The following is a 72,089-nucleotide window of genomic DNA, read 5'->3' as shown; positions in this document are numbered from 1 at the left end:
GGCAGGCTTACCCAACCCAGCTCCGCCCAGAACAAGAGCTGTTAACAGGACACAAAATCAACACCATAGTCTGTTCCTCCAAGCAAACGCCACGTATTGACAGGGACGGCATCTTGCACAGCCTTTCCACGGCACCCACTGACTCAATATACAGGGAGTGGTCCAATTTCACCCACAGACACCACCTAACGCCTCAGAAACTAAACAAGGTGTGTGAATACTCAAACAATAACCTAAGGAAATAAACAACAACTGATCGACATGGGAAGAAATCAGCGAAAGAACTCAGGAAATATGAAGAACCAAATGGAAAACACACCCCCAAAGAGGAGCACCAGCCCCCTAGAAACGGACACCAACAAAAATCAGGCAACCAATATGACAGAAGAGGAATTTCGTATGTGGATCATAGGAACACTCACCCAGCTGCAACAACAACTCAATAACCAACACAAAAAAACCACAAAAAGCCTCCACGATATGGGAAAAGAAATAGACACAATGAAGAAAAGTGTAACCGAACTCCTGGAAATGAAGAATCAATTCAAGGAACTACAAAATACAGTGGAAAGTCTCAAGAACAGGGTAGAAGAAACAGAAGAAAGAACCTCAGAGCTTGAAGATAACACCCTCCAATTAAATAAATCAGTCACAGAAATAGAGTAGAGAAACAAGAGAAAAGAGCAAAGCCTACAAGAGCTGTGGGATTATGTGAAGAAACCTAATGTGAGGGTCATAGGGTTACAAGAAGGGGAAAAAGACAACACTCAAGGGTTGGACAAGCTGTTTGAAGATATAATAGAGGAAAATTTCCCAGGCCTTGCTCAAAATCTTGATATACAAGTTCAAGAAGCTCAGAGGACCCCTGGGAGATTCAACGCAAACAGGAAGACGTCACGACATGCAGTCATCAGACTGAACAAAGTAGCAACTAAAGAGGCCCTTCTAAGAGCTGTAAGACAAAAGAAGCAAGTAACATACAAGGGAAAGCCAATTCAAATAACATCAGACTTCTCTAATGAGACTTTACAAGCAAGGAGAGACTGGGGCCCCATTCTCACTCTTTTGAAACAAAACAATGCCCAGCCTAGAATATTATTCCCTGCAAAACTAAGCTTCGTATATGAAGGAGAAATAAAGGCATTCTCAGACAAGCAAAGGCTCAGAGAATTCACCAAGACAAGACCAGCCCTACAAGAAGTACTTAAAACAGCGTTATGCACGGAACATCATAATAATAACCCACGAATATAAAAACAACCAAAACCCAAAGATATTAAAGGCCAGATATTACAATGGCTCAAGACAGAAATCATAGCAACAACATCCAACCCAACAGAATGATCAGTAATCTACCTTACCTATCAGTTCTCTCAATAAATGTGAATGGCTTAAAGTCTCCACTCAAGAGACATAGGCTGGCTGAATGGATAAGAAAATACAGGCCAAGTATATGCTATCTTCAGGAAACACATCTAACCTGCAAGGATGCATATAGACTAAAAATAAAAGGGTAGAGATCAATATTCCAAGCAAACAGAAGCCAAAAGAAGGCCGGTGTGGCAGTTCTAATTTCAGACGATTTAGTTTTTAAACCAACAAAAGTAGTAAAAGACAAAGAGGGTCATTATATAATGGTGAAGGGCACAGTCCAACAAGAAGAGATAACAATTTTAAATACATATGCACCCAACTTAGGTGCACCCAGATTCATAAAGCAAACCTTACTGGAGCTAAGCAAATGGATTAATAGCAACTCCATAATCGCCGGAGATTTCAACACCCCACTGATGGCACGAGACAGATCCTCGGAACAGAAAATTAATAAAGAAATAATGGAATTAAACAAAACTCTAGAACAATTGGGTCTGACAGACATCTACAGAACATTCTACCCAAAATCCACTGAATATACGTTCTTCTCATCAGCTCACGGGACATTCTCTAAGATTGACCATATCCTAGGACACAAAGAAAATCTCAAGAAATTTAAAAAAATAGAAATCATACCATGTATCTTCTCAGATCACAGTGGAATAAAAGTAGAAATCAACCCTAACAGAAACTCACATTTCTACACAAAAACGTGGAAATTAAACAACCTCCTACTAAATGATTACTTCGTAAATGAAGAAATCAAGACGGAAATAAAAAAGTTCTATGAAGAAAACGACAATGGAGAGACAAGTTATCAACTCCTCTGGGACACAGCTAAAGCAGTTCTCAGAGGAAAGTTTATCTCCATAAATGCCTATAACCAAAAGACAAGAAGATCACAAATAGACAATCTAATGAAACAACTCAAAGAGCTGGAAAAAGAAGAACAGACCAACCCAAAACCCAGCAGAAGAAGTGAAATCAACAAGATCAAATCAAAACTAAACGAAATTGAAAACAAGGAAGCTATTCAGGAGATTAATAAAACAAAAAGTTGGTTCTTTGAAAAAATAAACAAAATTGACACACCATTGGCTAAGCTAACGAAAAGCAGAAAAGAGAAATCTCTAATAAGCTCCATCAGGAATAAAAAAGGAGATATCACAACTGATCCCAAAGAGATATAAGATACAATTTATGAACACTACAAAAATCTTTATGCACAGAAACTGGAAAATGTGGAGGAAATGGACAAATTTCTAGAAACACACAGCCTCCCTAGGCTCAACCAGGAAGAAATATATTCCCTGAACAGACCAATCTCAACAGCTGAAATAGAAACAGCAATTAAAAATCTCCCTAAAAAGAAAAGTCCTGGTCCAGATGGCTTCACACCTGAATTTTACCATACTTACAAAGAAGAACTAGTACCTATCTTGCAGAAACTATTCCACAACATCAAGAAGAACGGAAACCTCCCCGACACCTTTTATGAAGCGAATATTACTCTGATACCAAAACCAGGAAAGGATGCAACAAAAAAAGAAAACTACAGACCAATATCCCTAATGAATATAGATGCAAAAATTTTCAACAAAATCTTAGCTAACCGAATCCAGACACTTATCAAAAAAATAATCCACCACGACCAAGTGGGCTTCATCCCAGGGATGCAGGGATGGTTCAACATACGTAAATCTATAAATGCAATTCACCACATCAACAGAAGCAAAAACAAAGACCACATGATTCTTTCAATAGATGCAGAAAAAGCTTTTGACAAAATTCAACACCCTTTCATGATACGAACACTTAAGAAAATAGGCATAGAAGGGACATACCTAAAAATGATACAAGCCATATAGGACAGACCCATAGCCAACATCATACTGAATGGGGAAAAATTGAAATCATTCCCACTTAGAACTGGAACCAGACAAGGCTGCCCACTATCTCCACTTCTGTTCAACATAGTGCTGGAAGTCTTGGCTACAGCAATCAGACAGGAAAATGGAATCAAAGGTATCCAAATAGGGGCAGAAGAGATCAAACTTTCACTGTTTGCTGATGATATGATATTGTATCTAGAAAACCCCAAGGATTCAACCAAGAAACTCCTGGAACTGATCAATGAATTTAGTAAAGTCTCAGGATACAAAATCAATACACAGAAATCAGAGGCATTCATATATGCCAACAACAATCTAATTGAGAACAAAATCAAAGACTCAATTCCCTTCACAATAGCAACAAAGAAATTAAAGTACCTAGGAATATACTTAACCAAGGACGTAAAAGACCTCTACAGGGAGAACTATGAAACACTGAGGAAGGAAATATCAGAGGATGTAAACAGATGGAAATCCATACCATGCTCGTGGATCGGCAGACTCAATATCATCAAAATGTCTATACTACCCAAACTGATCTACAGATTCAATGCAATACCTATTAAAATCCCATCAGCATTCTTCAGAGATATAGAAAAAAACAATTTTACACTTCGTATGGAACCAAAGAAGACCCCGAATATCAAGAGCAATTCTAGGCAACAAAAACAAAATGGGAGGCATTAATATGCCAGATATCAAACTATACTACAAAGCTGTAGTAATTAAGACAATATGGTATTGGCACAAAAATAGGAATATTGACCAGTGGAACAGATGTGAGAATCCTGATATAAAACCATCCTCATATAGCCATCTAATCTTTGAGAAAGCAGACAAAAACATACACTGGGGAAAAGAATCCCTCTTCAATAAATGGTGCTGGGAAAACTGGATAGCCACCTGTAGAAGGCTAAAACAGGACCCACACCTTTCACCTCTCACAAAAACCAACTCACGCTGGATAACAGACTTAAACCTAAGGTATGAAACTATTAGAACTCTAGAGGAAAAAGTTGGAAACACTGTCCTAGACATCACCCTGGGCAAAGAGTTTATGAAGAAGTCCCCAAAGGCAATCACAGCAGCAACAAAAATAAATAAATGGGACATGATCAAACTACAAAGCTTCTGCACAGCCAAAGAAATAGTCATGAAAGTAAACAGACAACCTACAGAATGGGAGAAAATTTTTGCATCCTATGCATCCGATAAGGGACTGATAACTAGAATATACTTAGAACTCACGAAAATTAGAAAGAAAAAAATCAAATAACCCCATTAAAAAGTGGGCAAAGGACTTGAACAGAAATTTTTCTAAAGAAGACAGAAGCATGGCCAACAAACATATGAAAAAGTGCTCAACATCTCTAATCATCAGGGAAATGCAAATCAAAACCACAATGAGATATCACTTAACCCCAGTGAGAATGGCCTTTATCAAAAAATCTCCAAACAATAAATGCTGGCCTGGTTGGGGAGAGAGAGGAACACTCCTACACTGCTGGTGGGACTGCAAACTAGTTCAACCTCTGTGGAAAGCAATATGGAGATACCTTAAAGCGATACAACTGAATCTACCATTTGATCCAGCAATCCCATTGCTGGGCATCTACCCAAATGATCCAGTGACACTCTACAAAAAAGACACCTGCTTTCGAATGTTTATAGCAGCACAATTCATAATTGCAAGGCTGTGGAAACAGCCCAAGTGCCCATCAATCCAAGAATGGATTAATAAAATGTGGTATATGTATACCATGGAGTACAATTCAGCTCTAAGAAACAATGGTGATATAGCACATCTTATATTTTCCTGGTTAGAGCTGGAACCCATACTACTAAGTGAAGTATCCCAAGAATGGAAAAACAAGCACCAGATATATTCTCCAGCAAACTGGTATTAACTGAGTAGCACCTAAGTGGACACATAGGTACTACAGTAATAGGGTATTGGGCAGGTGGGAGGGGGGAGGGGGCGGGTATATACATCCATAATGAGTGAGATGTGCACCATCTGGGGGATGGTCATGCTGGAGACTCAGACTTTTGGGGGGAGGGGGGAAATGGGCATTTATTGAAACCTTAAAATCTGTACCCCCATAATATGCCGAAATAAAAAAAAAAAAACAGGTGATGAGTCAGATTTGACTGACTGGTGGTGGTTTGCCAACCACTGTCCTAAACAGTGTCTTCTTAACTAGGCTTTTTTGCCTTAGACCACACATACATTGGTCTACTTTTATCCCACTTTAAAAGGGTCACCCTATGGTAATTAGCAGTTCCTGGTGGTATGTGTTTGATTGATATTTCATTTTAAGTTAAGTGTAGGAAAAGTTATGCTAATATTTATTGTTTCTGCCCTCCCTCTATCTCCTCCCTCCCAATTAAACCAAGCAAAATAATCTATTTAAAGTGTCATTAAAAATGTGGAAATTTTCCTGGGGGAATAAATTCTAGGTTTTAAAGTGCAGTGTGATATAATATAAAGAAAGAATATACCAGGAGTTCAATGGCCAAGAAACAAGAGTTCCTGTCTTAGCTCTGCCAGTAACCAGCTCTATGACTACAAAGGTGAATTCACTTTTTAGGTTTCCATTGCCCCATCTATGAGTGGTGAAGGGAAAGTCCAGATTGGATATATAACTGCCCTCCAGAGGACATGCCCCCAACCCTATGCCCCTGCACCTTACACCCCAACCAGTCCTGAGCAGGCACTTCCCACAGACCCTCACCTGTCCATGAGTAGGGTCATTTGATTATGGACATATCATCCTCTCAAGGTCAGGAGATTGCAGCATAAATTTTAGGGTTGGGGATGTGAGGAAGAGAAAAATTACACGAGTCGTGGGTGCTCATAGAATGCTCTAGCATCATTATCATCACAACCCCAAAAGTTCTTACCATGCTTTTATTCCCAAAGGAGAATGGTAACTGTCACAAATTTTGTAAATCAGTCACAGGGATGGCCCATTTGGTTATTTGGATCTGGCAGGGGCTTTGGCAAACCTCTTGCCTTCCCTCTCCTTTACGAGATGAGAGAGCTAGGTCCAGAAAAAAGAAGAGATTGACAGGGGTCACTCAGCTAATAAGTGATCAAGTCAGAAGTGGAACACAGATACTCCTCAAAGTCCAGTTCTTCTAATCATGCTGGCATTTGAACATTGATACACCATATTACAGATTCTATATATATGCTGTATGTTATACTTTGGAGAATATTTATTTTTATTTGAATTCCATGAACCCCTTTTAAACAAATTTGCTTACTAGTAAAAAGTAATTACTAGTACTGTGTAGACAAAAGTAGTAGAGGTGAGAGGGCAGAGTCTCAGAGCCAGGGACATCTCTGGATAAGTTCCAGTTCTGTCACTTACTGGTTTATCTACCTTAAAGGTTTGTCTATGTATTTATCTTCAGAGAGAAGCAACTACCACTTCAAGCATCTTTTGAAAAGGTAGTAACACTGGCCTATTGTGACCTTGAACAAGTTCACATGCTGTAGTGAATACTGTTGCATGCTATCCAGATCACACTGCAGGACCTAGGAATTTGACCTTCTGGCTGATGCAAGTGTAGGTGGCTAAAAGTGCACAGCTGAGTTCCTCCCTAGGCTGTGCCCTCTGTCAAAAGGAACTGCCTCACCCTGGGTCAATGCAGGAATACAAAGGCTTCAATGTGGGACATCCCGGAAAGGTCATCCCAACTTCAGAGCTCCCATGAGATTGGCTGTATCTTCTGTTGAAACTTCAGTTCAATTCCTCCCACTTCCCAATCCATCTTCCCTCTCTCCCAAACAAGTTTTTCCTGAGAAATATGGCACATGGCATTGCTCAAACACAGTTTTCTAGCCTATCAAATTAAGATGATAATTTCTACATCACCAATTTGTCACAAAAGTCAAAGATAATACATTAAATACCTACAAAGCTCCTTCATATAGCGAGTGCTCAGTGAAGGTAGCTTTCATCTTTATTGCTATTGGTAATTTTTTGTTACTGAGTCTATCACCTATGACACGATCCCAAAGCATGGTCTTTACAGCAGACACTATAATGAAGATCGAGTACAGGAATTCAAATGAGGTCATCATTTGACTATATTTTTTATTTAGTATTCCAAAGGAAGCTTTAAATGTAAGCATGAGCTATCAGTGTTAATAATGGCTATATTCATGATAATAATATCAATACAAACAAGAATGTCAAAAGTTGAGGTTAACTTTATTTTTTAGAATTCCAGAGGTCTAGTGGAGAGGGCTTGCCTTGACAGGAGACATTGCTCTGCAAGGAGAAAAGCACTGTGAGGGGAATGCACTCTACTTCCCTGAGTGGGGTGTGTCACGTGACCAAATCTGGAGCTTCTGGAAGGCAGCAGAGGAGGATGGTGGACTCAGGGAGGGGACAAGACGCTGTGAAAGTAGGATGCATTCTTTCATAACCTCAGTATCACCCATGCATGTATGCGTACCACACACTAACCAATATGCACAACAGGAGCACGACGTAGGATGCACTCTCTAGACGTAGGATGCACTCTCTAACAGCGATCTGCATATCTCCAGTAAAGTTGTTGAATCCACAAAGCCATACATGTGAATGGATTTCTTCAGGAAAATAGAGAAGAGACTGAGATCTGTGTACTAAACTGCATAGAGACAAATGGGGATGGCACATAACGATGGGGAAGAGGATAATAAATAAAGAAAAACACAAGAAGAGGTAACTTGGAATTTGAAAAAAATGGATAAAGTCCTTGAAATTGCCCAAACAGAGAAAATTGGGCATTTGAGCCAAAGTCACCAAAATCTCTAGGATGTAGAGTGGCTGCCATGATAGCTGAATTACATTTGGAGCTTTTCCAGTAATTTTTAACCAAGACATACTACCATGCTGCTAATCAGTAGTAAATCCTCAGTCTAGAATTGAGCCAAGACAGTACCCTTGTTACAACTTCCCAACAGGACAAAACAGGCTGATCATTTGAGGCAGTGTTAGCCCTTGAAATTCTTTTTCATGCTTAGGGGATATCACAGAAAGAGCTCTTAGATTGGCATCATGGTTTTTTGAGATGCACTGTTTGAAACTGAAAAAAATCAGAAGTAGAAAAACATATGCATCATTGGTAATGTAAAGAAGTCTAGAGAACTCTGGCAGAATGGCCAGCTCAGGAGGATCCTGGAAGTTAGTGACCAACCCTAACCTCTAAATTGAAGGTCCATGAACAATTAAGTCAACCTTTAGAAAGAATAATAAAGTGGAGGGACCTGACTGACTAGATACCAAGACAGATTGCAAAGCTAAAGCAATAAAAAATTAATAAAAATATCATGGAACTGGTACAAGAACCAAGCCAATCAATAAGAGAGAAAGACCCATGAATATAAAGGGACATAAATACATGATAAAGGTAGCTCCACAGATCAGCAGGGAAATGATAGACTGTTTGAAAGATGATTTGGAATTAAGTTGGTTCCCAATATGGAGAGAAATAAAATTGGATTCCTTCACCTCATAAAAATGTAGGCTCCAGATAAATTAAAGATCTGAATGTGAAGATAAAACTACATAGTTAATAGGGAAAATATGTGAGAGAATATCATTGTGAACTCAGAGCAGGGAAATGCATTTTTAAACAAAAGTTCAAATGCACAAAACTTAAGGCAAAATTCATAAGTTTTTAATCACATCAAAAGTAAGGAAGATAGCAAGGACAAAGTTAATTGGAAAACAAGAGATTATGTGAAGTTATCTTCAATGTCTAAAATCAATTTGCCATAATATCTAGAATACACCAGGAATGCCTAGAAATCAATAGGAAAAGGATAGTAATCCCAATAGAAAAATGAGCAAGGAATACAAACATGAAATTTGCAAAAGAAGAAACCCAATGAAAAAATATGTACTAAACCCTTGAAGAGACGCTCAAAAATCATTAGTAATTACAGAAATAAAGAAATGCAAATTAAAACAGTACTGAGATATCACACCTACTAGCATGTCAAAAATTCAAAAGCTGGATAATGTCATGTACGTGACATAGACTCTCTCATGCATGACAGGTGGGAGCTTGGACTGGTGCAGCCGCTCTGGAGAGCAATCTAGCATTCTTGGTCACCTTAAGTATGTGCATATCCATTGACCCAGTAATTCACCTAGGTATGTATTCTCAAGGAATTTCCTCATAGTTCCAGAAGGGATATGAACATTGATAATCATTCAGTGCTATTTGTGGAAGAAGAAAGTAGGAAGCAACTGGGATATCTAACACTGAGACAGAGAACTGAGATATATGGTGGATACAACAGTGTTACACAACAGTTAAAAGCAATGGATTAGACAGTAACATGAGTAAATCCTAAATATAAACTGGTTACCAAAAGAGGAAAAACAAGTGACAGAATGAGATACACAACACGAATCAATTTATGCTGATTAAACATTCATGTGAATCATGTCATTATGGGATTACAAACTAAAACAACAATGAGATAACATTACACACTTATTAGAATGGCTAAAATCTAAAAACTAACAATACTAATTGCTGGCATGGATACAAAACAACAAGAATTCTCACTCATTGTGGGTGGGAGTACAAAATAGTACAGCCACTTTAGAAGACAGATTAGCAGTTTCTTGCAAAGCTAAACATAGGCTTACCACAGCATTCATACTCCTGGGTATTTACTCAACTGATTTGAAAACTTATGACCACACAAAAGGCTTCACATGAATGTTTATAGCAGCTTTGTTCATAATCAGTGAAAACTGAAAGGAACTAAGGTGTCCTTCAATAGGTGAATGGATAAACAAACTATAGTATATTCACACAATAGAATATTATTCAATGATAATACAATAAGTATCAAGCTTTGAAAAGACATGGATGAATTTTAAATTTTGAATTCATATTGCTAAGTGAAAGCAGTCTGAAAAGGCTACATACTGTATAATTTCAATTATATGACATTCTGGAAAAGGCAAAACTATAGATATGGTAAAAACATCAGTGAATGCCAGGGGGTCTGGGGGTTGGTGGAGGTAAGAATAGGTGAGGCATGGCAGAATTTTTAGGACATTGAAATTAATACGATGAATATAAGACACTGCATATTCATCAAAATCCACAGAACTTCATGGCTCAAAGAGAGAACCTTAATGTATGAAAATCTGACTCATTTAGGAGATCAGGGAATCCCAGAATAGAATGCAAACTGTTACAAATTAAGGTAACCGTATTACAAGCATAAGAAGCAACCACACTATGGGGGTGGGAGAAAAGGTAATGACTTAAGCAACTATGGAAATGAAGTCTATAAAATTAAAAGCAAAAGACACTGTATATAAGCACTGTACTCTAGTTAATAGAGTTGTTTTCCATGGGGGTGGTTATTAATAATCCTGATACTGCAATATATGTATACTGGAATAGGACAATTAAATATAGTAAGTAGATGGCAGATGGTGGGAGTCAGGTTTCCCACTGTTGAATGGGAGGTTATAGACATGCAAGGGGAAGCAACTCAAATGATCCACATGATGGCATATTATAGTCGAAGACATCAATATGAACTCATATTTAGCTTAACAGAGATATTTATATGGAAATATTTTATATAGAAACATTTATATATGTATATGTTTCTATTTATATATTTACAAAAAAATATGTGTGTAAATACATGCACACATATACTTCCTTGCTCTGCCAACTGAAAGGACTTAGAAGGAACAATAGCCCAGTAACAACATGAATACCTAGTGACAAGATTTTGGTTTGTAATATTAATACTATTGTCAATAAAAAGAACTGGGAATCCTTGGAGAAATGGCTGATTCTAGGACTGGGGAAGGGAATCTACAACTTTAACCTGGAGTATCTTGTGGTTCCAGAAAGCAAGGAAATGGGAAGGAGTAGGGGAAGAGAAAGAGAGATAAGGAGGGAGAGGGAGAGGGAGAGGGAGAGGGAGGGAGGGAGGGAGGGAGAGAGGGGGAGAGAGGAAGGCAGAGGGAGAGAGGAAGAGACGGAGAGAGAGAGAGATCAAAATGACAAGAAATCAACTAAAAGCATGCCAGAGGCCAAAGATGAAGTAATTTAATTTGAACAATAAAACTAATTAAGTAGTATTGGATTATAACCTAAAGTATAAAATAAATAGCCATGTATCCATACTGATATAAATAAATGATTAAACAAATAAATAAAAGTGGGAAGAAGACACCAACCTCTCCTGAAAAGAATTCCAGATAGTTTCTTACATAGTACCCCCTGAGGAGGTAGAGCACAGTGTTCCACTCCTCCAGTGTGGGCCGTACACAGCACGTGCATTTCAAAGACTGTACAGTATGGAAAGGCAGAGGGTGGGGAAAGAGTGACTTGATAGTGAAGAAAGGTGACAACACCACTTCTGCCAGGTGACCAAGGTTAACATCAACAGTGACAAGTCATGTTGACAGTGTGTACCCTTGATGTGCTGTGATGAGAAGGACTTCACCTCTCTGAGCTAAAAACTATATCTCTCATCTATCTAATCACAAGAAAAACATCAGACAAATCCCAATTGAAGGACATTCTATGCAAAACCTGACTGGTACTTCTCAAAATTGCCAAGGTCATTAAAAACAAGGAAAGTCTGAGAAATTGTCATAGCCAAGAGGAGCCTAAGGAGACATGATGACTAAATGTGATGCAGTATCGTGGGTGGGATCCTGACACAGAAAGGGAACATTAGATAAAAACTAAGGCTATCCAAAAGCACCATGGACTGTATTTAATAACAACGTATTGATAATGGCTGATTCATTGTGTGAAGGGTACCATACTAAGGTAAGATGTTAATAAGGCAAATAGATGTGAGATACTTGGAAATTCTCTATAAAATCTTTGCAATCTTTCTGGCAATCTAAAACTATTCTAAATTTAAAAAAAAAATAATTTAAATACATAGAAACAAAAATACACATTATGCAAGAATGCATATGAAGAAAAACATCTAGCACATGCACATCAGAAGGTTTGCCTGTTTGGCTAGGGGAACAGAGTAGCAGCAGGGTATAGAAGGCAGATGAGGAGAGGCAGTGCTAACTTATCTGTTACATACAACAAATGCGGTGTCCTAGGCCCTAGATACTTTTAGGGACCCATGAAAATATTTATATTTTATTTTAAATCAGAATAAAACTAAAAACTTTTTGAAATGACTAAAAAGTTTTAATGTGTTTTTCTCTCACATCAGAAAAAAAAAAAACACAAAAGTTTAGGAAGCACAAAAATCTATTATGCTAGGAAGGACCCAAAAGACAAAAGTGACTAAGGCTCACAAAAGTCACAATATCTCCTTAAGAAAGAAAGGGTGGAGAAAGGGTGGAGAAGGAGTGGAAATTGCCATAAACCAGGATAATAATATTCCACAACCTGAGAAGAATGACTAGTTCAACCCTCTGCCCCTTAGGCAACAAATCAGTCAAACTGACTAACAACTAATATTCTCACAATTGAAAGGAAATATCTGAAAAAGTAAGAGTTGTCCTGAGAGAGGAGGAAAAAAGAAGTGGCAGTTATATCTGAGATGACTGGCCTCCTCGGGCACATAGCTCTTGTGGGGCCACCAAGCAAGCTTTGAGGACCCTGGCTGATACCTCACCACATGCAGCCAGTCCTGGAGGGAGTGGCAGACACAACATTGATTTAGTTGGTTACGGTAGTGCCTGGGTGTCACCATTTTTAAGAGGCCCCCCCAGGTGATTCTGCAATTCAGCCATGGTTGAAAGTGCACCACTGAACCATTTGAAGAGAGGCAATGCAGATTAGTCAAATTTTATAAGTTTGTGAGTTTCAGCATTTGGAGTATGGTGTGGTCTCATGATCACCAACGCAGCCTTCTTGGTAGACAAGTGTCCAACAATGCTAAAACAGATAAAGAAGACTACAGAGAGGTATACACCAGAGAGAGGGGGAGAAAATAAAAACATTAAAAGCCTTCAATTATGTATTAACACTTGTAGCAAATCACTCCACACAGCGCTTAGAGCTCAGCTGGATGTCATGCCATGTTCCGAGCAAATCACTGGGGTGACCACTTACAGAAAAGCTGAGGAACCTCAAATCCTCTCCACCCTCTGAGGTCATTTCCAGGGTTGAAGGAAGAAAGAACAGCAATTGACTGCTCTCAGGGGCCCAAACTGAACAGCTTAGGACCAATATTACAAGGCACGTTTGGGAAGACAGGGTTGTTTCTGGAGCAACTCAGTCCCCTGAGGGCAACTGCCCACCCACAGTCTTCTCAAAAAGAGCCCCTTGCTCTGGTTGGAGTTGAAAACTATAGATTTACTTTCAATAAGGCGGCCTTAATGAGAAGCAGGACCTAAGGACATACGCTCCAGTGTTAATAATGATGCTTCCAGCTCAAGGTGGTTTAGTACGAGGACATCATTTACAATGATGCACTCTCTCCAAGCTATTTTTATTTCAAGGAAGAGTCGTATAAGTAGATAAGGACATCCATTAATATAATATCTGACACATGTAGATTAAAGAAAAGAAAATATGCTCTAAGGACACATAATTCTTAGCATAAGTGGATTAAAGAAGAAAAATATTCAAAAATAAAGTCCTTTGATAAAATACAGGAATAGAGGAAAACTGTTTTACCATAATAAAGGCCATCTATTTTGATCTAAAACTATATTCATGTTAAAAAAGAAATAAAATAAATATATCCAATTTCACTATTATCTTAGAAATTCTATTCACTGAAAACAAAAGTGAGATAGCAGTATGAGTTACACATAATAAAAAATAAATGATAAAAAAATTTTCCGCAGTATGATTTCATAGTCAGATATAACCCAAGAGAATAAGCTAGGAAGCTATTTTAATTAATAAATGTTTGATACATAGCCTGATAAAAGATAAGTGTATACACATAGACACACAGAACTTCTCAAACAGTAGCTGAAGGTATAATGGAAAAATAAAACCTCATTCACAATGTCCATAAAACTACAACCATGAGAAATAATTTTAATCAAAAATATGAGTAAATCAGCAATATTTTACTGAAAAACATAAAAACTTGAAGAAGTGGAAAGGGGCACCATGATCTGAGATGTGAGGCAACGTGTTTTGAAAGTGTCAATTTTGCCAAATCAATTTATGTTTCCCATAAATCTTATCTAAATCCTAACTTTGTTTTACCTGACAAATTGCTCAAAATGTTGCCTGGAGGAAAAAATGATAAAGTAAACATAATTTTGAAAATGTATAATGAAGGGAAAACAAGCTTATCATCAGATAGCAACACATGTTATAGAAGCTTAGTACTAAAAAATTATGGTACTGGCACAAGCTAGGCAGAGAAACTGAATAAGACAGAGAAACTGAACACAAGAGTCACATAGTAACATAGAGAATGGTTAACAACTCACACACACACGCACACACACTCTCAGTCAATAAAATGTTTAGATTGATAATAAGTTGGAAGAACAGACTTTCACATTGTACCTTGAACCAAAATAAATACTAGCAATATACTAAGCATATAGTTGGCCCTAAATGAATATTTTTAGATGCAAAAGTTAAAAATAAAATTTAAGACCACATGAAAAATAAAAGAAGAAAATTCTATGTGATATTTATCAGATTTCTGGAGATGGAGAATTTCCTAGCCCAGAAGAAATCCACAGGAAAACAGATTTTGTATGAAAAAAATATAAATGCTTATATGACAAAATATATAAATAAAAGGATAGCTTGGAAAAGAATTCATAGCAAATATAACAATGTGTTTGTGCTTTAATTTATAGAAATGTTTATGTAACATAATGAGAAAAACAACCTATAATAGTCACTATGGAATGTTTTCACACACACACACACACAAAAAATACAACTAAACTTAGAAATTGTTCCTCATTTGTACAGTAGTCCCTGCTTACCTAAGGGAGTTGAGTTCTAAGACCCCAGTGGATGCCTGAAACTGTGGATAGTACCAAACCCTTTATATATTATGTTTTTTCCTCTACATACATACATATGATATAGTTTAATTTATAAAGTAGGCACAGTAACAGATTAACAATATATTATATAAAGTATTAATGATAAAATACAAAAATTAGAATAACATACTATAATAAAAGTTACGTGAATGTGGTCTCTTGCTCAAAATATCTTATTATACTATATTTACTCTTCTTGTGATGATGTGAGACGATAAAATGTCTACATGATGAGATAAAGTAAGGTAAATGCCATAGGCATCGTGACATAGGGCTACATTACTGTTGTTGACCTATTGCTGATCCCTCAGAAGGAAGATCATCTGCCTCAGGTGATCTTGGATCACTGAGCCATGATGATGTCAATGGTTGGATGTCACCAGTAGTCATTCTTGATGACTACTGGGGGAGAAGCACAGACAGTGCGGGTATGCCGAACACAGGAATGGAACTGTATTGTGTGAGATGTCATCACCCTATTCAGAATGGCACACAATGTAAAACTTGTTTATTTCTGGAATTTTCCATTTGGCATTTTCAAACCATAGTTGACTGCAATAACTTAAACTGCAGAAAGTGAAACTATGGATAAGGGAAGACTCCGTAGTTTTCTCTCTTCTATGGGTTATCTTTTCATTTTCCTGATAGTGTCCTTTGAAACACAAAAGTTTTAAATTTCGATAATGTCCACTTTACCTATATTTTTCTTTGTTGCTTATACTTTTGGTGTCATATCTAAGAAAACATTGTCTAACCCATACCACAATTTTTAAAAAAATGAATTGCATATAGTTGGCATAATTAAGTAATTTTTCAGAAAGATTGATTTCCTGGTCTCTCTTGCCATCATGCTGTCTGCCCTTTTGCAGGTAAATGTTTAGCTGTCCCATCAAGGGAGCCTTGGGCAGATGCAGCATAATATAGACACTTCAGGGGTCACAGAGCTATAGATGCAATCTGAACAAGTAAATATCATTATAGTACCTATTAGGAAGTTGGCACTCCTTGTTTCTTCAATATGCTTGTGATATAATTCCTAGTGAAAAATTATACCACAAACTAGACAAAATTGAAATTAAAAAAGCAATGCAAAGGATCAATGAAATAAAAAGTTGGTTTGTAAAAAATATAAACAAAATCAACAGACCACTAGCTAGATTAACCAAGAAAAGAAGAGAAAGGATTCAAATAAGCTTAATCAGAAATGAAAACTGATACCACAGAAATACAAAAAGATCATCCTTGACTACCATAAATACCTCTATGCACACAAACTAGAAAATCTAGAGGAAAGGGATAAGTTTTTGGAAACACAAAACTTCCAAAGTTTGAATTAGAAAGAAATAGAATCCCTGAAAAGACTAATATTGAATAACAAGATTGAATTAGTAACAAAAAACCTCCCAACAAAATGAAGTCCAGGACCAGGCAGATTTATAACCAAGTTCTATCAAACCTACAAAGATGAACTGGTACCTATCCTGCTGAAACTGTTCTATATCATTGAGAAGAAAGGCATCCTCCCTAACACATTATATGACACCAGTATTACCCTGCTACCAAAGCCAGGAAAGGACACAACAAAAAAAGAAAACTACAGACCAATATCCCTCATAAACATAAATGCAAAATTCTTCCACAAATACTACCAAGTCTAATCCAACTACACATCAAAAACAAAAATAATTCATCACAATCAAGTGGGTTTTATTCCAGGGATACAAGGATGGTTCAGTATATGCAAGTCAATATCATATGTGATTCACCACATAAGAGAATTAAAAATTAAAACAATATAATCATCTCAATAGATGCTACAAAAGCATTCCATAAAATCTATCACCTTTTTATGATAAAAACACTTAACAAACTAGGCATAGAAATAACATATCTCAAAATAATGGAAGCCATGTATGATAAACCCATAGCCAATATCATACTGAGTGGGATAAAGTTGAAAGCATTTCCCCTAAGACCTGGAACAAAACAGGGATGCCCACTTTCACCACTTCTATTCAACATAGTACAAGAAGTCCTAGCCAGAACAATTAGGCAAGAGAAATAAATAAAGGGAACCCAAACTGAAAAAGAAGAGGTCAAACTATCCATGTTTGCTGATAATATGATTTTATATCTAGAATACCCTTAATACCTAATAATAAATACCCTAATACCTTTCCTCCAAAAGACTCTGAGAATTATAAATGAATTCAGTAAAGTCTCAAGTTATAAAATTAATGTGCATCAGTCAGTAGCATTTCTATACACTAATAACAGCCAAACTGAGATACCATCTTACCCTGATCAGAAGGGCCATTATTCAAAAGTCAAAAAACAACAGATGTTGATGTGGTGAAAGGGTGTGCTTATACATTGTTGGTGAGACTATAAGTAAGTGCAACCCCTATGGAAAACAGCATGGAGATTCCTCAAAGATAAGTAGATCTACCATTCGATCTAGCAATCCCACTACTGGGGAACTATCCAAAGGAAAAGTTGTCATTTTATGAAAAATAGACCTGCTCCTGTATCTTTATAACAGCAAAATTCACAATTAGGAACCAACCTAAGTGTCCACCAACTGACAAGAGGATAAAGCAAATGTGAGATATATATGTATACACACACACACACACACAACACAGGCATGCATGCACACACACACACACACATACACATACACCATGGAACACTACTCAGTCATCAGTCATCAAAAACAATGAAATAATGTCTTTTAAAGCAATTTGGATGGAACTGGAGGCCATTATTCTAAGTGAAGTAACTGAGAATAAAAAAAATATACTACATATTCTCACTTATAAGTGAGAGCTAAGCAATGGGTATATATGGCTGTATACAGTCATATAGAATGATTTAACGGACACTAGGGATTCAGAAGGGGGAGTATGGGAAATGGGTATGGGATGAAAAGCTACCTATTTTATACAGTATACACTATTCAGGTGATGGGTAAATTAAAAGCCTAGACTTCTCCACAATGCAATTCATCTATATGCTAAAAAACCATTTGTGACCCCTAAATCTACTTTAATAAAAAATGAAAGCAACAACAACAATAATAATAATAATCTGAATTCACTGAGCACCTGTTTTCTCTATATGTTCTTACCACGGAAAATCAAAATGACTGACTCCTTCAAACAAATTTTATCTCCAACCTGTTAAATCTTCATCTTGGAAACACTCAACTGGCTTTAGACATTCAACACTAGATGGACTTTTCTATAAATATGCCAATTATGAAGATGATGTTGCAAGGTGCAATAATGCTTACTAAATAACATTAGGTAAGGAAAGGAGAGTAATCTATAAATGTGAGAAAGATACTGGAAGGAAATATCATCTCTTGAATCCTCCTGCTAAAAGTAATTATTCTCTCATGTAGGGTGATTTGTTTACAACTTTGCTCTTGTCATACTTCCCTTTTTTACCTTGCCATTATAGATAAAACTGTGTTTGACTTATTTTCCCTCCTAGGAATAGAAGCAACTTAGCAGCAGTGTTTAGGTCATACATATTTTTTTATTTTCTCTCAGTCCTTGGTAAACATTTGTGAAATTAGCATGGCCATGGAGTAGCATGATGGCATGTGAAAATTATCAAAGAGAACACAGAAAGTCAAGTGCACGTCATTGGGAAATTATGACCATCTGACCTTCTGCATTGGATCATTCCTTCTGCAAAGGAGCTGCCGGTTCCTATAAAACAGGGCAAGCGGAGGCTTTTGACTATGTGGCTGCAGGGTCCAGAAAGACCACTGTCCACCCTCAAACTACAAGTCATAAAGAAGCCCCAGCTGCAAGCAAATCACATCCCTCTGATAGCTGGCCAGAAGCCTTTTCTCAAGCTATCACCAGGTGTTCCTGCTAGTGGAAAGTTTTCTGTTGATAATGATAAAACTTGTGTTTCAGAACAAGATAACACTTTGTAGCTTAGAATGTGCTTTCATATATAATGGCTTATTTATGATACCTTACCAGGTACCATTACTACCATCCACAGCTGGTAAGACTGAGGGTAGCACAAGCTGTGCCTTCCCAAGAGTCCTGGGTCCAGCCCTTGTCATAGTCAGTACTCAAGCCTGAGTCATCTGACTCCACGCTCAGTGTTTTCTCTTATTCATTGCCTTCAAAAAAGTCTTGAGAAATGGAGAGAGGTCAGCACAAGCTAAAGTGTAATTCAGAGGACCAGACCACAGTGAAACCAAGAAAGAGCAAGGACAGAAATGGTAAGACACAGTTCCACCTTTCTACCTCTCCTTATTCAGGTGACTTGTAAGTACAAATTACAGGTTCTAGCAAAGAGCAGCCCCCTTGCTAATTTAGATGGGGTCTATCTCTTAGATTTTAATTAATAGTGTGTGGGATAATCTGAGAAATAAACATATTGAAATAGTGACATATTTTCAGCCACTGGATCTCAGAAAGGTGGTAAGTCCACAAAAGTACATGAATGAATTTTCTGAAATTATCTGTCCTATGGTCTTGTGGCAATTTGAGTTTTTATTCATTCATACACTCATTCCTTTAACAAATGTCTATTGGGAACATCTATTTAAAACAATGTGCCAGCATCTTAAATGTACATAAAACTCCAAAAAGTTCATGGGCCCCAGTGTAAGGCCCCTTATCTAGAAGGTGCAAATAACTTGTCCTCATTGAAGTAGAAAGAAGAGGGGATTCATATGCCCTGACGATAAATAACAGCTTCATAAATTAACAAATAGGCTTCTCAACTGGCATTCTAATATTCTGGAATCAGTTTATTTACATAAGTGATTCTGAACTGAATTAGCTAATAAGCCATCTTGCAGAGCTATGATTGAATTGGCTTCAGGACAGACACCTTTTGTTGCACAGAGGAATTAGTTCAAAGCATGAGGGCCTGGCCTTTCCCCCCTCCCCCAGAAGAATTTCTTTTCTGTTTGACTTTAAATTATTCCAAATGCCACCATCTAAAATCATGTCTACTGCAACTGATGTTTTAAAACTGATCCAGTTGTACATCTACACGGAACCAGAGCTATAACATCACTGTCGGCAAACATCTGGCCTCCAATAGATAATCACCAGGAAGCACAAATAGTCATTTTTACAAAATGGAATAGTGTATCCCTGTATTTCACCTCCAGGACTTGTCTTGTTATGTTGAATTAAAAGCAAACACTACATTGCAGATTTCCTCCAAAAGCTTCCCTCCCACCATACCCCCACCAAATGTTCCCCAAAGAGATGCACCTGTGGTACAAATTTGGTGGGAGTGAGCCAGAGGCTTGGCTGATGAGAAGTTAAACCACAGAGACAAAGAAGCATGAGGGATTCCTCAGTAGGTGGGAAAATCCCAGGAGTAACCTGGATAGAAGAGGGCAGGCCTGAATCTGGATGGATTAGTGATCATCTAGAGATCCAGTCAAGGAGAAGGGCTAACTCAACGACTCTTCAGAAAAAGGGGAACAGGAGTCTGGGCTCACATTTGCCAATGATCCATTTTGGGTGTGGTTCAGCCTGGACTAGGAGAAGCTGGGCCAAGTAATAGGGACACTGTGATAAAGGTCGGTCAATCCCAGGATGAGGATAGAATGTGAGTAAAATTAAGAATATCTTTCGTTTAAGATCGTTAGATACAGAGATATGGGCTGATTTGGAAAGAGCTAGATTTTGAAAAGAAACAGGGCTCTCGAGCATGAAAGCTTGACGTTTTAAGATCCAGCCTAAACTGGGCATGGCTGGTCTTTAAATCTAGTTGAATGCAATTTATATCCTGTAGATATCATACTGGAGTCAAGGGGCTTTGTTCATTGAAGACAAATGCCAGAGAGAATGGCTTCCAGTGTCCCATGCAAAGCACTGGTTTTGACACAAAAATATGCCAAGTGCTAGGTAAAGATTTGTAGATTAATTTTGTATCTGCTGGAAAGGACATATCTGTCCAAGTGATTCTTCCCTGAAGTTCTGATCCACTCCTATGCAAGTACCAAAGAGGGAAGAATTATAAATAAAATCGATGTCCCTTTTTTATTTAAACCTATATATTTTAGGTTTCTCTTAGCTCTTCTTGATCCAATTCTCTCATCGATATTGTGGCAGCTATTGCATGTCACCTTACTTAATATACACCTCCTTTTTGGAAGTTATAAAGCAAAATATTCGAATCCACAACCTCCTTTGCAGTAGGAATGATTGTGTAACTCAAGTATTGACAATAAAAATATAAGGAGAAGTTCCTGGGGAAGGTTATGTCATTCTTTAACCCTGAACTGATACCTATTTCTAGACTTCTTGCAGCATGAGAAAAATTAACCTGTTGGTTACTTCACTTATTATCAGGTTTTATATACCTTGTAGCTCAACAGATTGCTAACTGTTATAGTGTCTTATCAGCTCAGCCTACTATAACAAAATACAATAGACCGGATAGCTCAAACAATAGAAATTTATTTTCTCACAGTTCTGAAGGCTGGAAGCACAAGACCAGGGTGCTGGCAGGGTTCAGTTCTGGTCAGGGCTCTCTTACCGGCTTTCAAATGGCCACCTTCTCACTGTATCCTCATGGGGCAGACACAGAGTGTTATGGGTTAAGGGTGTCTCCTCTTATAAGGGCACTAACCCCATCATGAAGGCTCCAGCCCCATGACCCCATCATCTCCAAATACCATCACATCACATTGATTTAGGACCTCAACATACAAATTTATGAGGGACACAAACATTCAGTTCATTGCATTCATTTGTGATGGTTATTTTATATTCCACTTGTCTGGTGCTCAGACATTTTGTCAAACATTATTCTGGGTGTGTCTGTGAGGGTATTTGGGGATGAGATTGACATTTGTCACTATAGACTGAGTAAAGCAAATTCCCCTCCCTAGTGTAGGTGGACTTGCCTTATCGAATAAACAACTGAATAGAACAAAGAGGCTCAGTAAGAGGGAACTCCTGCTGCCTGACTGCTTGAGCTGGGACATGGTCTTTTCCTGCCTTTGGACTCAGACTGAGACATCAGTGTAAGACTTGTGGCGGGTCCCCCTCACCTCCCTAGATCAAAAACAAAAGGCTCAAGAGTCCACACCCACCAAGGACAAATTTCCAACCCCACTGAGAAGAACCACACCCAGATGTCCGACCGGATAAGAAAGTTTTCGCTGCTAGAGTCCACAAATACCGCCAGCCCCTCCTATTTCTCAATGACCACCAAAGGTCATCCGGCTCTTCCTGCCAAAAGTCCCTAGCCCACCCCAAATATTATAAAGACTCGTACCCCTCCAAACGGACGTGACTTCTCAGGTCCCCCTCTCTTGTGGCCCTCGAACCTCACCCGGGAGCATTCAATAAAGCTACGTTCTTTGCCCCCTCCCCCTCTGTTTCTTTCACCACCAGAAAACTTTACAATCAGCTCTTCTCAGGTTTGGGGACTGAAACTACACACCCAGCTCTCCTGGGTATCCAGCTTGCTGACTGCAGATCTTGGAACTTCTAAGCCTCCACAATCACATGAGCCAATTACTTATAACACACACACACACACACACACACACACACACACACACACCCTATTAGTTCTGTCTCTCTGAAGAACCCTAATACAGAGAGGCTTCAAATAGTAACATAAATACAGACACATTTTAAAAATAGATTATTGGGAATCAACTCAGCTTGTGATTAAATTCCACGTTAGCCCTAGGAACAAGTGAGAATTTTATTTTAGTATTTAGTGATAAGAAAAATTTTGCCTAAGGATATGGTACATTTAGTATACTGGTCATAAGCTTGCTCTCTGAAATCACATGTAGATTTGATTCAATATCCTGCCATGCAGAATGTAATAAATACTGTGATTTTTATTTTCCTTTTTGTGAGTCATTTTCCTCACCTGTACAATGGGGACACTGTCTACCCCATTGAGCAACCAAGAAAACTTAGAGGAATTCTCTTGTGTGACAATGACCATGTTCACAACAACATATAATTTTTTTCTGTTTTCTTGATCTTGGTTTTTAAAATCCTATTCAGTTGACCTTGTTCTTCAAATTATTTAAGGAAATATATGGGCAATGATTGAACAGGTAAATATGCCTTCCTATAAATGCATTTTGTTGAGTTTGTATAATATATTGTTTGGTGACTAAGAATTCTTGGAAAAGTCCTCAATTATCCTTTTCATACTATTTCACACAAGAATAATTTTTTTTAATATTGCTCAAAATGCCCCATTTGTACAAATTAGCACCCACAGCTCCAGCAAGACTATGAGGATGGATTATGCTTAACATAGCTTTCAGTTCTTTGTTCACTAAACTGAAACCCCAGGTCTTTCTTATAGGGTACATTAACAGAAGGGATTCACTCCAAATCCCAAATGTAGTCCTGTATAATTTTTTTCTAGAAATTTCTAAGTTATCCTGAAAAAAAAACGCCTTTTGAAACAGCATGGCATTACTGCTCTCAATACCATTTCAGGATCTTTGCCTCTTGAAGTCAAAGGAAGTCACCAGAGAGGGTGTGAGGGAGGTGGGCAGAGAGAAGGAAAATAGGTGGAATAAGATAAAACTCTGATGACCTGACTTGGGAGAACAACGGGGTGAGCTTTTCAACTACAGCAAGGTATGAAATAGGCAGTCCCCAAAGCAGTTTGTCAATGTTTTTTATACCAAAGTAATGTGCCCTGGGATTTTTCTTCTTGATTGCAAAGAGATCAAACTTAATTTAAGCAGTAATTCTAGTATTTCCAAATATACAAGACACTTTCTCGCCTCCCACAACAATATCTAAAGTAGATACACCACAGGCAGAAATGGCCCTGGCGTGCAGGGAGGATCATTATTTTCAGAGGCTACTGGCCACCTTTTCAAATACAGGATTTCAAAACAGCAATTCCAAACCATGCAACACAAAATTTCTAGCTCTGCTTTTAAGTGACTTTCTATTTGTTATCATCCGAGCAGAAAGCCTACAATAAATCACTTTGGTTATTTATCTGACTTCTGTGCAGGAGAGAAAAGATGTATATAGTCAGTTACCCTGCACTTGGTTGGTATTCCAGGTGCAATCACCAGTAGAAAATCTTTGATGCACCCAAAGCAACAAGGAAGAGGAAGCTGTAGAGAGTATAAATAAACCAGTGTGGTTACCACCTGCTTGTTCAGACAGCTAGGAGCCGCGGCTCACCTCCCTGCAGAGATGATCCCTGAGTTGCAGGGAATTTATCCTGTCTACCGCAGAACCTTCTGTGGGTTCTCTCACCACCCACAGAATCACCACACACACTGGTGTTTTATCTGAAGACTGAAAAAGGTTTCATGTACGGTAAGTCACAAAAGCTAGACATAAAACAAAGGAACAAGTTCCCTTCCAACTCATAATTTACAAGGAAGACACTGTCTTCAGGGAGGCATTTTGAAGAAAGAATGTGTGGAAAAAAAACAATATCTGCTCCCTCCACCCTTTGTAAGAGAGAGCAGCACTGCACACCCGTGTAAAGAGAGGGGATGAAGCATGACAGGGTCCGAAGGGCCACAGACACAGAGCTGGCACTGCCCTTGTCACCTCTGTGTTCTTTGGCAAGTTACCTCCCCTCTCTGAGGCTCAGTTTCATTATCTCTAAATTCAGACTAATAATACAAAAGATAATAATAGCAATGCACTCACTAAGTACTTACACGTCAGGCAATGTGCAAGACACTTTATTGGAAGTATCTCCTCTGATTATTGAAATAATCCTGAGAAAGAAATGTTATTATTACTAATTTACCAATGTGAAAGCTGGGGCTCAAAAAGATGGAATAATTTGTCCAGGTCATATACGTAGTAAGTGTGGGAAAAGGAGCTGAACCTCCTCGATATGACTCCCAAATCCGTATTCTCTCCAAGAGTAATATTGTCCTTCTGGAGATACTATTCTTCCTCCTTCCCCAGGTGGTCATGAGAACCGCATGACAGAAGGTGTAAAAACCATTCTAAATGTACAGCCTGAGTGTAACATGGCAGTGCCGACTGCCTTTAGCTTAACAGATTATCAGTAATTGTAGGGAAAAGAAAGAGAGGTAGGAGGGATGGAAGAAGGGAAGGAGGGAAGGAAGGATGGGAGATTCTTGTAAATAGAAAGAGGATGAAACAAAGGTAACTTAGGCCAGAGTAGTCCCTGATTCCAAGGATGAGTAAATGATCACAGCCATGGTTTAGTAAGGGGTAATTTATGGAGCTAAAATCCAAAATCATATAAGAGAAAGCAAAGTTCAAAGAGAGAGTTGTGACCAGGAGATGCTGGGTGCTGCTGCGGGAAATGGTTTCCAGCACCCAGTGCCCTACATGTTACCCTATAGGATTCCTTGGGAGCTCCCCGGAGATTCCTGTTTTCAGCAACCTCATGATATGATTCCATAATTGTAGAGAGTCCATGCCAGAAGGGAAACCCCTCTTTCACACAAAATTGGCCCTGACTCATGCCCAAAAGGGAAGCTCACCAACCGCGATAATTGACCTGTGGCTTCTGCTCCAAAGAAGAATGTGGCCTTCAGGAGCCAAATTACAGGGTTACAGTATTTCCCAGCCATAAAGGCCCAGCCAGCGGCTCATTAGGAGGGCTTCTTTCTTCCCTTCTGGAACAGAGTCGTTACGAGCCTTTAGTATTTGGCATGCTGTCCGAGACTATTTCTAGGAGCTCCTGCTAATCTATACAGTGTGCCCAAGTGTGCGTGGAGGGGGGAGCCCTCTCTGCATGCTTTGTTTTTTTCTTGTTTTAATCTGATGACCTTCTAGAATGACTAATTGTGAAAAAAAAGTGCCTTTGTCATTACTGATGCCATTGTCCCTTCCTTTCTCCAGCTTTGGAATGTAGTTTGCACTTAACTGATTACTGATTTCTCTTTTCCACTTGACACATATAGTCACCTAATCACCCAATGAAGAAGCTTTTTCTTGGAATTTGACCACAGAATTTAAACATTGATATACATTAATATATAAAAATGAATAGAATGTATTCATTCAGTACATTCTATTCATTTATATAGGAGTAGACAAAAAGGTGGCAAAACATTTGGGAATGTTCTAGTGCTTACAGAGTGAGGGAGATAATAGTGTTTGTGCTCTATAATAAAGTTGCTGCTTCAGATCTTTGCTGTTTTTAAGAACCCCCTGACTCCAATATATCTGTACTTCCAACAGTCAGCCAGTGCATATATTTTATATATATTACAAATTTTATATATATACATGGAGAGAAGAGAGAGAGAGAGATGCATGTATGGGGTATATGCTTATGTATGAGCATGAGATTTATGTGTGTGTGTGTATATATACACATAATACAATATATACTCTATATTTATATACACATACATCATATATATATATATTATACACACATATGTATATATGGCAAAATATATGAGTGATTCTTAAAACATAAGGAAAATTGTGTATCACTAACCCTCTATCAAATAAAAAGAAAACAATGTGTCTATGTGTGTCCATGTATGTGTATAATCTTTTTTTAATACATTTTATTTTTTATAGTAGTTTTAGGTTTGCAGAAAGTACATATTTTTCCCATATATTCCCCGTCCCCACCCACACATGCACAGCCCCCACGCCGCTGAACATTTCTCTACCACTGTGATACATTTGTCACAACCCATGAACCTATTTTGACACATCATTATCCTCAAGAGTCCATACTTTATATCAGGGCTCACTCTGAGTGTATGCATTGTATGGGTTTGGACAAATGTATAATAACATGGGTCTACAATTACTGTCTTTTTTAAAAAATAGCCAGAGCCATCTGGCCATGGAAGCCTGCCTGGGCACTCCCAGCGGCAGAGCCTGTGGCAGCTCGAAGAGTGGCAGGAGCCCGAGCACATCAGCAGTGCTACTATACCTCATGCAGGAGTAGGACTAGCTGCAGGGGATAAAAGCAAGAAATTTAAGCCCAAAGTACAAACTGGTCCAAAACTAGAAACAGAAGATTGAGCTTCCTTGTCAAAAACTCAGCTACTCCTGGAAAGGAGCAGACTGTGAGAGTTGGAGGGACACTAAGGGAGACAATCAAAGGCACTGATCGAAAGGGCTAGAATGCCTGCAGCTCCTGCTTTCTCTCGTGTGTGTGTGTGTGTGTGTGTGTGTGTGTGTGTGCGCGCTTGAAATAACTCAAGAATATCTGAAGAGAAAAATTCCTGAGAATTTTCCAGAATTAAAGAAAGACATGAATCTTTACATTCTGAGGGTTCTGAGGAAAATAAATTAAAATAAATCTACATCTGGATGGATATGAATGAAATTGAAGAAAACAAAGACAGCCTTAAAAGTCACTAGAAAGAAGAGACAGAAGACCTATAAAGAAGGAACTGAACTGATTCCACCACAAGACACACCAAGAGACATAATACAGTCGTGAGACGTATGCTGCTTAAGGACAGGGACGCGTTCTGAGAAAGGTGTTGTTAGGCGATTTCATCTCATGTGAACATGATAGAGTGAGCCCACACAACCTAGATGGCATAGCCTACTACACACCTAGGCTACGAACCTGCGCAGTGTGTTATTGTACTGAATACTATAACACAATGTTTAGGATTTGCGTATCATAACATAGAAAAGGTACAGAAAAAATACCATATGGGACCACTGTTGTATACTCAATCAATCATCGACTGAAACGTCACTATGTGGTTCACAACTGCATCTTCAACATGCTGAGGGGAGATGCGGTCTATCTAGATGCAACACCAACTTCCATTCAAGTGTGAGGACACAATGATGACACCGTAGACAGGCACTCAGAGTTTACCACTTGCAAACTCTCTCATTGAAAGTCCCATGAGAGCAGGGGCTTTTTCTCTTCTTCCTCACTACAATCAATATTTGCTGAAAGAAGGAAAGGATGAATTACTAAAGGATGTGCTTCAGTAACATGAAAACTGAGCCCTGAGAGACGGAGCCAGCTGCAAGTAGCATGGGTGAGCAAAGAAACCTGGAAACATGTTAGGAAATCTAAATACGCATAAACTATGTAATAATAATAATAAAACAACAGGGATTAAAAAATATAGAAAAACATAAATTATTGGACAAAAATGGCACAAACGCTGTAAAGGGGGTGATCAGAGTAAAACAGCTGAAGGTTCTCGTGTGTTTAAGGGAACCACGGAGGCACTGACAACTTGGTCTCCTGTCAGTCAAGCATGCATGTCAAAAATCAAGGGGCAATCACTGAAAGAACAGAACAAAAGACATAACTTTCACACCAGTAGAAAGGAGGAGGAAAAAATGGGAGAAAACTCAAGCAGTTTAGCAGAAACTAGAGAGGGAGGAGGGAGAAAGAATAAGAGAAGCAGCATAGTAAATAGAACATGAAACACACAATATGGAACAAATCCAAATATATCACAAATCAGAATATGTGTAGATGAATTTCTGGCAAAGCATTTGGAAATGTTCTAGTGCTTGCAGAGTGAGGTAGTATTACTGGTGCTCCATGATAAAGTTGGTGCTTCAGATCTTTGCCATTTTTAGGCACCCCCTGACTCCAATATATTTTCACTTCCAGCAGCCAGCACCTTCAGCCAAGTCTCACAGGGCTGCTCCCTGGACAACTGGAGCTACTCCACTGGTATGGGTGGAAGGCAAATGCCTGGGAATGACGGACAGGAGCAGGAGTTTGCAAGCACCAGCTCCCAGGCTGGTGTATCCGAATGACTCTGCGTAACTTACACTCCTGGGGCTCCCCTGAGGGGTCAAGCTGAAGTTACCCTCTCTGGGACCTGGCCTCAGATTGCACCCTTCTGGACTTTCTGGTTCTGCCTCTCTCCCCCTGTCCTGGAAACCCAGTGATTTCCAGGTTTCCCTGTGAGTACTTTCTGAATAAGCACTTGCACAGGAAGCCTTAACTCTGAGGTCTGCTTCTGGGGAATCCAACCTAAGACTCAACGTTCTAACATAGCACATTTATAAATACAGAATTTCATATTCCTCCCCAAATGAGCCAATATCATAGCATTGAAATGTGAATAAAACTTAGGGGAAAAGTATGCGATTTCAACATGTTAAACATTTAATTAAGAAGTGAGAAAATTTCAGGCTATTGTAACTGCCATCTTAGCTAATAGGCATTGGATTTTGCTAAAGGACTTTCCTTCTCACATTCCTATAGTAAAAATAAATTTTATAGTATGGTTTTAGTAGAGAAAGACATTCCGCTATTGAGTGTAGTTGTTCTCAGTCCTTATAAGTACTCCCTTGCTCTGTGAAAGAAAATTTCAATGCCTTAGGTGGTTATGTACAAACCACAGGGAAATACCTCAATGAGTTTCTTAGCTACCAGAACACTAGATTTTTCTTCTTTATCTTTAGAAGTCTGACTTGGCTTTCATATTCAACTTAGGATTGGACTATAAAACTGTTGATAAGTTTTTAAGGCTAGTCAGATGACAAGTTATTTTCTTTTATATTTTCTTCTCTAACTTGAAGTCTCCTTTTTAGTATCTTTAAATAATTATATTTCTATGGAGCCCACAAATCATTTTTTACTAAATCATAATGGTTTGTGTGTTCATCATTTTCTTTTACATAGAAAAAGAATTAACCTTCTAGGATTTAAAGTGATGGTGTTTATCAAAATGATGTTTCCTATTTTACTTGAGGTATAATTTACATGCAGTGAAACGTAGAGGTCTAAAAGGTACAGTTTAGTATGGTTTTGACAAACGCCTACACCTGTGTAACCAACGCAAGACAGGAGACATTTCTAACACTCCCGAAAATGCCCTCCTATATCTCTCAACAATGTGCACCATCTTTAGATAAACACTGTTGTCATTCCTTCCTTCATGATGTTGTCAGATACGTGATCTGCAAATATTTTATCCCATTCTGTGGCTTGTCTTGTCATTCTCTTAAAGTCTTTCACACAGCAAAATTTTTAGTTTTGATTAAATCCAGCATTTCCCTTTTTTTCATTTATGGTTGTTGCTTTCCATGTTCTGAGAATCTTTGTCTACTCTAAGGTTACAATGATTATTGTTTTTTTGTTTTCTTCTGGAAAATTTACAATTTTAGCTGATACGTTTAGGTTTATGATCCATCTCAAATTTATTTTCGTGTATGTTGTGAAGCAGAGGTCAAACCTCTTTCCTTTTCTGTGAGGATATCCAGTTATTCCTGTGTCATTTGCTGAAAAGAACTTCCTATCCGCAATAAATTGCTTTGGCATAACACCTTTGTCAAAAATAAATTGACCATATAAATGTGGGTCTATTTCTGGACTTTCTATTCTGTTCCACAGATCTTTCTTTCCTTATGCCAAGAGTACATTGTCTTGATTTCTATAACATTATAATAAGTCTTGACATGAGGTGGGGTAAATCCTCAAATACTGTCCTCCTTTTTCAAAATTGTTTTGGCTATTGCAGGTCCTTTGATTTTCATATAAATTTTAGAATCAGCTTGTAAATTTCTACAAAATATTTTATGTGGATGTATAGAATCAATCAATTCAGGGAGAACTGATATTTTAACAGTATTAAGTCTTCCCTTTTTTCATAATATTACTCTAAAAATAAGTAAATAAAACACCTGGATTTTGAAACTTGAAGTAGGAAGTAGATGAGGGTGAAAAGTTGCTAAATTTTTAGTGGAAATTTGATTACATGTTCAAAAAGTCTCTTCCTAAAAGCAAGAATTTTGCATTAAAGGGAACCAATTAGCACTCATTGCCAAGAGACCTTAAAATAAATATCTTAGGATTTTCTCTCTGGACCCATGCCTTAACATGCCCTTTTCATTTAATAAATATTTATTGAGTGACTGCTCTGTGTCAGGCACTACTCTTGGCACAGAAAACACCACTGTGACCAAAGCAGACAAAAATTCCTGCCTTCCAGTAGCTCAAATTTTTTTGGTGAAGACTTCCCAACACCTCTATGTTTAACATCTTTAGAAGAGGTCCCCAACATATCTACATTATTCCGACTGTCCATCATTAGATATTATATTTGTGAACATGAAAAATATAAGCCTGAAAATGAGCCTTGTGTGTGGATGTGTGTGTGTGTGTGTATGTGTGTGTGTACAAGATTCTCAAACTCATTCTCTTAGGATTTTAGCATACAAATGGTTTTGACCTTGGCTCCTTGTATAAGAGCAAGTCTCCAGTTCAAGAAATAATAAAGGTACTTTTCAGAAACCATGGATATTGGTTCCCTTATTGTCTTTCTGTGGAGAAGGTAGACTTATTGCAGTTATTTGCATATAAATAGTGCTTTTTTGCTGATGGAAAACCCCCTGCTTCTGTTCGGACTACTACTTTTGATGTTCTAGGTGGATTCAAAGGGATATAAAGGAGGAAGGAGCTTTTTGCATGGATACTAAATCAAAGGAGAAACTAAGCAAGAGTAGTATGGGGTTAGGAGGGAGACCAGGAAACAGTAAGGCCAAGAGAATAAATCATCAGCAAGAATCAGAGCTATACTGATTCCAAATATTTCTCAGGTACATTGTCTTTGTTGAACCCCATATGTCTTTCTCAAATGCTTAGGTACTCATTTTTCTTGCTTTTTTTTTTCCCTCAAGGAATATCTTTCTGTGTATTAGCCAAGTGTGAATAACTATTTAGTCATCATTTACTAGGGCATTTAGTCAGGGCATCCGATCTTCAAACTTTGAGGAAAGACACATCTTCCTTATAAATATGCTTGCTCTTCCGTGACAGAGAGGGTAGCAGAACTAGAGTAGTAGTAAGAAGTAAAGATCAATTTAGGGGGAAAACAACCATCACATGCTTGCATATTCCTGCTACCAACAGACTCAGGCTTGAACGCAGACAATCTAGCTCATACTTTTTGGAAATGAAAAAAAAGATACAGGCATACATATGTGTAAATTTTCCAGAAAGAATCTACTCATAACCATATATTTATAATCTGGAAAAGATATGATTATCCAAATCTAAATTCTCTGGAGCACAAAAAGAAACCTCATATGTATTTTAAATGGAAAACATCAATCCATTTCTAATAAATTGGATTTAAACTCACTAATTTTAATGATACTGTAAGCACAGGCTGATTGGTTTAGTAATATAATGTACTTGGGCTCCCATTTTTAATAATTAATTGTTCATTGCAAGGGATTGCACTTGGGTCACCCCATGTCATTTTGATCATCACCTCATTACTGCTGGGTTCCTCACATCAATTTCTCATTCATTCCACATGCAGAAATTAATGAACAACTCAGAACATCTTTTATTTTCTTTGGGGGGAAATAGTTACTTTGGCAGGAAATGGGTATGAGCAAATGGAATGACAGTCTAGAGCAAAGTAGCCCTTTTCTGTGTGGGATAAGAGACCAGAAGATGAATCATGAAATGTCTCAGACTGGAACATCCAGAGGGAGGCAGCCTTCCAAGGGCCAAGAGGGAGGAAACGTGTGACTCTGTCTCTCATTGCAAAATGTAGAATTGCGAGAAGACAACCTGACCAGAAGTAGAGACCAGAGCATCTTGGGAGTTTGATGCAAATTAGCAGTAAAAACTTGGGGTAAAGCAATGTGTTCTCCCAGGACACCATGATACAAGATCTATTTTGGTATAATGAAAAAGACAGCACATCTGTTACATAAAACCATCTGAGTGCCAGGGATGACACAGCATATCGCAGAGCAAGCCAAACACATTTTGCTGAGGCAATGTCTGACTCCATCTCTAGCTCACTTCAATGATCCACTGGGGAAATCAAGGCGGAAGATGGAAATACATCCAACACACTTCCAGCTACAAAATTAGCAGTAAAGATTCTTGGAAAAGACCTTAAGAGGTCATCTGGTCTAACCTTCTAATTTTACATATTAGTTGAACAAATGAGGCATAGAAAAGAGAAGTGGCCTGCTCAATATCAAACTAAGTCCTTGGCAAAATTCTGTCTAGAAATAAGTTAGGGTTCCTAATTACTTGCAAGGTGATGCTGTTCCCTGCCCACATTATGTAGCTCACTATATCAAAGATAATTATGACCTTAAAAAAAAGCTTGAGATAACAATCACATACCATAAAGCTCACCTGCTGAAAGTGTTTTAGTATATTCAGAGTTATGCAACCACCACCGCAATCAATGTTAGAATATTTTCATTACCCCAGAAGGAAACTCCGTACCCATTAGCAGTCACTCCAAACCATCCCCCTCCCAAACACCTGGTGGTAGGCAACTACTCATTTACTTTCTATCTCTATAGATTTGCCCATTCTGGATATTTCATATAAATGGAATCATACAATATGTGATTTTGTGACTGGCTTCTTTCACTTAACATGTTTTAAGGTTCATTTATGTTGTAGCTTGTATCAGTACTTCATTTCTTCATATGGCCAAATAATACTCCATTGTATGGATATACTACATTTTGTTTTACCATTTCTTAGTTGATGAACAATTAGGTTGCTTCCCCTTTGTGGCTCTTATGGTTAATGCTGCTATAAATGTCCTATACAAATTTTTGTGTAGACATATGTGTCCATCTTTCTTAAGTATATACCTCAGAGTAGAATTACAGGCTCAAATGATAACTCCCTGTTTAAACTTTTGAAGACACCAGACTGTCTTCCAAAGGGACTGCATCATTTAACATCCTCACTAGGAATGCAACAGGACTCCAATTTCTCCACATCCTTGCTAGCATTTGTTTTTGTTTATTTGTTTGTTTTTGGGTTTGGGGGTTTTTGTTTTGTTTTGAGACAGTCTTACTCCTCTTGTCCCCATGGTAAACACTTTTAGGTAAGTTTTGCCTCATTGAATTCTCAAGACAATCCTATGAAAGACAGGTGGTATTATCTCCATTTTTACCTACAAGGCACAAAGATTCAGACAAATCAGGTAATGTGCTCAAATCTCCACAACTAGCAAAAGGAGAAGGTATATTTTCGACCCAGACCAATGCCATATTTTTATGTCCAAATGCTTGAAGAGCCTTTTATTACTTCTAAGAAAAGCTGTCTTTCCTAAAGGAAATCCTATAGAATGACCTTCTTCCTGGAAAAAAATATAAATGAAACTTTTGAATTTTCTCCAGAGATTATGAGTTAAATGGGGGATGGGTCCAGCTCCTAAAGCATATGTTTTCTATTTTAATCAATTCTATGACATTCAGGAACTCTTAAGAAAATTCAACCACAAGTGTTCGTATTTTGCATTTGCATCCTGTATTTGAAACTGTTGGTGATTGTTTCTCAGAAATATTTAGGCACTCTTGAAATTGGAAAGTCTCTTAGAGAGAAATCTATAATCATAGGATCTTAACAAAAATAAATAATATTTTTTAAAAATGTTTCATCAACAAGTGAGTTTGAAAAGCAGTGGATTAAACAAAATCAGTCAAATTTATTTGCTTTGAGATTTTGCATTTAACATAAGGCTCATGTGTATTCTAGAAACTGCAAAGTTTCTCAAACATGTTAGGTGCTCGTTAATGGGGCTTCTCATGGAACTATCATTTAATAGAACACAAGTTAGCTTCAGGAGATACCATGAATGTCCTGGATTCTCTTAGATTTCTACAGCAATATTTTCCTGAATAAGGTTAATGTTCACCACTCCCTTTCCCCCAATCCTTACTACCACCATCACCACCTAGATTTTTAGAAACACTTAACAGATAACCATTTGAAAAAGTTTCTAAATATTTACATAATTATTTTTAAAATATTCCCATCTATTATATTATCAAATTCCCTGCATATAAGAAACCCCAAAATTAATTCTACCTGAAAGCTGCTGCCAAGAGAAGGTTCACCCTTTATACAAATGCATATACTTCCTATGATACTGAAAGTTAATAATAGAACATATTTTTTATTTTTGCCTTGACTCCAGAAATCTATCTAATCTGAGTACCTATTCACAGTATATAACACAGTATATACTGATCCCTGAAGCATTACGTACACTGGCTTTTAAAGTTGTATTCATAGGTCTATTTTTGCCTTGCTTTGCGTGTTCTAACATTGGATTCTAACTCAATTTTTATGTGCAACTAGGGCAAGGTGATATGATTGATAAATGAATAAATAAATAATTTAAACAAAAGCAAAATTAAATTATTATTCATTTTTAATTACCATGTCAGATGAAAACTGCTACACATATTCTTAAAACATGGGAAGGATGAGTCTGAGATTATATGACTTCAAATGAAGATGCTAGTATACACATGCAAATTTACCTTAAAGGGTCTTAGAAGGGGTTGCAATTCTAAGACACACCCCAGACCAGCAGAAACTCAGTCATAGTGACAGACTGCACATTCTTAAAGACTTGCCATATGTATAAGAAATGATGAGCACAACAATAATAAAACAAAACAAAAATCAAACCAAAAAACCCCAACGGTTTTGAACATGAGCTCCCAATTAGCAGTCACAAGAACAGATCATATTGCAGACGTGCTTTGTGATGGTACTTATTTGTCAGACAGGCAATGTTAAGTGCTGGGTTTCGGGATGAGTCACGATTTATTTATTGAACAACAGTTAACGTTTCTCCAAAACAAAGCTAAACAAGCCATGAAGTAAATTAATTAGTAAACCAACAAATGTGTTATGTATGAAACTGGTGTATATTTGGCCTTGCTCCTCAAAAACTAGACCTTTTTGAGAAAACCTGAGTGGAAAGATGGTGAATACATGCAAAATTTGGTCTAGAAATTTTCAAAGTTGTCTTTGATGAATAAATTATTTTTAATCCTAACATAATCATTTAGAGCCACTTTTAGGGCATTAGTGCTTTACATAGTAAAGCACTATTGACAGCAGACAGTAGAAATAGTTTTTAAGATATCACATTCATAACAATGAGGGAAAAGCCCATAGGAGGAAAGGGTGGCCTGAAAAACCCAAAAGTTTATGTTTCTATGTTCACAAATAGCCACCTTGGGTCCACTCCAATTTTATCACTTCTGATGCTAATGTCCCTTGGAATCCATAGAAGCATTTTTTTTAAAGGTGTAGCTTTATGATGCCTGAGAACCCACACTTTCTTCACAAGAACTGGCAGAATTGCCCAAAAGCTTGTGCTCTACCATGTGACCCTTGGTCCAAGAGTGAGCACCACTAAGAACAGGCAGGCCTGAATGAAGATGCCCGGTTTGCAAAGATTGGTCAAGTCTATGAGTATTCAATTAGGATTTATGAAACAGTAAACTGAAGGACAGAACAGTTTTAGGAACAAAAACTAAAAATCTTTGAAAGCTTCCAGACAAAAACTAGACCTGAGCAGTCATGATAGGTTTCTATCACAACAGAATGAGGTAAACCACAAGTATGGTCTGAGATAAATTGCAAGTATGGTCTGAGAAGAGATCAGACACTATGTGTAAAGGATTGGAGGGGTTTAACAAGTAAGCTTGATCACAAGTCATGACTGCTGTTTGGCTGTCCTTAGGATTTTCAATTGGTTGGTCATGTTTAGAACCTTTGGTGGAGTAATTGGTCGTTGTTTGGTTTTGCTCTGAAAGAGAAAGAGCAAAACCAAGCCAACATTGAGAGATCACACTCCTTTCTTTGGTAGTTCTTGTCTTGGAGTCCATTAGATTCCTTTTGTACTCAACTGCAGTCCTCCTCTATCCCACTCCTCACTAATATTAAAATAACAAAAACCCTGGAAGAAAATCCAGGAGACTTTCCTGTACAGCTTATGGCTGGGCAGAACATGTTAACCAAGGCAAGAAACCCAGGATCTGTAAAAGACTTTTTTAACTATATCAAAAGTAAGATATTTTTGTTTGTCATAAATACATGTCAATGAACAAATGATAGAATTGGATAAATATTTTCCATACAAATGCCAGATAAAGAGGTAAAGGTAATATCTATATAAGGAAAAAAGTTTTACAAACTAGCAAGCAAAAAAAGTCAACTGAATAGAAAAATTAGAAAACAATATGAATAGCAAGTCACATAAGGGAGACTCCAAATGGTGACTATATAAAAATATACATTAACTCATTAAAGACTGAGAAAATGGTAATTAAAGTAACAGTGAGATAAGTTATATTCATCAGATTGGCAAAATTTATTTTTAAAAACTTAATATTTATTGCTGGTGAGTATATGAAGGGAATCATACTTGCATACTTTGCTGATTGAAATGTAAAATACTGCATGTAGACTTTTTGGAAAAGCAAATGAGAATAATATCTTAAAACTAAAAATATGTGTATCTTTCAGCCTAGAAATCCCACTCCTGGTTTTCTATTCTAGAGAAATCAAAACACCAATATGTATATGCAAATACAATACACATAATAAAGGAAGAGAAATAAAAGTGAAAGTCCACCAATAAGAAAATAGTTCCACTCTTACCACTTCTATTTAACAATATAGTAGAGGCTACACTCTGTGCAATAAGGCTACACAAATAAATAAACAAATTCATACACAAATACATAAAAACATAACTTATATCAAGACTGGAAATAAAAAAATAAAACTGTCTTTATTCATAGACTACATAATTCCCTATGAACAAAATTCTATAGGATCTACAAAAAAGCTTCTACAACTAAATAGTGTGTGTAGTTAAGTTTGCAGAGAACAAGATCAACACTTGAAAACCAGTTTCATTTCTCTATACTAACAAAAAATAATCAGAAATTGAAAGTAATTATTAGGTTTCTATTTTTTATAATATCAAATAGTTAAAGTTAATATTAATTAAACACATAAAAGACTTCTATACTGAAAACTTCAAAACACTACTGAGAGAAATTAAAGAAGATGTAAATAAAAGGAGGGATCTATCAGGAGAATTTTTTCTTTTTTATGAGAAATGACAAGGTACCTACAAAATTTATGCTATATAAAACCAATTCATAGGAAATTTATAATGCAAAGAACCTATAACAGCCAAAACAACTTTGAAAAAGAGGAACATAGTTGAAGGACTATCACAAACTGATTGCTAGAATTACTAGAAAAATGTAGTAATTAAGACTGTGATATTGGCATACAGATAGACAAACATATCAGTGTAACATAACATAGAGTACAAGGCTAAATTCACAACTATAGAGTTAATTGGGTTTTTGCACAAAAGTGCAAAAGCAACTAAATGGAGAAAAAAGAGTCTTTTCAACACATGATAGTGAACCAATTAGATACTATATGCATAAAAAGAAAAAAGGAAAGAAGAACTTCATCTCACATTTCATTCCCCAAACAAAATTCAACTCAAATGGATCATAGACCTCAATATAAAAATCTAAAAATATAAAACTTCTAGAATATAGGAGAAAGCCTTTGTAATCTTGGGCTAGGCAAAGATTTCTTAGATATGACACTAACAACATGATTGATAAAGGAAAAAAATTGAAAAATTGGGTCCCCTCAAAATTCAGAATGTCTATTCCTTGAAAGACATTGTTATGAAAATTGAAAGACAAGACACAAAGTGGGAGAAAGTATCTGCAAATCACTTATCTGATAAAAGACATGTTCAGAATATATAAAGAACTCTCAAAATGTAATTACAAGAAAAAAAAATATAGAAGTCTTAGATACACTCTTCCCCAAAGAAGATACACAGCACATGAATAAATGCTTAACATCATTAGAGAATGCAAATGGAAGCCATAATGTGATGCCATTTAAAACAACTCAGTTAAAATTCCTGAACATACAAAGTGTTTTCAAGGATATGAAGCAACTTAGACTTTTATCCTATACACTGCTGTTGAGAAGGTAAAATGGTACAATCACTTTAGAAAAAGTTAAATATTGTAAATCTACCATAAGACCCAGCCATTTCCCTCCTAGCTATTCACCCAAGAAAAATGAAAGAACAAAGTCTTGTAAACAAATGTTCATAGTAGCATCATTTTTAATAACCAAAAGCTAAAAATAAATAAAATGTCTATGAACAAATGAATGGATAAACAAATTGTGGTATATCCATAAAGGGGAATACTACACATCAATAAGAACTGTTTATACATACAACTTAGGTGAATCTCAATATACTTAGGCCGAGAAAAAGAAATAAGACCAAAAAAAGTACCCACAGATTCAGTAGAATCCCTACCCAAATTCCAGCAAACTTTTGCAGAAATGGAAAAGCTGATACTAAAATTCACGTGGAACTGCAAGGGGCTCCCAAATACAAAAACATCTTGAAAAAGATAAAGTTTGAGGATTCACACTTCTTGACTTCAAATTTTACTATGAAGCAACAAAATAAAAATAGGTAAATTATGCTTGATTCAAATCAAAACCTTTGGTTTTAATCAAAGACACTATCAAGAAAGTGAAAAGCCAACCTACAGATGGAGGAAAATATTTGCAAACTATATATCTGATAAGTGTCTGGTATTCAGAATATATAGAGAACACTCACAACTCAAAAACAACAACAAAAACAATCTAACTAAAAAGTGGACAAAGGATTTGAAAAGACATTTATTTGAAGATATATAGCTGTCCAATAATACACAAAAAGATGTTCAACATCATTAGTCATTAGGGAAATGCAAATCAAAACTACAATGAAATGCCAATTCACATCCATGAGGATGACTATAATTTACAAAAAATAACAGAAAATTACAAGTGCTCTCGAGAATATGGAAAAATTGGAAACCCTCATACATTACTGGTGGAAATGTAAAATGTTTCAGATACTCTGGAAAACAGTTAGGCCTAGAATTATAGTATGGCCAACAATTCCACTCCTAAGTATATACCCAAAATAATTGAAAACAGAAATTCAAATATAACCTTGTCCACAAATGTTCATAGCAGAATTATTCATAAAAGCTATAAGATGGAAGAAACCCAAATGCATATCAGCAGATGAAAGGATAAACAAAATGTGGTGTATCTCCACAGTGAAATATTGTTCAGACATAAAATAACTGATACACGCTACAACATAAATGAACCTTGAAAACATTACGCTAAGTAAGAGAAGCCAGACACAGAAAGGCCACACATTTTATGGTTCCATTTATATAAAATGTCTAGAACAGATAAATTCATAGAGACAGAAAGCAGTTTAGTGGTTGCCAGGAGCTGGAAGGAGGGATGGGTGAGTGAGTGCTTACTGAGTACAGGTTTTCCTTTTGGGGCAATCAAAATGTTTTGGGACTAGACAGAAGTGAGAGTTACACGTTGTACATTTACTTTTTCAGTGACATCCAACTGCCCACTTTTAAATATTTTATTTTGTGTTTTGTGAATTTTCCCTGAATAAAAGAAAAAAGAATATATATTCTATGATTTCATTTGTATAAAATTTTAGAGAATGCAAATTCATTGATGAGGGGAGATCAGTAGTTGTCTTGTGATAGGGGTAGAGGGTAGGCAGAGGAGAAGAATTACAATAGGGCACAAGGAAACCTTTGAGGAAGTGATGGATATGTTCATTATCTTGATTGTGGTGATGTCATAGTTGTGCACATGTGTCAAAGTATATGTGCAGTTTATTGTATGTTATAATGCCATACAATTCAAAATTAGTAATATCTTAGTAAAACTGAAAAGAGGAAAAAATAAAAAATGGAGGCGTTATCTCTAGATAAAAGGTACTTAAACACATTGTTATTAAGACTAATTGTACTATATGAATATTATTTATAACCTTATTATAAAACAAATTATAATATATAAAAAGGATAAGTGAAAATGTGAATACTAGCTGATGACAGCAGGGAACTGCTGTTACTTTTCTTTAAATGATGATGGTATTATACACACAGTAATACCTTTGTAGTTATGTAATCCTGAAGTCTGTATCTTTTGGAGATATACAATGAGATGGTTATAGATGAAATTATATGAAGTCTGAAATTCACTTTAAAATAATCCAGATAGAGTAATGAGGGGAGTGAGTGGGTAAGATGTAGATGAAACAAGATTGTCCAAGAGTTGATGAATGATGAAGCTTAGTACTAGGTACCCGGTGGAGGTAGGAGGAGAAGGTTATTCTCTTTCATTTATATATATTTGAAATTTTCTATAAAAAAAAATTTTTAAACAAGGTAAGTATGCATATATATCCTCTTCACATAGTACAAGATGCAACTTCTTGTTACCTTTCCAAGCCACAAAGGATCTCAGAGATTACACTCAGTAGAATGACCCAAGCTTTGCTCTGTCATACTGTCTTTGTGACAATTTTACTAAACTTGTATATTAACAGATGAAAGCCAATACACGAGATCTTAGCCTGCTGAGGCTAGACTGTGGAAGAGTCTTCCAGCATAATTCAGAGGTAGAGAAGATCACTGCACTTCACCATGACTTACCAGACACTGAATGCTATGAGTTTAATACCAATCATCTCTTGCTCATTAGCTACCATGGCAAAACACCGAGGCCCCAATCTGAGGTTAATCAGAGCTATTTCTTAAAAACACTCTTTCTTCTTTTGTTTCTGAATGATCATAAATAACAGACTCCTTTCAGGGATAATAGAAACTATTCTTCCCTTGTCCTAGACAGAATATTGGCATTTCTGATGGATGAGAGAAAATTAAATCCATTTTGGGAGAGAGAAAAGAACTAAAGAAATCAATGTCTCTAAATGTTCTGAGTGTACTTTCAAAAATTTAAGAATTTTTAAAACCTGCTAACTCCTCTAAGGTTTTACTTTTAATTATATGTGTGCTTCCTTCCTGTTAAACATTTCTTTAAATATTGCCCAGGCTATTCTTAATCTACTCTATAAGACTGTCACAAATCAATACCTTTACTGAGGACACCACAGACCCAACCATTACATTGTAAGTTTCCTGCTCAAGTACACCCAAATATTTAATAAAACTGGAATATACATAAAACTATCCCATAAAGACTTCTAATTTACATGGGTTTTAAAATACGGATCTGTTATAAGTAGCAGATGGAAACTGAGTCCCAATATAAAATGTCACTAAAGCTTTATCCTAGAGTCAGTTTAGCAAAGTGTTGGGTTTAAAAATGTTCTAAATGCTCTACTTCTACATAGACAATGTAAAACACATTACCTCAAATCACTATATACTATGTTATTTTTATCCATTCTATTTAACCAAATTATAAAATTTATTAAACCAGGATAATGAAATAATAAGCTCATGAAAGCTTATTGTGTACATTAAGCAGTCATATTAGTTTTATAGGTCCTTGCCAGTCTAACATTGACCAAGTTCACATTAGTAACAGTGCCTCCATATAGAAAGATCTGAAATTATTCTACCTGTCTCCCACTTCTCCTCACTCTTCACAAAGACACTCTTAATAGTTGATGAATGGACCTTCTTCTTGGTCATGACAATTGTGAAGTTGTTCAATCACAGCGATACAAAGATATGAATTCATTTCTTCCTCCATTTTATCCTTTAAGTTGTTTTTCTACAATGAACCCTTGGAGCTCCCTTGTCATCTAAATTTTGAGTAATATCTCCATATTTAATCATGCCCGCCAGCCCTGTAACAATCCCTACCACTTCTTGAATGCCTTCTTTATGCCTGGCACTTACTAGGCCAAGACTCACAATAATCCTTCACAGAAGATATTATCTTTTACTCAGAGAGATTAATCCCAAACTCACTCAGCAATAAGTGGTACAGCTAAAATTCTAATCTTGGTCCACCTGGGTTTCAATCCAGTGCCCTATCTCCTCCCTCTTCATCTACTTCCTTTCTAGTCTCTATGTATCGTAACAGAACTGTGCTGTCATTTTTCCAGGACTTTCACTTTCCTTGATAACTTCAGCATATTTTCTCTTGGTGCACATTTTCTCTTTCTCTTCCAGTTCTTCTGATCATGATCATCATTGTCATCATTAACATTGTGACTATCCATCAGGCTAACTCATTGCTTCCTGGTTACTTCATATCAGGTCACATGAAATCAGGTGGAAGTATCAGAAAACCCTGGCTTGACCTCCCTTTAGCAATAACGATATTGGTTATCCCATATCTGTTCTATCCAGGGGAAGCTGTCTCCAGACACAATACATCAGGACACCAGTGCAATTTCTTATGAAATGTCCAGCTATGCCCTTCTCTGTGAGTATGGACTGCAGGAGGTCTAGGAATGACATTCAGGTAAGATGCCATTCCAAGAATGTTAGATCCCTTCCTTGTGAATGAAGAAAACTTTCTAAGGAAGCCCTTCTGGCAAGTGTCCTTTGCTTCATATTTCATTGCCAACAACCAAGTGACGTAACCTCCCTAAATTGTTCACTGACAGGGGGCATAGAATTGCCATGCGTGGCTTAGATCCATGCTACTCCAAGTCTGGGCTGAAGACTGGCTATGGGCCACTAACCATTGTCCACTACAAGATATGGAGCTTGCACCAGAAATGTCAGTAAGCACACCATTTAGTTCAACTGACATTTTTTTTTCCACCTAGATAGACTTTCTCAGTGAAGAAAGCAGTGAGTTGAGTCATATTCTAGTGTAAGCCCCTGATCTTATGATTCAGCACTTTGAGCAGCTCTGACTAACACTGATCAGACCTAACCTTCCCAGCTAGGGAAAGATTCACCTTGTCTTGATCACATAGGGGATAGAATGGATACCTGAAGAAAACTGGGCTTCTCTTAGACAGGAAGGAAGCTGAGGTATGCTACTCACATCTACCCTCTCTCATACCTCCACACTCAAACAAAATGTTCCATGCCCTCACCAGAACCTCCAATTGCTTCTAATTCATTTGGACCATCAGCTCCTTTTTGGAAATATTTAACCCAAGTGCTCTAATATGACCCACTACTTGGTAGAACTCACACCCCCTAAGTTTTCCCATGCCTGCTGATCCAGTCCTCAGCTCCAGATGATTTTCTCTCTTTCTTTTCTTTTGTCTCAGATGTGTAGGTCCTTTTTCTTTTCAATGCTAATTCTATTATTCAAGCTTTCTCTATTGACTCTTCCTCTGCCTTCGAATGGGCATGATTTCCTTTATCTAAAAACTGAATGCAGAAAATTTCTCATGATCATATTGCCTTGTCTCCTAGTCACATTCTTGCCCTTTCTCTCACTGTCAAATTTCTAACACTAGCAGTCTAGTATTACCATCTTCCTTCTTTTCTTCACCATCTTTTCACTTCTTACCTCCTGGTTTCCACCCCCACTGCCCTAATAAAAATGAACTTACAAATGCCATGCAACTCCTAATTGTAAAATTCAAGTAATTTTCTACCTTTTGAGATACTGTTTACTGCTTTTCCCTTCCTCTCACTCTTCTTAAAATTATCTACTCTTCTTCAGATTCTGAGATCTTTATTTCTGCGAAGCAATATATGATTGATGTAAATTTGCCCACATAAAATTTAAGAAAAAGAAAAATGGACCATCTTTAGACATTGCATTTACAAAGTCAGTGCATATAGAATTTGGGTGGGGGTAAACAGTGGCCCAATGCCCCACCACTCTCTCACACCCTGGAAGATTGTCTGGTTTTCCATGCTGGTCACTGTCCATTCGTCCCACCTTCCCAGTCTCGTTCTATGTTCTTGTCAGTGCCAAAGGAGGCTGTCATCTACTGATGGCTTCACCCAGGTTCCTTGGTCCTCTGGCTTGTGGTTGGCAGGCACCATCAGAAGATTCAATGGTGGAAGGAGTGAGGTCAAGGTGTTTATCCTCCTAGTCTATAGCCAATGAAAGATCCCTAGCTCTACCCAGATGTAGATAATCCCTCTAGCAGAGGCAGAGCAAAATAAGAAATCAGGAGGGGTAAATCTACAATTTTAATTTCTTCAAACGTTTAAATTGTGTAGACCAGAGAAATGTTTACATTGTGTAGACCAGAAAATGTGGTTTGGGTTTTTATTTGAGATTTTGATAGTTTTGGACTTTAATCTGTGGACTAGGAGAACTGATACACAGAATTTACTTTTTCTTAGAGGAATTTACAATAAGAAGTAATTTTATAATCAAATTCAAAATTTCTATTTATATGTTACGACTGGGGAGTCTTTACGCACTGTATTATTATGCTAGCTTTAAGTCTTGTGATGTCACTCTGTTAGTTCTAATGATCTCTATCTCAATGTGACTGGGCCTTAGATGGCACAGGAAAAAGATTAGGGAATGCATTTTCAGACAGTGCTTCAGAGTGGCCTCAGAATTAGGTTTAGTAAGTTCATTATCCTCACCCATCTCAGAATATTTTTGGGACCAAAATCTATACTGGGATTGGTACTAAGACACATGGCCTGATGAATTTGGGAACAAAACTGTCCAAAACAGCTGTGATCTCCCCCAACCTCAGGGAACAGGCCCACCAATGGATGACTCGAAGTTAAGCCAAATGATTATAAGGACAAATAGCTGAGCACCTTGATGGTGGACAAGAAACCTCCTCCTCACTTCTGTAGTTTCCTCCCAAGTGCAGAGAACCCATGGAAGGACTCGCATGTTTGGTGGATTGGGAAGGTGAACCTGAAGCCCAGCCCCCTTCTCTTTTCACTTTCTTTGCATTGAATGCCTGCAAGGAGTTCTTATTCTTCTTGGCTCCTGCATGCCATAAGTCTTACACAAGACACACCCACCCCCAATCTGCAGAGGCCTGCCGCAGTCCAGCAGTATATGCCACCAGAATAAAGAAGGCTGCTACCTCTGGAGGTTTTCTATTAAGGATTACATTTGGCTCTCATTCTTAAACCATATTTCATCCTAATCACTTTTGCCATTAATAAAGGTAATACAGAAGTCACCTCCCATCCACGGGTGGGGGGGGGGTACTATGCAAGACCCCAGTGGGTGCCTGAAACTGCACTTAGCATCATATATGTTTCTTCCTGTACATACTTATAAAAAAGTTTACTTTATAAATTAGGCATGGTAAGAAATTAACAACAAAAACTAATGATAAATAGAACAATTATAAAAACATACTGTAATAAAAGTTACATGCACTTATTTTTTCTCTCTCTCTCTCCTCTCCCCTCCATCTCTCAAGATAGCTTAATATTTTCAGACTACAGTTTACTGCCAGTAATTGGAACCACAGAAGGCAAAAAACCCACAGGGGGACCACTGTATGTTGTTTTCCATCTACCTCATTCCTTTACTTTATTTCTACATTTCAAAATCCAGGTGGGGAAGAGGGGTGTTATTTACTGGGTACACTCTGTGACTTGATATCACTGCTTTAGAGTATATGCTCCTTGGCCTGGGTGGACTTTACCTTTGTCTATTGAGAAATAATGCAAATACAGTAGTTGTTTAAACTACACACACATACATACACACACAGAAATTAGATTAGGAACATATGTGTTAATTTGCCCCTAAGGAACAATTTCAATCACAAATGAAACTTTCTTATTCATTAGGTAAACCCAGTAAGAGTTCTCTTTGGCAATACCTACTTTTTTATTCTTAGTAGTTTGTTAGAAATGTTCTTTGTAATTGAAAACAATAGAACTATTTTCATTAAAAAGGGAGGAGGGGGAAGAAGTCTATAAATCAGATTGATATTCTCCTTCATAACAATGAATCATTAAGGTTTTATTTAGGCTTTTCTAAGTTCTTCCTCTGCTTTATTAATATTGAGACCCCACCTGGACTTGCAGGTGGAAAGCGACACAGCTAGCTGCACTACCCAAACCAAGACACCTCCCAACACAATATAGCTAGTGGGATACAAAGCCAAACAAAGCCCCTCACCTCCCTCCTGTGTTCCCATAATGCAAGTCCCTGGCCAAGAACCAACATATTTCTTAGCAAGAGGAAAAATACTTCACAATATGTTCAATTAGTTGCTGTTTCTTAGCTCTTAAATAATAAAAGTCAATAATCACTGAAGTCAAAACCATGGCTTCAAACTCACATGGGGATAACCAAGTTAAGACTCTAGTTGGGCCAGGTTACCAATTAATGCAAAAAAGCAGAGCAGGTTTATGATTAGATGGTCCCTAGCATTAATTATCAGCGGAAAATGCAATAATCAGGGATTCATTCCAATGCTTTATGACTCAGATTTAGATGTTAATGATCACATTGAGAATCAGAATAATTGTTGGGAACAGGACACTGTACTCCAGAAGAAATAAGGAATCACCAGACTTCTGGAGTTTCACAGACAGCATATGGATCAACAGGGGACCATTACTGCACGATTCACAGTTCATTTCCAAGTGCATCCCATGTGTCATGGCCCCAACCACAAATACCTGTGGGGTCAAGTGAGTAACAAAAGTAAATGACATTAGCCTCAGGTAACTAACGCACACACATTTGTCTTCTAAATTCTCAGAACTGGCCACAGAGTTTGTGGAGTCCAGTGCAAAATGAAAATGCAAGGTCTCTTGTTCATAAAGCAGGAGGAAAATGACATTAAAGCTACTAAAATGTAAAGCTTTTTCCTTTCTCTCCACTCTTTCTCTCTGCCCTTTTGTCTCTGTCCTGTTCCCCACACACCTGTCAAAGTATTTTTTGTTATTTAATATTGTACATCCTTAGGCACAGAGTTACTCATGAGGTGAGTGCAGACTCTAAAATTAAGAATCTATGTTCTGTCTCAACATGTGAAGCTGGCAGGCCTCAAATGGCCTAACCACAAGTTCCTTTCCCCTCTCTGCTCCTAAAGATAAGGTCCCCAAGCCAAACACCCATCTTCATCAGGGGACCAGGCACAGTGCTTGCTTATCCTTGAGTAGCAGGTTCCAGTTCCCTGACATCTCACAGAATTATTTAAACAAGACAATTACATCCTCCTATGGGACCCAGCCGTCACCTCACCCTCTTGTTACTACAAAGCCAGCCTGCCATGGCCCCTGCTTGTTCACTCTACTCCCAAGTGCCACCCTCCTGTGGCCCTACATGGCATGCAGTTTCCACCTTCCTGGAGTCATGAGTAACTAACAAACTACTGTTGACCTCACATGTCTAGTGCCATGTGTTCAGCCATCCCTAATAACCCTAGGGTGGGAACCCTTCTCTTATCAACAAGGTGAAGAGGAAGTGATCAGAACAGACTCTCACAGCCCCTTCCTGTGACTCTGTGTGCATACATGTACACATGTTGACACATGGTCCACCAAATTTCAGGATTCCCCTCTCTCAGGCAGCCAGACCAGCACACCATGCCCCAGCCAAAGGGAGGAAGTTGAGCCAGGCATCTTCTCTTACCATGAGCCTACTACCTCAATTCATGGCAGATAGGCAATCCTCACGGTGTGTTGCAATGTCTAGACCAGGACATGGTAGGTACCCAGATTGGGAGTACTTAACAGTCTCATCCCTGCCAAGTTGCCATCAGAAGCACATGGCACTGACAGCCCAGGGTGGAGACTGCTACCATCCTACTCTGCTCTGAAATGCCACAGGACATGGGTGTTAGACACTGACCGTCCCCTCATCAATCTCTAGGCCCCTACTAGGGATAGAAGATAGCAGCAATCACAGGGTGGGGATGGAGAGGAAGAGCTCAACAAGACCTTGGCTGCCAGGAGGTGGGGTAGCAGGTCAACAAGAATCCTTTCCAGGGATAGAGGAAGGGAGGAGCCGGAGAAGGGACAACTCACGAGATGAGGCTCTAAACCTGGTGCATCCACCATTATCCTATCAGACTTCACATAGAAAACACAGATTCAAAGATAAAATTGTTAGGAATTTTTAAAAAGCAACCACAGAGCATTAAACCCTATGCATGAATCCATGCCCATGAAGTTGGCCCTGGTGCTCAAACATCTGACACACTATGAAGCCATGTCTCTAGCTATATATGCTTATGTCTGTTCATGACACATACTTTCTGTTGCACCTAGGAAATCCTCTTTTATACACTTGATAGCGCTTAAAAGATGTAATGCCCAGATAGTTCTTGTCACTCTTACTAAATTTAACAGCATCATAATCTATTTTCATTCAAAACACAATGAGTGAGATGTGCAACGTTTGGGGGATGGTCACACTTGAGGCTGTGACTCAAGGAGGCGAGAGCGGCATGGGCAATATACGTAACCTTAACACTTGTACCCCCATAATATGCTAAAATATATTTTTAAAAATGTAAAACCTCTTGAAATCATAGCAATTTTATTTTCATTTTGGCCCATGATTCTTAATGTGGTTATTTCATAAGGATGCCTTAAATGATGGCATTTTGCACAATTTTATTACACATTAAATACCTGGGAATGTGTTTCATATCTACAACACAATTTGCTCTCTCTCTTTCTTAATTGGAACATAGTGCTCCACCCGTGTATCTGCCGTTAGTCTAGGTTTGATAGAGATGGTCACAGGACATACTTTAACTTTCTCTTAATTCTGTGGCATGGAAATGGCACTATAAGCGTGATTATTAATGATTATTAGTGGTCACTAACATCGATCTTAGCATTGAGGGGGGAGTAGAGAATGAGAAGCTCATGCCCCAACTGAATGGAGCTGCCACCACTGAGCCTCAAATTGCTGTCATGTGGAAATCTGGGCCCAGGGTTACCAGAGCTTCTGAATTATCAAGAAAATCTAATACAATTGACCCTTAGACAACATAGGGGTTAAGGATGCCAGCATACCATGCAGTCAAAAATCCACATACAAGGTAGCCCTTTAATTAAAATATCACATGGCAAACCCTGATAAGTGGAAATAAAAACAAATGCTGATGTAATCCATAGAAAAGTACATCCATATCTGTACCACTTAAAACCACAACATTCTTGCTGATTAAATATTACATGTTTCCTAGAAAATGTATTACCTTGGTAAAATTTTTATTTGATCAATTACTAATCTTCATCACAAAAGCCTCCTGTGCTTACTGTAGAAAGTGAAAAAATCAAGACCTTCTTTTTTTCCTCTCAACTCCCGAAAGCGACAGTTGTTAACAGCCTGGTTGATGCTTCCATATCTTTCTTCATATTCATAAACATTCACACATACATATCATAGATATGGTTTTTATTATATATTTCACACAAATGGGGTCCAATCAGACACATTACTTTGCCATTTGCTCTCCTAGTCAATAATATGTTCAAGTTGATAGAGAGCACCAACTCTTTAATAGCTGGATAATATTCCACATGGACCTACTACAGTTTTATTCAGAACTATTCCATTTATTAATATTCAGGTTTTCTTCAAATTTTTGCCAATGCAATGTTGCAATAAACGTTCTCATATGTACATCCAGTAAAAAAAAAAATCCATGTACAACTTTTGACTCCCCCAAAACTTAATTACTAATAGCCTACTACTGACAGGAAGCCTTACCAATAACAGGAAGCTTTAACAATAACATAAACAGTCAATTCACACGCATTTCACATGTTATATGTATTCTATATTGTATTCTTACAATAAAGTAAGCTAGAGAAAAGAAAATATTATGAACAAAATCATAAGAGAAAATAAATGTACTATTCATTAAGTGGAACTGGATATCATAAAGGTCTTCATCCTCATTGTCTTAATGTTGGGTAGGCTGAGGAGGAAGAGGAAGAAGAGGAGGGGTCCATCTTGCTGTCTCAAGGGTGGCAGAGGTGGAACAAAACCCGAGCATAAGTGGACCCATGTAGTTCAAACTCATGTTGTTCCAAGCATGTTCCCTAATTCAGATTTCCATAGGAAAATAACAGTTATTTGTAAATGCTGGTGACAGATATTTTAAAATGTAGGTCATGATGACAGGGCCTGGGGAAAGTCCCTGCCTGCTCTGAGCCTTAGTTTCTTCCTGTATAAAGTGAGGGTTGTGGTCCCTCAGGTCTAGGAGAGGAGAGGGTGTCAGATGAGTTGGAGGGTGAGAGAGGCCAAGAGACTGGGAGGGTGCAGCAATAGGATGGGGAGGCAGAGGGCAGGCCCAGGCCTCACAAAGACTCCCTGCACACCCCCATCTCTACCTCAGGCCTCTCCCTGTGCCTGAAGCTCCTCCAGGGCTTCATCCACATTGCAGCAGCCTGGGAACCAGTTGGGGGAGCTTTGCCCTAACCCCCTAAGAGATGGAGATCAATCCCATTGAGGGGCTTTTGTACACAGGATGAATGAACGCCAGCTCCCAAACCTACACCTTATTCATCCCCCACCCTGCCATTCATCTTCTTGTTCTCTCATAAATTGATCCAGAGACCTCTCTACCATCTAAGCACCCACCACCAATTCCTCATCCAACCAACTATCTGTCCATCCAACTACCCATCTGTTCACTCACCCGTCCACTATCTGTTCACCAGTCCATCCATCCACCCTTCATCCATCCACTCCTCCACCCTTCATCTATCCACCACTCCACCCATCCATCCATCAGTCACGTATTTAATCTTCTACTCAACCTCTCCCCACCCACCACCTCTTTGTTCCAGCCTTGGTCATCCTTGGACTCCTTGTTGTGCAGGAGCCTGTGCTAATGCTGGTGAGGGAACCACATACAGCAAACAGACCCTGGCCTTCCTCGAGGGGGAGGAGAGCAGCCACAACCCCCATGCAGAGCTGGAATCTTGGGCTTGCTGCAAGGGAGGCCCACTCAACAGAGCCCTGACTATCAAGAAGGGAGTTGGGGTGCAAAGGCCCAGGGCTGGGAGGAAATGTCACCCTCAAAAAAATTTTAAAAGATATTTGAAAATGTTTAAATAGTGGATTGGCCTACACTGGGAATATCAAATAAGCCATGTGTGCAGGTAGAACCCAGCTGCAGGCCAGCATTTGACAATTTCTGACATGGAGGAAGACTGCTGCTCTCATAAGAATCCCTGTTTATGGCTTGGTCATAACACGTACAATGTCACACTGTCACTGACAGTGTTTATGTGCCTGTCTTCTCCACTAGATTCTAAGCCACCTGTTGAAGGGAGTATGTCTGCACCTGGCACAATGGTGAGTATACACCAGGTGCTACAGAATTCTCTATGAAGTGATTTAAATTCAATTAATAGTTACTGAGAACCTACTAGTTCCCAGGCACTGAGGTGAACCAAACAAACAATCATGGAACTCATATTCTTTAAATAAATCTTTCATTTTAAAGACCTTTGTCTATATCCTTAGTGAGACTATAACATCTCTAAGTTCTTTATAAAATCACATCTATCAGCAGCAGAGGATTAGATGTCGGGATTTTTATTCCATAGTACTGGGCTCTCTACCAAGAAATACATTAAAGATCACCTTTGAATTTTGGTGGAAATCCCCCAACATTCTTTCAGTTTCTTATTCATGTATCACAGACATGGTTTACCTACTATGAATACACGGTCATAGAAGACTGGAGTCCATATTTGGTCTCCTGGTCCTTGTTTTAAAGTAAAAACTATCTGGCTAACCCCCTTTCTACATGATATTAACCACTACCACATCTGAGATTACCAAACCACCTTCTACCTTGCCTCACTGGATCAAGCCCAAGCCATTATCTATAACATTTCCTTCCACAAACATCAACTGAAAGGCACCTGTGTGAGCTTTTAGGGGCACAAGTCTGAATTAACATGGTCTCTCACCTCAAGTTACTTTCTGGTTAAGGAAAGATCATTTTACACTCACTCCATCTGACTTGCTTTCTTGGTCCACAAATCCCCCTTAGCAGGAGACCCAGCTCCATCTCTCCATCCTCTTTGGTCCTTTTTCCAAGATGTAGTCCCATTGGCCCCCATCATGCTATAATATGACAATTTGGGGCCATTCCAGAGTATAATGTGTCCATGGGTTTTACACTGACCTATTTCATCTTAGAATATGGTGCCACACTTAGTTCATGAGTGTGACCATGAAGACATCACTATCTTTATTCCATACAGTGCCTCCATCACACCCTCATCCCTTATTGCACCTATAAACAACCATGCCAGAATCTCTTTGAACCTAAGCTTTTTCAGACTTTTCTAAATGAAGCCCCTACAGTTATCACACTGGTACTTTTCTAAAGCAACTGCTACTTTTAAACGAATGACCATTCTGTTTTAGTAACAGTAGTATTAGATACCAATTATTGACTGTTTGCTCTATTACACACCTGTACTAAACTCATCCATACACAGTGCCCAAGGTAACTCTTACATTAACCTGGAAAGAAGTCAGTTCAGGAAATCAGTGTTATGGCATCAACCCTTGTCTGGAACACACACTGTTTATAGAGGACACAGAATCTCAATTTTCAGCTACCTTACAGGGCCCCTGGCCTTGAGGGTCTCCCCTATGGATCTCATATATCTCACACACTGGCCATGGGGAACCAGGAGGACTAGCGCAGGTCTCCCTGCCTAACCTGCACAAACCCATTTTAGTCAACTACAGCACATCAGCATGTTGGCCTGGGGCACTCTGCTAGGTGGTCTCCCCAGAATTCAAACAGGAAGAAGGGCACAGGTGCCCTCTTTACCCCTAGCCTTTCCCCAATCTATCTGTCCTCTTACCTTGCCACAGGTGATAGAGCTGCTGGGTCCCTCTGAGCGACTCCATAAGCATTTTCGCCCGAGTGTTCAACCTCTGATTCTTGCATCCACTACCTAGACGCCTCCTTTCCATGGTGGAAGAGCTTCCGACCACTTCCTATCTAAGAGGTTACTCCCTTGAACCTTATATTTCCTCTTCTCTATACTGTGTCTTGGCTCTAGATTATGTTAAGGAATATGAGTGGAACTAAGATAAACATTTTCCCTTTCAACAAATCCCACCTTTCAATGTAGACTCAAGAAAATCTGTTGGGAACGCAAACGTGAGCACTGATCTCCTTGACTTAAGTGTCCTCTGGGGAAATTAATATATTAGGTAAATGAGTTGTCCTTTGCAAAACATAATTTACAGAGAATAAAAATATATCGGTATATTTTTAAATATTGTCTCTGGGTCATTAACACAGTAGAAAGAGGGTGAAGCTATATTCATTCTTTTCTGCATCGAAAAAAAAAAATCAAAAGGAAATAATCTTCAGACAAATAAAATCCAATTTCTCACCTTCCATCTGCATCTGCCTTTGCACATGCCAGAGGGAAGGTGCAGGAGGTGGGTATGGATCCTCTACTCTGCCCTCCTTTCTACTCCCACCCCTACTTCACTCCTTGCTCCAGGTTATGCTTTTATCATTTTGCCTGAGCACCATTATTCTCACATCAGGCCAAGAGTCAGTATTTTTAAGTTGAGAATGATTGACAAAGCTTTTTATTATTTGTTACTTATATCATGCTTGTTAAGTGATATTTAATCATTTCTAGGCAGTGTTGATGGATCTAACTCTTGGATAATGGGTGCTCAGAAATGTATCTATACTTTCTAGCATTAATTGTGTTAAAAACAGCCATTTTTAGTGTTTTCACCCTAAAGTATTTTTTATGAAACTTTACATTGAAGTATAACATGGAGAACCTCTCTGTCTTCCAGATAATGAAATTAAATATCTTGCCCAAGGTGAGTTGGCTGGTGAGTGGCATAGCCATGATCCAACCTATCTTTCTTACTCTACTTATAATCTGAATTCCTAAACACCAGGATAGACTACCACCCTATAAATAGGACCCTGGTTTATGCCTACAGTGCTATATTTTGGGATACCAGGACAGCTTGCTTTGTACCCAGAATCCTGATACAATAAACCTATGACTGCCCACAGAACACCTCCTGCCTTTCTGTCAACAGAGCCTCCACCATAAAGCCAACTGGAAACAATGACTGGGCAGAATTCTGTGACTCCCAACCTACAGACCACGTATCAGCAGACAAAGAATGGCCTGTTTCAAGGATATCCTAAGCAAGTAAAGAGTATCAAGGACAGAACCTCATCTAGTACCACCGTCAGCCCAAAAATCTCAGCAAAAAGCCCCTGGGACCTGGCTGTGACGACACTCATGGTATTCAATGGCAAGTCATTGAGGTTTGCATTTGGTTTGGTAACTCATTTTTTTTCCCATTATGTCCATTTCACCTGCCATTATTGCTATTATTATATTCCAAAAACTGCCTAAATCCTTTCTTGGAATGAGGCAGTAGATAAACATTAACCAGATCAGCCCAGACTGCTCATAACAAACTCTAGTAACTGCAAGCTAAATGTTAGCATTAGGAACCAGCAACTTGGTTGTATCATATCCCTTCCTTGGTGGTTGAGTGTCTTTGATCACTTCATGAAGACCAAATCCTTCCTCAGCTGAGATCAGGGCATGCAGAGCCCATGGGGGCAATATGTGTCAGGCTGGGAAGGATTCCTAGGGATGGCAGGAAGAGACCAGCAGACTAGACTGACCACTCCATGGCTGAATCTGTCCTGTCTGTTGACATACTAATGCAGATAACTTCCTTCAGAGAGCAAAGCTACCAAAACTCCTACGTGCTTTTTGCTGTCTACAAATGGACTCATTTCCAGCCCCTAGGAAGCAGCATGGAGCCCTGGAAAGATAAGAAATTTGAACCTAAACCACCATATCAAATCTTTACCAGTCATGTAAGAGCGATCTTGGAAAGTTACTTAACTTCTCAGATCCTGTGTTACTTCATCTATAAATTGAGTTAATACTACCTCCTTGCAGATAGGTCATAAGGAGCAAAGTAAAAGAATATGTTCCTGTGTAGAGATGGGCTACTAGAAGGTAGAGTGTGCCCCTCCACTCTTCCAAGCACTTTCCTCACAACCTGGCCCAGCCCTGCCTTATAGGTGAGGGACTGAACAACTCATTACTAATTCTGATCCTTCACACTGCTTAGATTCCATGTCTACCCAATTTCCATTTATAAAATGACTAAAATTAGAATATATATTAATATCTATATATAATCTTTATGACCACATTGTGCCAGATTGACTGACTAGGTTAAATTCTTTATGCATTAACAGAGGATGAGGGCAATTATGTGGTTTGGTGTTAATCGAACAGGAGCCAGACCTTGAGACAGAACCTCTAACTTCTGTTGAAGGACCTATGACATACTGGTACTTTTAATACACACACTCATCTTAAATACTCACTCCAACCCTGGGCAGCTGATTGTATGGACTGAGGCATAGAGAAGTATCTTGTATAAGACAACAGCAGACTGGGAGGTCAAACCTATCTCATTGGCCTATCCACTTTCTAAGACAATGTTCTTCATTTAAAAATACTGTATGCTGCAGGAAGCTTCTGAATTTTAAACAGTACAGCAAGCCTCAAATACATTCTGTTATTCTAACCCATACCTAAGGAGGAGCTATTAGGCAAATAAAATCAGAATCATCCTGCATTTAAGGAATTCACTAAGTACATTCCTTTTGGAATAAATGTTGAGAGAATATATTGGCACTGTCAACATAAAAATGTGAAAACAGAAAGAACTGCTGCCATACACTATTTCTTGAGGGATGGAGAAATGTAAATCTCACAGCAAATTTGGTCTTTGTAGAATTCGTTGTTTGGTTTTCTTTTTGCTATGCATGCAATGTCCTAGATCAGTATATAAAAATAGTTCTCAAAACTTAATTTGGGGCCGGGCGCGGTGGCTCACGCCTGTAATCCTAGCTCTTGGGAGGCCGAGGCGGGCGGATTGCTCAAGGTCAGGAGTTCAAAACCAGCCTGAGCAAGAGCGAGACCCCGTCTCTACTATAAATAGAAAGAAATTAATTGGCCAACTGATATATATATAAAAAATTAGCCGGGCATGGTGGCGCATGCCTGTAGTCCCAGCTACTCGGGAGGCTGAGGCAGAAGGATCGCTCGAGCCCAGGAGTTTGAGGTTGCTGTGAGCTAGGCTGACGCCACGGCACTCACTCTAGCCTGGGCAACAAAGTGAGACTCTGTCTCAAAAAAAAAAAAAAAACTTAATTTGGTAGAAATATACACATTAATAAATTTATGTAAGTCCTGTTGAGGAGGACATTAGGGCAATTGTGTTAAAATATACTTTCCTCTTGCAGTTGGAATGTAAAAAAAATGCCAACTTGAGCATCAACTGATGAGAGATTCACTCTCTGCTTCACGGGTGTGGTGTGCACGGGCAATGAGTTTGGTGAGGGCCTGAAGGCCAACTACACAGGTCGTCCTCAGAACCTAGAGATCAGGTAGCTGGCGGAGCCTCTGATTAAAGTTGGGAGTGGCGGGCCAGAAAGGTAAAGAGACTAGATGAGGCCAAGATTGAAACCAGGAGGTTACAAGAGATGCCAAAGGCACACAGGGTGGGTCAGAAGCCAGCAGCCAAGGTCCCTAGAGACAAAGTACAGGATAAAAATCACTATGTGCACCAGCAAATCTTCAGACAGACATCTTTACCATGGTATTGTTCTGGCATACTCTGCACACACTGTGAATAAAATGCCTCTAAAGTGCCACACTCTGGTCAGCACTGTCCAAGATAATGGCACCTCCAACTACTCCTTACATCAGTAAAGGGCAGTTTCAATTTGTTTTGTTTATCAACTCCTATTAGATTTACTTATTAAATATTTTCAAGATCCCCCCCCCTTCTCTTCTTTCTTTCTGCTGTGGTCCGTATCATATCTTGCCCAGATTATGGTTTCCTTATGACCAAACCCCTTTCTTCTGCTCTGGTATACACTCCCCCAGTCCTCCCCAGTTGTAATCCTACTTCTCTTTAGAGACTCAGCACACACACTCTACAATCTTGCTGGTGCTAACAAGATGCTCTATGTCTGGCAGTGCCGCAGGAACTGGGGATACAAAGCACAGGGGAGAACTTCTTTCCCCAAAGATCTCAGCATGTTTTGAAGGATGAAATCCAGCTTCATCTCCTGTCATCCATCCCCATTCACATTATATTCCTGCCACAGCGTATCAGTCCACACTCCTTAACAACTGCTTGCCTCTCTCATTCCTCTGCCTGTCAAACTCCTACTCATCTTTCAAAACCCAACTCATTTATTACCTTTTATGTAAATTTTTTCTCAGCTCTCTAAAGAGAATTTGTTCTGTGTGTGTTTCCAGAGCACTTTGCAATTCTTTCTATACAGCATTGATTGTAAATCCCATTCATTGTAAATATTTGCTTAAAATGTTTCTCTTCCACTTAGACTTCATCCATTTCTTAAGTGCAAGAACCAGATTCTGTCCACATTTGCATTGCTCAAAAAACTAGCAGAGTGCTAAAATATATTTGGCATATAAAACATGGCTTTAAAAATTAATTTGCTAATTAATGCAAGAATGAAGACAAGATTTGGAACAGCAGATTGAAATATGACACAAAATAACTACACAAACATCTGTATTTCACTTAGTGTACTGAATGTTGCAGATGGAATGCTAGGGGAAACACCCAGAATGTCTGGGGCTGGAGGGAAGTGGAGGATTCTTAGGAATGTAATGATCATAGTTCTAAATGACTTGAGAGGAATCTATCCATTACATAAATAAATTATTCCCTCAAAAAATATTCAAATCATATTTCTAATTCTTATCAGCAAGATCATCTATTCCTGTCTCCTTAATCTCTTCACTGGCCTGGTGTTGAATTTATGAGATAATTTTTCCTTATCTAATTAAAACCATATTTCAAAGAGGTGGGAGATGATTCGAGCTCTCCTTCAAGTCCCACACCATCCTGTGAGCATCCCTCAGGAACAAGGGCTTGGATACCAGAGTCTGAGAGAAAGTCAATAATTGACAGCAAGGTAAGAATTCGAGGCATTGATCATCTCATCAGACTTAAGAGTTGAGACAAAGCCACAGAATTGAACATTACATTAACTCTGCTTGTGCTGGAAGAGAGAAGTATTTTAAAATAGGTTCAGGTTAGAAATGTGGAAGAGATTTAAAGGCAATTTATTCTAACCCAGGGTTTCTCAACCTTAGCACTCTTGACATGTTGGGTCAGATAATTCTCTGCCCTGTGCATTGTAGGACATTTAGCAGCAGCTGTGGCCTCGACTCACTAGATGCCAGTAGTACCTCACTCCCCTAAGTGTGACAATCAAAAATGTCTCCAGACATGCCAAATGTCCTGAGGGGCATGGAATTGACCCATGGTTGAGAATCACTGATCTAACCCACCACAAACATAAAAATGCCTCTGGCGCCATTAAAGAAAGCTGCCTTTTCAAATGCTTTAATAATAACAAATGTAGAATAGTGTCAAATTCATATTTAGACAAAAGATGTTGTGCATATCATCCTAGAAGTAATACCTAAACCCCACTGAAGGAACACGGAGCCAACTTTGACATAACCTCAATCAATCGAGGTCTATTTTGGATGGGAAGTTGAGGCAATTTGCCATGTCAGTAGGCTTCTCCTTCCTTGATATTTCTAGAGGGCATGCTGCTGCTTGCTCTGCAGCCAAATCAGAAGCTAATAACATGATGATTTTTGTTTCAAACATAAGGCAAAATGCAAAGGAATGTTTTTCTTGAAAAAGCAAGTAGCTTCAAAAATCCTTGATGTACAAATGCTGTGCTCACATACCATGGCACTGACTCAGCCCTCCCTCAACCCACTGCACCTGTCATCAATGAAAACCAGACAAAAGGCCAAGTTAATATTAATTCAATAGAGGAAAATACCTTTTAAAAACATAATCTTTTTATAACCTCTTCAGGCCTTAATTTCCTCACCTCTAAAATCATGTCGTAAGACCGGTTTCACACATTTGTGAAAACTAAATGAGACTGTGTAAGAAGGCATTAGTTGGCACTTGGTATACATGTCCACAACGGTTTAAATAATCAATTTGAATACATTTTTTCAGTAACTTTCTCAGTATCATATGAGAACTAAGATTAGAGTTTGTTTTCAACCTTCTGTTGAAAATGGTAAAGAAAAGAAAAATTGGAAGAATTAGGACACTTCACTTACTAACGTATGTAGGTCCTTTTGTGCCTCAAGAAAATACGAAAGATATAGAACAAATATTTCATATAAAATAAGCCTCTATCCCTAACTTCTTGAAATTTAATAAGAATTGTATTGGCCTCCTGATATTTCATCCCCTAAAATCATTTAGCTTATAGGATATATGTTACTTCAAAGAATGACTATTTTATGTGTTTTTTAATATACTACTCTCAAACCAATAGCAAAGGGTATGTATGTTACCAGGTTTATGAAATAGAAAATCAGAACCAAGAAAATGAAGACAAATCAGACATAGGAATCAAAAGGATCAATTTTTTTTCTTTCTCGTTATAGAACAGTGACAAAGTACCTAACTTGCTATTACAAAAGTAGTGTATGCTTACTCAGAACATTTGTAAAATATAGAAAGCATCAATAAAAACATGAAAAGAGAAAAAAAAACATGAAAAGAATCTGTAGGCCTAGATTTATTTTTATTTAAGACTATATAATGCAAAGAATGTCAATTTTAAACATTCAGAATCACAATATGCCCTTCTAAGAAATATTGACATTCATAAAATGTATGAAAAATAAATCAAAACTGGGTCTAGGAGAGCCAACTTTTAATGCAGAGAACATCAAATAAAAATAATCATGCTAAATAGCTGGGGGTTTTTTGAGGCCGCAACGGGCACTAAGCCAAGTCTGCACACAGATCCTTTGATGTTTTACGGTGTTTCATATTGTGATCTTATCTCCCCTGGCAATTTTTATTATTCCCATGGTCCAGGTGGGGAAACTGGAGCTGAAAGAAGGTAAATAACTTGTGCAAGCTCACACCTTTCAGTGGAGCCAGGACTGGAACCCAGGTCATCTGGCTCTAGGGGAGTTACGCCTCAGCAGATGAAGGGTAACGGACAAGAAAGAGAATGGGAGCTTCTCTTGCCACCAAGTTAGCGCCGCCGCAATGCCTCTGGCCAGTTCTGTGAAAACATACGGCCACCTAATGATCCTGCTGATTTCAGCGCCTGGCAAATTCCTCTCAAGCTGGTCCCAGGTAATGAAACTACTAATCGTGAAACCTGCATTCCCCTCGGAAAAGCCTACCTTCCTCATAGATGAGTCGCCAAGTGGAAAAATCACGATGGACTCATCCTTCTGAAGGATTCTTTTCTTTTTTTTTTTTTGAAAGATTCTTTTCTAGTAGAGATTTCTAAGTAGGTCCTTCTCTTACACAGACTTAAGGAAGTGCCCGGACCCTTTATCATTTGGTCAGCAGGTGTGAATCCTTCCAGGACTGGGTCTTTCCCTTCCGGGAAGCACGTGTCCTCAGGGTGGGTGCCGCAGTGCTGTGGAGAAACTAGGACCTGGACTCGGGCTTCAGGAGTCTGCTTGGGACTTTATTTTACTGTGTCTGGCCCGGCACCCAAGTCACAAAACAAAGTCCTCTGAGAAAATCCCTCTCCTTTCCCCAAGTGGAAAAAAGATTCTTCCTCAGCTGCTCTGGCTAAAGTGTGTGTGTGACACAGGCACCGTCTCGGCCACCCCTGCCGGTGTCGCAGTGCGTCACGCGCACCCCGAGTCCGCCAGCTCTGGGCCTGCGTGGCCACGGGAACCGCCCGTGGACCGCAGCCCTTGTGACATGACTGACTGTCTCAGAAATTCGGTCCAGGCCCCGGGGCTGCTCCTTTTCTCCCCGGGTGGTGGGGTAGCCGCAACTCGGGCTTCAGGGTGGAGGATTTCCCTCTGGCAGGGCTGGTCTAAACGCTCCCGCCATGGGCACCGGCAGCATTCTGCCCCGCGCTGTGTTCCCCCTGTGCCAGGGTGGAGCTGAGTTTTAACACAAAGCTCCTCGGTCACTTCACCCTCCCTGCCCTCGGCGCACAGATTCTGTCTCCACTCGCCGCCGCTGCACTGGCGCAGCACAGCCGGGGCATGGGTGGGGGGGTGTACGCAAGGCAACACTGTCTTTTCTGCCCTCTTCGGCGCCTCTTTCCTTGATACGATGTTAAAACCAGACAGTATGATCACTTACCTGATTTTCGGCTCTTCTGACGGTGCTTGCTTCAGTGGACAGTTGTCGAATTAGGTCTTCGTGAGGAGGGAGGAAGCGCCATACTCCGCCATCTTGCGCCGCCCCAAGCTCGGCCTTTGTGGTCACGTGCAGAGCGTCGCACTTGCGGCAGTGCTCGGAAGTGTTTGGCAACAAGATGTTTAAGAAGCACTGTTCTAAACCAAAAGAGGTATGTGAGTTTCAAGCTTGTTAAGAATCTTTTGATGCCAGGGTCCGATGGAATGTAATGTTAGGATAGGATAATTTCCATGGCTAATTCCAAAGCAGTAGCAATAACCAATAAATATCAATTTATCAATATGTTATCCGTGTGGATGTCAACCCAAGACCCACATGTGTCTCAAATTTGAAGTTTCAATTCAGACTGTTGTCAAGGCACCTATTAGACAACTAGCAAGCACCATGATGGACACCAGAATTTGAAACATAAATCAAGGTAGAGTTCCTGCCTTCACAGCTTATTATGAAGATTATATGAATGATAAACATTGTGGTAAAAGTATGTGTAGCATCACAAGGTTTCAGAGAGGAGTAGAATGATTTAATTATTCATGTCAGGGAAGCACGAAGAGTTACAAAAATGAAATGGAATTTGAGCAGAGTCTTGACAGGTGGGAAGGAGCTTGTATACAAGTGAGTCACAGTATAGTGATGTCTAATTTGGGCAAAGAGTCCTACCTAGAACACAAATATATGGAAAGATGAGTCCAGATACAGGGCTTGGCACATGGGCTGAGGCAAAGATGCAATGACCCAATTCAAACATATTTGCAAATACCCTGTAGATAATAATGAGAAGCATTGGAGAGTATAACACCAGGAATGAGGAAAAACTATCTGAATTAGAATACGATGATGAAAGCAGAGGCCTGAATTGGAGACAAAAGAATATGAGGATTAAAAGACTAATAGAGAATGCCCTGTTTCCGTAATTTAGGAGAGACATGAGTCTCACAGTACAACAGATAAACAAGTGGGAAGGGGGGGGGGGTGCTGGGAGTTGCTAGAAGAAAGAAATTGGGGAGAAACAGGGAACCCCACAAAGGGAAACAGATTACTCACTGGCCCAATGAGAAGTGCCAAAAATAGCTCCATACTTCACAAGTATACATGGGACTTATATATGTCTTACTTTAAAATGGGAACACATATATATTAATGACAATAAAAGACTTAGATGTCACATTAGAGAAGGGTTCTACTACTGAAGAGCATCAGCGTTCTGCCAGGCACTGCACTAGATATTTTTGCACATTTTGCACAAAGAATATATCCCAGGAGGTCATTGGTGTTCTTGCCCATGGGCAAGGCCAGCCATCCACCTCCTGCATGGGTTGGCCCTAGAAATCCATCAAGAACAACCTCATTTTGCTCTGTTTCTCTTACTCAGCAGCAAAATGAATCATTCTTTTTGTGACATCAGCCCTACAAATCAATTTTCTGAATTAAAACAGCCCTTGCTAGAACAAAAGATGAGCCAAAGGTTTCAGGTCTTTTTTCCTCCCACTGGTTTGCACAGATCAAAAATTGCTCCAGGATTTCTAAAGAGAACAGCTCAGGCTCCCCCTGCCCAGCACCACCCTGGGCTTCAATGAGGCCAGACCGCCCTTGGGGACAACTGCGATACTCTTGAAATGTCAGAGGCAGCACTATAAGCCTCCAGTCCTCCGTCACATTCTGTGCTAAGGGTATTGATTTCAGACAGTGTTACAGAGCAAAACTGAAAGGCTGTTCCTTTACAGCTCGTGGGCACTTGAGCCGGCCTTTCACAAGGGGCTTTGCACCAGCAGCCTCGTGTCTGGTGCCTTTGAAAGCAGAGCCAGGCCTTCTGAGGCTTGTTCCTTCACTCCCTAAGATTGGATCAATGTGGCAGCCAGACAACACTTTCATTATTTTGACAAGCGTACACAGAGCACTCAGACCCAGAGACAATAGAAGGCCTCCAGTCACTGGTGTGCACAATATTTAAGAAGAATAAAAATGTCAGCCTGCTCCGATGGCTCCATCATGATACTTTTGGGGGGAGCTGTTACCCCTTGGAAGAAGTCTGTATTTGCTCAACAGACAGGTATTGCACATTGTCATAGACTTTCGGGTGGAGAGAGAAGAAGATGAACAAAAAAGTCCCTGCCTTGAAGAAATTTGCCATCTAGAAAGGAAAACAGATATGGATACAAATGCTATCAAGAAGCAAATCAACATGAGTGAGGAAAAAAGGAGTGGGTCTGGGCTGCGCTGGGGCTGGGGTGAGTAAGATTTGCAGTAGGGCCCAGATACATGATTAGAGGGAGAGAACACTAGGATCAGAAGAGCGGCTGCCGTTCTGCTGCCCTGTGATGGTGAGAAGCAAGTATCAAAAAAGAGCCTAGAATCTTGGAGTCATTGTCAGCTGGATCATCTTGCCAAATATCCTCCCCACACTTTAAGTCCAGATGACATTTGAGTGGTTATATTGGCCCCAGTGTCTCAAGTGTTAGATCCCTGTGTCGTGAGTATCAGATATGGTTTTTCGCAAACCATCTTTTCTTATGAAAAAGGGCAGAATGTGAGAATCAAGAAACCTACGAATAGGAAGGTGGGCCCTGAGTAGTGAGACTGTCTGATACTGAAAGTGACCTTGAGGTTTCTCTCTTCCACCTCAGAGAACCGCAGGAAGAAAAAGCAAAGCTAATGGTGGAAATAAAGTAAGATAGGTGTTTGAAATGTCTAAAATCCTATCTATTTTTAATGATCTCGGATGCTAGAAACCCAAGGAAGGAAAGTCAGATTTAAAAATAACCATTGAGCTTTCATGTGGTACCATATTTCACAAAGTTTCTAAACTTCCCTGTATCAAATTCCATAATGTCTTGAGGATATTATCTAATCTTGCGATTAGACAAGGACAAGTAGAAAGAATGCACAGGGAAAGGCATATAATCAAAGATCCTTAAATGCAAGCTAAATGAGTGAATAAACAGAGTCAAAAGTCAACTTACATTTTTTCAAAAGAATCACAGCTTATTTGTTCATACATTTATTTCATTCAGTCAACAAAACTTTACTGAGCCCTAATATTTGCCAGGTGATGAGCTGGGTGTTTGGGATTCCAGGAGCTGGTCACCTGCTAGATCACGTTGGGAATCTCTATTGATCTAAAATTGTGGATATACCATCTCACCTTTTCTCAGAAATTAAAAGTATATAATAGTCATCCTACTTCTATTTCTCTCTCACTCATTCATTCAAGTCAGTCACTGATCAATAAAGATTTAGTCTATACCAGGCATGTTTTTTAGGTTTGGAGTATACCAAAGTGATTGAAATATAACCTCTACCCTTAAAAAGAGCCAGTCTTGTATTTTCAGTAATTCCAGTTAAAGGAGATCAATACAATGATTGTCACATTAAAAAAAAAAGACTTTGGGTAAATCACATAAACTCTCTGAGACCAAGGTAATTCACCAGTGATAGGGGGAAGGGGTTTTTGAGAGAAGAAATGGAGAGTAGCATTGGATCTGGGTCACCAAATATGTGAAGGAGCCTCCCAGGCAAAGAAAATAAAGTGGAGCATTCCCTACTGACAGCAAGCAAGACATGCTCTGCAGAGGAAAGGGAGTGTGCGGGGTGTCCGGCCAGGAGTACGGGGTAGGCTCTGTGCCACTGGGAGTAATGTGCTTTGGGCAGATGACCTGAGTCCACATAAACGTAGCCACCAACAGGAAGATCTTGGCAACTGTGAAGGTGTTTAGACTTAATTCGGTCAACAATGGGGCTGCTTCCAGACACCTCCACCCCACCTTTATTAAGTGAAGCCAAGGAAATTTAAGCAACTTGCCCAAGAACAAGTCTGTCAACAAGCAAATGGATATCTCCTTTTGCTTAGAGAATGAGATGCTGCACTCTCCAAGTTGGGCTGAAGTTTGAGCGGACACTGAAATGTTTAGCTTATGGGGACACACAGGGCATGACTATAATGCTATATCTAGGGTTTGTTTGTAATTCTTCCGTGCACTTATTCTGTCCCTGCTCCATGCTAGGCAACATGTTAGACCCTTGCAGTATAATTGTGGCAAAAATAGACATAGAGTTGGCAGGACAGACATTTTAAGTGCAGGGCATCAGAGAGTCACCATAGCAGGGAACCTGGACCTGGCCTGGGGAAGAGGGATCCATTCCTTAGAAGTAAAATGCTTTGGAGAGTTGCCTGCTGGTGCTTCACTCGGCAAGCTTACTTGGGCGTGGGCCAAGCAAACTTAATAGCCAGCATTCCACCAGCCAGGACTGCCATGCGGAGTTGCTGCATCTCCCATAGATGTGCATTCCTGCCTGGATGTGCACTGACAGGAAGCAATACCAGTCCTTCTGCATGTCACAGAGTCACCACTTTCTCTATCAGTCTAGAGCAGTCCTTGAAACTTGTCCATAAAACTCTAATGGGACAGGAAAGCAAAAGCATTTCATCGAAAAGAAATCGCAAGGCTGTGACTGACTCCATCATTTTTGTCAGTAGATGGGAAATTCAAGTGCAACTCCTGTATATAATTACCCATCATGCCTTGAATACAAAATTACAGCTTTCACAAGTTAGACACATTGCACACGCAAATATCGCAATGGTATAAAAGGATAGTTGGACAATAGATTCCATAAACAGAATGGATGAGTTAGTAGAGGTTTTTTTTTTTTTTACCACTAATATATTTTATGCGTTGCATTATGAAGATATGCATACTACAAATTTGCAATCACCTCTAGGATAAGATTTTTATATTGGATTTCTTTTCCTATGATCACAAAATCTCTCCCACCTTCCTTATTCCCCCCTCCAAGCTTCTTGGAAATCCAAAAACAGCAGTGGTCTAAGAGTCAGGAAACGTGTATTATTTCTTAGATTCTATCACAAACTACTTTTTGTTGGCAAGTTTTTAAATCACTGCTTAATGTTCTCATCTATAAAATGTGAATAGTGGCACCTACTTCATTGAACTCCCAGCCTGCTGGGAAAAACATTGGATTTGGAGTTAAGAGGTTCAAGATTGAGTTTGGTTTTGCCACTGCCTGGAAAATGACTTTGGGTAAATCACATAAACTCCCTGAGACCAAGGTAATTCACCACTAAAGGGGGCCTAATTCCACCTGCCTCATAAATTTGTCCTGAGAGTTAAATAAAGTAAGCCAAAGTGTTTTATAAACCACAACTACTTACGGTAGCATAAGGTATTATTAATTAGGATCAAATAAGATCATAAGTAAGATCTTATAACTACAGTGCTTTGAGAAGCACGTAGTACATGTGACATAGAAGTTATGCAGCCAGCCACGCTGTGTGGATTTTCCACAATCAACCTTTAACCTCTAAGACATTTTAGGGCTAACTCCATTTATCATTAGCTAAGAAAAGACCAGAGGATCTTAAAGGGCAGGATGCCCAAGTAGCCCAAGTTGCCTCCCACTAAGCGAGGATGGCCCCATGCTATGCCCGTCCTGGGAAAGGTAGAATGGAAGAATGAGGAGCTCCTTTCTGCTCCAAAAATTCTAAGGCTTAATAACAAAAGTAGCTTCATGTGATATGCCCCCTGCAACAGCCAAGCAAGTTCAGGGTTCAAGCCAAGATTTGTTCAACAAGACCCAGGCAGAACCTTTCTAGGATAATGACACATGAGATTGAACTTCAGAATGGTGGTTTTTTGATGACGTTTCATTTCCTAAACCTAAATTCATTGACTTTACTTCCCCCCTCAGTCTATCAGATATTCTAGAAGCACTCAGCCTTCCCCAAACTGACTCATTGATCACACTTGGCCAAAAAGAGAGAAAATACATTGTCCAAACATCCCCAAATGTCCCCAGCATGCTGGACGTCTTGACCAGGAGCAGTAGAAACAGCACTGCACATTCCTCCTTTGGCCTTGGTTTGCAGCATTGTGTAGGTGGCATCCGAGGCGCCCCATGCCAACCCAGGGCACAAGGACGTGGGCATGACTTTCGCAGCCTAAGTTCCCAAGGTAACTTTTATAAATCTGCTATAGCAGTTACTTTTCTAAAGGTCAAGATTTACATGTTTATTTGACTGGTCCTTCTTGGCCTAACCCAGATGAAAAAAGAAAGGGGAAAAAAAAAAGAAAGAAAAAAAGTTATTGACACAAATAGATTAATCATTTGCAAGTGAAATCGACAGCTCATTTTGGGAAATCACCCAGGAGAACTTTGCTTTATGTCCTTGAAAGGGAAAAGGAAGGATGACATTTCAGTTCAGCTTGGAGCACCAGGGGCCAAAAGGCAAGGCCCAGAGAAGAACATCTGGTTGGCGAGCACAAAGGAACATAACACCTGCAAACTCCCCACGTATTTACTCTGCAACGAGTTGTCCATTATCCACACAAAATATGTTTTGGGGCTGGAAACCAGTTGTTCGTGCCAAGAAAGTCTGGAGTGATAACGCAGCCTGTTTACCTTGGAATCTCCCCATCCTCGCAGGGGCGGGCCCTGCCGAGCCAAGACAGCCTTGGAACATTTTCCCCACTTAGTGTCTCTTTGCCGAAACCTCTACAAGTTTGGAGCTGGCGACTGGGACAGGGCGTTAGAGGATGAGAGTGTGGAGAATGACTCCCGGGCTTCAGGATAGGGTTATGATATTATTTATTCCTCTGTGATGATTTTCTGGCAGGGCTTTTCGCTTCTTAGCCTCTGGAAGGAGTTGCACGTATCAAAAACAACACCAAAACAAACCGTTTTAACACCCACACTTACAGGAAACTCTACCCCAGGGGCTCAGAGTTCTTCTGAAGGAACAAGAAGGCCTGTCATGCACAACTCTGCCCTTGGCAGTGTGGCTGTCAGCCCCCAGCACAATTTATTGTGTCCTTCTTTGAAGCACTCTTGGCCTGAAACGAGGCATCCCCCAAAGAGACGCAGCTGACAGCAGCCCCTGGCAGAAGAGTTCCCGCCGTAAGTCAAGTCCGCTCACTGTCAGGTGGGGCAGCCAAACCCAGCTTCACCCCCTGTCGCCACTCTGAATCAAAATTTTAGCAGGAGACAAATCGGTACAGTGAATACCATTGGCTTGGGGACAATTCGAAGGCTAAAATGAAGAACTGAAAAGAGGTGCGTGGTAAAACAGCAGAACTCGCGTTTACGTGAGCCCCAGCTTTAAGCCAATCTCAGTAAGTAGCACATTGCATGCCTTTTCCCATATAACTTGCATAGCAACTCTATTCCCCTTATTTTGTAGAGTAGAAAAAGGAGGAACTCTCCCAGGATCAAGTTATTTAGCAAAATGGAAAAAATGGGGTTTCCACCCACAAATGCCTGGCTTTTTTTTCTGCTACATCATGCAGCCTGCTAAATGGAAGGTTGGCAAGTGCTCATGTTCCTTTTGCCTTCAAATATATTCAAAAAGACCCGGTGTGGTTCTGAATTGTTTGCCCGTTTGTTTCAAATAACTGAGCCTGGTCGCCAGTCCTTCCCGTAAGCCTCCTTATTTCTCCCTGAGAGCAGCGGAAAGTTCAGGGGTGGCTGGGAGAGTACGGCTGGGGGGCAGGATGAATGGGGATGAGAAAAAGGTGAATGGGGAGAGAAACAGTGATTTAACTGGGCAAGCCACACCCCGGGGCATGGTCTTTGAGGAGGACACTAACCCAAATGCAACTGCATTGGAGCAGCCTCCAGTGGGGGTAGCCTTTAAGTCATGTGCCAAATGGCCTTGGAGTTGGGGGCAGGTGTTTCCCTGCTTTCCCTTCTCAACTAGAGAAATTGAGTCAAACATATTCCTTGAGCCAGATGCAGAGATCTGCACGGAGGCTCCTTGTATAAATTTTCAGTGAATGTGATTCACACCCCATCTGCCCCAACTGTAGGGCTCCCAGAAACTTTGCCACTTACATAATAATAACAATAATGATGATGATAATAAGGTTGGGTTTATGTTTTGGCTGAACCCCTGTCTCTCTGTGTGGCCTTAGGCCAGTCAGGTGACCTGTTTGTGTCCAGATAAGTCAAACCAGCTGAAATTGAGCAAGAAGCAAAGACCTCACTAGAAAACAGATGCTACAGCTGTGCTGAACTTTATTTTACTTTTTTAAATTGGAGGCCCAAGGGGAGAAGGGAGTGGTGAGTTGTTTTGAATATTCAAGAGCAGCTCCAAGCTAAGGCACAGACAGTGCTTACTGGAACCTCCTTCCATCACAGCCACTAGAGGTAGATGTCCTGAGGTCAACCTGGCCGCCTGCTCTGGAGACGGCGAAACAGCCCTTGGCCCCATTAGGGGCTAGAGACCCTCTGCAGGCACTACTGGACCCCACTTGCCCTCCCTTTAAACAGCTTAACCCTTGAAGTTGAAGGTGCCTCAGAGGTCAGGTTTGTTAAAATAGCACCACGTAGAGGCTTTCCTGGTTCCCTGTTATAAATTGCAAGCCCCTTTCCCCATGTTTATTTTTGGCCAGTGCCCTCATTCTCTCTGGCGTCCAATGTGGTGACTTGTTTATGTTCTCTCCCCTACTGCAGTGAAAGCTTTCTCAAGGAATGGGACTTCTATCCATTTTGTTCACCATTAAATCTGCAGTGCCAGGGACGGTCCCCATAACTAGCTTGTTTTCTCTGGGCTTTAAAGCTGGGAAGAGTGAGTGTCAGAGCAGGGAACCTACTGGTGGGGTTAACAAACAACTAGGCCGGCCAGTCTTTAAGTAAGCAGAGGTATCTATCGGGTGCCCTCAGTGTTCTGGGTGAGATTACAGGATGCTTCTGACCTCACAGCACAGGGATGCCACTTGCACCTGGGTGGCTGGTCCCTACCTCCAGGCTTACCACCCTGCAACCCACCTCCACGCTGGCACCACAGGCTCTTTCCCCTATTGCTGCTCATTGCCTGCATGATAAACTCCAGACTCTGCAGAAGGTGCTCCTGGGTCTGCCCCAGCCCAGCTTTCCTGCCTGGTTCCTGGCCCTGCCTCCATAACACCCTCCGTGCGGCCACATTGTCTTAGACATGCCGTACTCGCCCTGTCTTCAAACATTGTCTCTGCTCTGCCATGCCTGAGACGCCTCTCTCAGCTGGGCAACAACCACAGGCTGGCACCACCGCTGAGCTCCATCGCCAGCTGCTTTCTGAATCCTTCCCTGTTGATCGTTCCCCTCCACCCTCAGAGTCGCCCCTGCAGCAGCCTGGGCGAACCTCTCTGACACTGTGCTGCACTGTATTGTTGTCTGTTGGATGTTTTCCAAGGGCTGTTTCCCTGCTAACTAGGTAGGGTCTCAAGGACAGGAATAGTCTTATTTATTTCCGTGCCTGGTCTAGGGTCAGATGTATGAATAGATCCTCTGCAATTGTTGAATAAATGAAAAATCAACCCTATTTCTTTTCTCGGTTTTAATGGTTTCCTGGTTCCCATCACCCTTACAGCTCACTTTAACATATCAAATGGGTAATGAAAAGCTGCTATAATACTGAAAAATAGCTTTTTATCTGCCTGAGTTTCCATCCAATGTGACATTCTGTGATTCTCTAATTCCTGGATAGAAAATTAACATTAGGGGGTCTGGATTTCTTTAGCTTAAAGGGCTAAGTCAAGCAGGTCCTTAGGTTTGCCATGATGTGTTGCTAGAAAGCATGCGTGTATGGGGGTAGGAGGCAGCATGGAAAAAGAGAAAAGAAAGTGGATCCCGAGTACAACAGTCCAGGGAAAATCAAGGGCCAATAGAGGCGGTTTGGATTCAAACCCTCTCCCTCCCAGTTTCATGCCTTCCTGAATTTCCCAAAAGCTTTAGGACCTCCTGGTGGCTCCCAAAGTTTCTCCCAGCAGCCTCCACCAGGGTAGAAGCCCCTGCTCTGGGAGCAGCAGTTGCATGCTCTCATTCCACCTGCACGGTGGGCTCTCCATGAATCTTATTATACAAGTATCTACAAGATTCTCCAAGACTCCATTTTTCATGCCAAAAAGTGCACATTTTGCAATACGTGTTTAAGGGCTGGTTGTGTTTCAAGATAAATAGCTGCTAAGGGGAGAGACATTTTTAAAATTTTTTTCTTCAAGGTGGGAGACAAAAGCTATTTAAAAACAAATGGGTGAACTTTACTCTT

The sequence above is a fragment of the Microcebus murinus genome, chromosome 7, assembly GCF_040939455.1.
Source record: "Microcebus murinus isolate Inina chromosome 7, M.murinus_Inina_mat1.0, whole genome shotgun sequence".
NCBI classification, from domain to species: Eukaryota; Metazoa; Chordata; class Mammalia; order Primates; family Cheirogaleidae; genus Microcebus; species Microcebus murinus.
Note: the sequence above shows the minus strand (reverse complement) of the source record.